Raw genomic sequence first — 72,089 nt, 5'->3', positions numbered from 1 at the left:
GCACACATGCACATACATAGACAAACTCACCTTCATCCTGGGGTCACAGTCACATTCTTTAGACAGAGACAAATTGCCTGAAGCACATGTGTTCTTCCCTGTCACAACCCCAACACACACACACACACACACACACACATACACCCCGTCACATACATAACTGCCCTTGCTGCCCTCCTCTCTGCAGCCGATGCATATTTATCATTGCACTGCAGAGGAGCCATATCTGACAAACAAACCATCTTGAGGGAGGGGACAGGGAAGCCACTGCTCTTGTTCATAGTAGGTGCTGTCCTATACCCTTGTTGCTATCTATAGGATTGAGTGTAAAAGTGAGGAAAATATCCTTGCCATCCCCCTTGTTAAGCTGAACAAGTTTCTCCCCTCCTACAGGCATGTGGCTTTATCACAGTGAAGGGATTCCAGGCATTTTGATATAGTTAGCAGCTCGTAAAGATAAAAAAAATTAAAAAAGGAAACCAAACATGTCTTTGTATTTTTACAGCAACCGTCCCAAAACAGGCATCCTCAATGAAAGTCTGATCTACTTTCGTCTTGTCTTGAACAGTTAATTAGCAAAGACGACATCTCCAACCAAGACATCATGATCCCGCGGCTCCCCTTGGCGTGGAGAATCAAGGTGTTAAAATGGGGAACTGATTTATTAAGTTCTAATTGTTGGTGTGGATGTCTCTCCGTCAGACAGGGGGCTGAAGTTACTGACAGACTCCGCTGAGTGCTAACTTTTATCAGCTGGCAGATTCATGGCGGACACAAAACCTCCCGCTGGGCAAAGAATATTTTTGAAAAGTCGCAAAGTTGTTGCCACCACTCGAAAATTGCCCCTGGTGTCCTAGAGGGGATATTGTTTGTTTTTTCTGCCTCCAACAGGCCGATGATTAATGACATGGAAGGAGGTAGAATGAACAGAGGCAACAGGAGAGAGGGAGACAGACAGAGAGAGCTGGGACTAAAAAAAGCCTGGGGTTTGGGGGTTGACGAGGGCAGCAGTGGGGGTCGCTCTGCTCGCCCGTTGGCCGTGCGCGCTCGCGGACCGGCACTCATAACGCATGACTGGGATAGCAAGCGATCGCGCAGGCCGCTCAAAAAAGAGAGGTTCGTCTCGCTGGGCTATTTCTGGAGCAGAAATTCAGCTACGGACACACACTGTCATCCCATGATGGATCAGTGGGAGTAGAGCAGAGCAGATCAGGTGGGGAGGGGGGGGGGCATCTTATTGCAACACAGAGGATTTGGGGAAAACACGCCCCGCCGGCCATGCCATGTGCCTGATAGAGCCCCAAGCTTTAACAATCACAATCTTCTTCTTGGGCCATGATCACACCGATGGTTTGTTTTCTTTGGTGTGAACCATAGAATTTGGTTTGTTTAGGTTCACACTGTCCAATTACAAGCGAACTGGGACTGGGAAGAGGTTTATTTATTGGAAAACTGACATCCCAGTTTGGAGATTTTGCCAGCATTGTCAAAACAAGACTGATTCCCGTCCCTGTTAGCTAAGCATATGGTCTTATTTACCTTCTCTGATGTTCATACCGTAGTGGAACTATTTTGCATATAGCTGCCTCAGGATTTAAGTCCCAACTGATGGCAAATTCATCCAACACAGCCTGCAATCTACTTTAACTCTCCTACTATTTCAGTCCTTCTTGTCATTCATGTATTTATCCTGGAAACTGTACCTACTTTGCAAAAAACCTCCAGCTCAACAAGTTATCAAATCTCACATTCAGTGTTAAAGACCTTGTTTCATCAAACAAGGCCAAAAAAAAATCTACCAGTGGGATGAGATAATCCCACTTGTTTCCAGGGCTGATCAACTTGATTCCAGACTTTTCTTGAATCAAATTTCATTTTCTTGATCCCAATGGGCTGATTCTGCCTTATTCTGCTTAGTTTCAACATATTTAATACATCATATTTGAAAGCCTCCTGAAACAAGGGTAACTGCACTGGAAGCTCATGAGATTATCTCATCCCACTGGCAGATTTTTTTCTCATGTTGGTGCAGAGATTCAACAACCACCAATTCAGTCCATTGTTTTCTAGGGTCATTTTAAAGACTCTATAAACTTAAAGGTGCACTATGCAAAATTACTAAATGGTGGCTTAAATGAGGACCCTTTAGATTCAACTAACAAAAAAAGTTGGGCCACAGATGAATCTGAGCCATCAAATCACATTCTTTTTCCACATGGTTGTCAGTTAAGGCAAAATGATCATAGTGCACCTTGAAGCCTTACGAGTAATTTCCACTGGAACTGGGTTTGTGACTCACAAAACAGACTGAACAGACAATGAGAGGAGCATCAGTCACCCAAACTCAAACTCCAAGGAAAACGATGCCACGGTACTGGACACACTGGTTGACTGACAGATGATCTCTCGGAAGTGGAGACAAAATTTAAGACCAGTCTGTATCTACGTCATTCATTTTGGAGCAGTACATTCCTGAAGCTCTTGCTAGTGCTCCAAACTTGGTGGATGTATTACGTGAGCATGGAGCAGCAAGTACCACTATATGAGTAAGAATCCAAACCATCACTTTAAAAATTTGATTAAACTAGACCACAAACAAAATAGTAACATAGACAAGTCCAGTCTTAGAGCCACGTCCCATAACATTGCAGATTGCCGCTTAAAATATCTACCCCGCATTATTGCAGTAAGAATCCATCATCAATAAAGTCATAACCCAAACTTGTCACAGTGCAGGTCAAATTTTGGGGTGAGAAAATCTTGCCAGCCGTTTTAAGAAAATGCTCAAAATAGTTGAAACCGCAGGGGAAACAAGTGAACCTATCTTACCCCGTGTTTCACCTGTTATAAGGAAAACTTTAAGAGCCAGCACTGAACTAAATGACTTGTTAAGATGGATAGTTTTCCAGTGCGGTATCCCAAATGGGGACCTATCTGACTTCCCCCCGCACCTCTTTCCCAGTCCAAGCTCAGCTGTACAAGGTACCCCCCCCCTCCACCTCCCACCCTTCCCACAGTGGTTGAACAGCTCGGCTAGGTTTGGAATAGCACCAATGACCCCTGGGGCAAAAGTCTGCAGATCCCGTTACGGGCCCTCCTAAGCCCACTGTGCCCTCTGTGATTTATATATCTGTTCTGAATTTACAGCTTGTGAAATACTCTCAGTTAACAGCAGAAGGAAGGAACATGGAGAACCAGGATGGTGGGAGCTGGAAGGTCTAGCTGGAACAATGGACCTGTCGCACAGGGACAGGGATTACCATATGTGTGTTTGTTCATGCAACTGCATGTAGGCAGAGTGTGGAGTGGATGCATGTGAAATGTGTCCAAATGTGTTTATGTGTGTGTGTGTATGTAGATATGCAGGTGTGTGAAATATATGTGTGGGTGTGTGTGTGAGAGAGAGGCAGAGAGCGCATGTTTACAGTATATGTATGTGCATTTGTGTAATTAATATATAGGTGTGTCTGAGACTGTACATATGTGCCTTATATGTGCATTCATGGGAATGACATGCGTCCATATTGTAAGTGTGGATCTGTGTGTGTGTGTGTGTGTGTGTGTGTGTGTGTGTGTGTGTTTGTATATCTGTGTGTGAGTGCGCATGTGTCTGTGAGTGCAGACATTCCGCAGTCGAAGCACCTGGCGCAGAGGCGAGCTTATAAATTCCCACGATAAGGAGAGGGGAAGTGTCACATAGCTGGGTGTCATTTTTTTAAGATGTGAGGAAATGCCGCCCAGCTTGATTTCCTTTTGAAATACAGCAATACCAAAAATGACGACAAGTTTCCCATGCTGCATAAACTTTTATTGGTGTGGCAGATTTTTTTTTTTTTTTAAATCCATCTTTTCAGCGAGGGGCACTGATACTCTTCTTTTCTTTTCTTTTCTCATTCTGTTCTTTTTTTTTCTTGACACTTTATTTTTGTTACACCATGTTCTGGGTGAACAGCCTTCTGATTGGCCGGCAGGTGTGCAACAAAACCTTGTATTGCACATGTAGTTTGGTTCAAGTTTAATCGCCATCCTAAAGTCTTATGCTACCCAACTTGCAACCACAGCAACATTAAAAAACACAGCTGTCAGAGGTACTCATAATCAATCTTGAAGTCATTTTCATCTTTTGAAAGTAATAAGTAATGTTAACTCATCAAAATATAGTGTTCTGAAAGGCAGTGTACTAAAGCAGTGAAAAAATTATTTATAAAGCCGGGATATTTTTTCTTGGTTAAAATTTTGGGGTTGCAGCAAAATTCATAGATGCACTTAAAGTTTCGCACACTGTGCACTGTTGTCAGAACAGAGCAAAGTCTGTACAAGAAATAAGAGACAAAACCCTCTGTCACCACTGCCATATTTTGTGTTGCTGTGTGTGGTGTGGTTTGGATTAACTGGTTGGGTCACTGCTGGGTCTTCACATAACAAAAACGGTGGGTATTGGTTTTAATGACCAGTGTGTACCTGCCTGGGGAATTGCTGGGAATATTCCAAGACTCCGCCTTTGAACTCCTATAGATTAGAGACCGGCTGCCCGAAATCTGACTCAGTCTCTCTTTCAAGTTTTTATTCAAGAGTCATTTTTTATCTATAAGTTTTATTAGTTTTTTCTGATTGCTTTTACTTTCAAAGTGAACAAGAGAATCGAGAACATCTAGTCAGTGATTGCAGATAAGCAGCCCTGTCCTGACATAACTGATCCCCTTTTATGTAACTTATGTGCGGTTGTGTATGTATGATTTTATTTTTACAAGGTAAGATACATCCGCAAGGACATATTGGAGGCAGCTGCTAAGCTATCATGGTATCTTTGGCTAAATTTTCCAGTATTTCCGAAAAGCAGATAGGTGCACATATGCATGGGCTAGACGACTAAGACGACAAGGCTAAGCACAGAAATGCTTAGCCTTGTTGGGCATTGTTGCACCAGGGGACTGATCTGAAGTTGCGTCATTCATACATGGATTTCCTAACCTACCTACAGCCCATCTGTGAAGACAGAGAAACAGCAAGCCTTGGGAGGCAGCACCACAGACAATCCTATAACACAACTGTGGAGCTCTTGCCAAAATTCTCTGCTAGATGGAGTTACGTGAATATATCAAAAAGAATAATATAGCGTTTGTTAAGGGTTTGCACAATTTCTTAGCAAAGATTTAATTGTCACCTCAGCTCACATCAGCACTGTGTTAATACTTTTGTGTGAAGCTGTTGCAGATTCCATGTGCTGCAAAATGTGTGCTGTTGGGTCACTGCCTAAAATAATGTTGTTTGGTGGTCCAGATTTACTTAATTCATGTTGGGGAAGAACAGTCCTGGAGAAACATTCATTCTCGCAGCAGGAAAGGAGTGGATGGATCAAACTTGGAGGATCACTTTAAAGCATATATATAAGCGTTCATACAGTGGGTGGGGATGAAAATCATCTTTAGTGTTTTATACACTTCAAAACACTAGAAAAAATCAATATGACCGGCTGATTTTGTTGCTGCAGTAGTTCCTTCATAAATCACACATTTGGCTGTGTGAGGCCCGTACAAATGAGGCTCCAAGTTAGGCAGGGAGGACATGGTGCTGTGTCATCTGTGAGCCAGCGCAGCCCTGATTTTGAACTGAAACCAAAAATCTCAAAGAGTTATGTCCCAAAATTCTACTTCCCAAAATACCCCCCCTCCCCGAGAGACCTGCCTGGCTGCCTCTTGTAAAACAGCCTCACTACATAGCTGCTCTTCCCCCTCCCGATGGTATCACTGACATTCTCCTATTAAAAGAGATGCTCCACACATAATCTCTTCATTAACTGGTCGTCAGGCGAGATATTTTATTTGTCATCGTTTACTGCTCAAGAAAAATGTTTACATATAATCTCTGAATCAGTCGGATGTAGGAAGAGGTTCCTGTGTACATGATAGGTTTGGGTAATCTCTATTAATTGGGCGTGCTGGGGAGGGATCAAAGAGATCAGGGGCCAATGAAAAGGAAACTTTGCCCTGAGATCATTCCAGGATTAAAGATGAGTGCAATTTCAACACAGCTTGTCAAATCTCATGGCATGACACATGAGCAGTGACAATGGGAACAGACGAGTGCAGTTTATCATAAACAAGGTGGTACACACTGGGACTTTGCAGAGACACCATCCACAATTCTCAGTTTCCATAACAGTGCTGTCTCATATATATGCTCTTGTTGTCATTCCCCTTCTAGGTTAAGTGGTATTTTCAGTTACCAAAAACAGCTTGTTTGATTGGACAGAAGGTCCAAATGGAAAGGAAAAGTTGAATTTTAAAACCAATCATCCCCGTGTGGACATGGAGGTTGGTTCCAACCCCTATTGTGGAAAGCATGCATCCTGCTGAAGGGTTCTTGAGCAAGATACTGAATCCCTCTGACCTCTGACTTCAATGGAGATAAGGGTAAGACAAAAGAGTATTTCCTTATGTGCACTGGTGGTGCTAATAAGAGGCTAGGGAAAGCTTAACCAAAATTATCATTACAAAAATGATTTCAGATTTTCTCATGATTTCAGTCAACAGACCCCAAACTGTTTCCAAACTGTCATCAGACTCGAGCTTTTATGTCTGAAAATTTCAAAACGTTTTCATGCCTTGGGTATAGTAAGCAGGTAGATGCCATATTCTGTTTCCCATGATGACAGTTTATGTGTAGTTAAGTGCCCTTATCTGATGCCCTGGCACTGACTATGCTTATGGGAACCGATAAAGTACACCTTTTTTTTGAAAAACCTGGCCCTGAGCTTGAGTTGTATTTGGCTAGCTAACTAGACAGAGACAGACTATAGTCCAAATTAGAGGGCTCCTATAGAATTCCAGTTCTCAGCTCATGGAACCAGACTTCACACAATTGCTTATGGGCTCATCTTTTCAGAAACTGCAGGCCCAATGCCCAATCTCACCTAATTTCATGCTGGTGCATGTACACATATCGTAGAATTCACTGTCTATGCAACTAAAAGTAAGAATCCTTTGGTAAAATGGTGGAACAGTCACCAGAGGAGGCTTTTCAAAACATCTGCAACAGAGGGATTCTTAACGTGGCAAACAGCATTGCTCATGACTCTCAGAGCATGGAGGAGGAGTTAAAATCTCTTTTGTCCCTTCTTCGATCAGGACGATTGAGTGAATGAGTGCTGGACATCGTTAAGATGATTTTGAAGATGATTTTCAGGCACCTTTACAGCATGTTCAAATTCCACTGTCTTTGAAATGTTTAAATTCTTGTTTTTTAAATGTTATGTGTACATTTGTTTTGTATGTCATAAATTATTGGAGCAATGCTCACAAGACAAATTCCCATGCATTTGGACCAATAAGGTTCAGTTCAGTTCAGTTTAGTTCAGTACACACCAACATGCATACCAGGAATTCACACTGTAGTGGCGGTCTGGCTAAACTAGGATTGCTTTGTCTCTCTCATTTTTTTTTTTTTAAGTAGGGATCAGCTCAAAATTATTCTAACTGACACAAGGATAATTTAAAGAGAAATTCAGAAAAAGGATGACATCTTCTCACGAATGTACAAGCACACCACAAGCACAGAGGTGACACTGTATGCAAGACTGTGAGAAGGGAGTCGTTCCAGGTTGCTTTTCCTCTCTGCTCATTCAGTAATCATATCAGCAGCAGAAAGAGCAGGTCCAAATGTAAACAAAGCCCTAATTCATGTGCACACTTCAAACTAAAAAGTGGACTGGGATTTTACGGACCTTTATTTTTGGCTGTTTTGCATGCACGCAGTACTGCACGTCTTAAACAAATGTTGCCTCATAAAGTTCCCCCTCAACGCTGCGGGTCGTGCTCTCATTAAAGGGAAAATCTGACACTAACACAATGTTAAATTCAATGACCTTTACTGCCAAATACTTGACTTTTTCCACCCCTTGTATGGCAAGGTGATGAAGGTTATAGGGCCTTCCACTTGCAGATTGGAGTTTTAGTTCGGCAATGATTTCTAAACTACTCTTATTGGTTGAGTTAAACCTCAGTGGGCGGAGCTAAAGAAACTACTTTTTCATTGCAAAAGTTAAGGTCAACAGCCTGGCTAACTAGTTTATCTAGATAGCTATAGAGGAGTATGCTATTGCCAGTTAAAGCTGGGAAGGTTAACTAGGCTAACTGGTTAATTTGATAACTTAATTTTGCATGCAGATGTCACAGGTTTGAGCCCCAAAACAGCAAAGGTTCTCATGTCCTGTAATTCCTTGAGCAGCACACTGTAAGTCGCTCTGGATCAGCTAGAGCAGCTAAAAGGCTAAATAATAAAATATCAGAGCTCTGGCATAACATCAGCCCACTGCCCGTTTGGTGCACAGGTTCAGCTGTTGGCATGGAAACAGCTGGTGTTGATGCTGACCAGAACCTGGGCTTCATGCTGACTTTGCACCTTTTTACTTCAAATGACGTTTTCCTTCATTTCTTTATTCATAGCAAGAAAAGGCTCAATTTATTCCCAATCAGCTCAGAAATAAAGCAGAAACGTTGTTTAACCTTTCAAATGGATTATTAACTTTCAGGAATCGGCCATGAGACTGGACGTGAAAATTCGCTGTGTTCAACATTTTCCATATTAAGCTTGAATGATTCAAAATTCGCATTATGGATTCATTAAATTTCACCAGCCTGCAACATCAAATGTTCTCAATTGCACATTTACACTCATTTCTTATTTACGTAAAAAGTAAAGCTTGCAGGAATACAGCTTTTATTGATTTTTCAGGTCAACAGTGATTGAAAGATTGTAAATAAAATGAGTTTCAATAGGATTTGTCATCTCTGAGCTGTAAGCTTTTTGTAAGCATTTCTACTGTAACTCACCCCGTCAAGCACTTTGTGCCTATGCTATAACAGTCAAAGTAATTCACCTCTTATTTATATCAAAAAAGCCCACAAGCTATAAAAGACATGCCCAATATATCTGAAGGCTCTTAAAGAGGGTGAAGTATGTAACAGGTGCTAAAGCTACATTGTATGGGTTGGTGTTTCTGGTCTACCAAGGAGGACAATAAACCTCAGGTTGTTAATCTAAAAATAGGTGTGCTTTTAAGTATGGCTTAAGGAAGCAACACAGCATACTATTTCACTAAAAATCTAAATAACAAAATACGGTTATATCAGTGTGTAATAAATCAACACATAATCATCAAGCCATGAGGCTCTCCTCACCCCCAACAAAGCAACATAGCAAGATGCACGTTGGTGTGGGCGGGAAATCGATCCTTTGAGGTGAAAGTAAGAGGTAAACAAACAAACAATTCTGCCCGAATGTCATCGTCCCCCCGCTGGGCGTTTGTTGGTGGGGGTCAAAGGGGTAGAGGGGAAAACAGGAGTGGAAACGTCATAAATCAGAAGGATTTTAGAATCTGATGACAAACCTAATTCCTGTCTGAAAAGAGCCGAGCCCTCCCCTCCTGACTGTCATCGAAGCTGGCCTATAAACATCGCAGCTGTCACCCAAGCTCGCCCGGACCGCGAAGGACATGCCAGCGTGCCTCTCGCATGCTCTTTCGGTGGGCCAATTCTGGAATGGAGGGGCCGGCGAATTCCACTTTGCATTTTGTCACATTCGGCCGCAGTGGGGGCTGGACAGGGTCCTCACCCCCAGCCCCCCCGCCCGCCCAGCCCTCTCCATTCCCCGCCATGTCTGACCATCTGTTGAAGGGCATTTACTCCTGCAAAATCACTTTATCCTTCTATCACCCCTAAAACAGGTTGTGAAACCTTAATATGGAAATATGGGTGAGGGGGGAAGCAGGGTGCGGGGGAGGAGGGGTGGGGTGACTGGGAGGGGGGACGGTGCGGGGAGGGGGGCAGGTCGGCACACCGCGCTAAATGTTGTCACTGCGAAAGGTGAGTAGAGGAGCTTTAGAGGCCGTTTTCCACTCAACAAACACTCGACTTGGCCCTCCCCTCTTTTCTCTTCCCCACTGCACACACACACACACACACACACACACACACACAAACACACACACGCACACACATGCACACAAACACACCAGTGGTAACTAGATAGGCCCCAGCGTGCCTTCTCTGTAACCCATACAACCAGAGTTGGCAGCTCACTCACCGGAGATAAAAAAAAAAAAAAAATAAATAAATAAATAAATAAATAAAGGGAATATAATATTACACTGGGACGTCCAGGCATCTGAGGAGCATGTCTCAATGTTCCAAAACTGTGGCATTAACTTTAACCTATAAGAGCAAGATGAAACCCTTGACTGCTTTCTAGCAGAGGGATATATCATAACTTCTGTCCCGCATGTTAGCTCCCGAGAGGTCTTCTTTGCCGAGGGAGATCGTGCTGACATTTGTATGAATAATAATGCCAAATCAGGTCAGTCTAGTGTGGAAAATCTTGATAGACCTCAGTAAATATCCCTCCGATTTAAAAAAAAAAAAACTAATAATGCATTCATCTTTTTGACTGCTTACAGTGACATGTTGATGTTGATGTTTTATGCTTTTAACTGCAGGCCTCTGCTTGGACTCTTTATGTTTTTGTGGTTGTGGTTGTTGCCTTGGACACTGGATGCAACACAAATGTCCACGTTACATGACAATGAAGTGCAATCATCCGAAACTGGAGAATTACACAGGAATGTTTAATGAATGTGCAGTGTCTTGTCGGATACCGCAAAACTCGGGTTTAAGTAAAAATAATCCTTCCGTTTCTCTTCTTACCCCCTATTTCTACTATTTCTTTTCCAAAAGCATGACCGTTGCAGTCAGAGAATTATTGTCAGACACAAACAGAGCCACTCTGGAGGGAGGAATAATCTCACTGGTGGAGGTAAACCATTTAGAGGAGCCAAGTTTCTATCTCATGAATAAATATTAATAGCAAAGGAGGAACTTTGTGTAATACAAAATAAAAAATAGAAATGGCAATGACCTAGTTTTATTCATTCATGAATATTAGCTTTGATGATGTTGGAAAGTGAGCAGGCTGGTTAAAACTGGATCATCTCAAATAGATCATTTGAACATGAAGGGTCAGCTGGGATAACTAGCTAACCTGGATAAGAGTATGGCTAGAATGCCCTTTACTCTGATGTCATTTGAGCTCTATTCAGATGGATCAGTTTTCCACAGGGAGGTGCGGTCACATAATCATTACTAAAGCGTGTTTGTAATTTGGGAGCCTAACTATGTTCCCAGGCTCCTGTAACCTGGGAACATAGTTAGGCCCATGCTCCTTCAATTCAGTATGATACCTCAATAAGAGAACAAGAGGAATAGCCATACCTCTGGTATTTTAATAGAAAATGCATAATTTGATAGTGCATGCTCAGTAAGTAATATCTTAAATGGTGTTAATGGACAAGTGGATACTCTCTTATTTAAACACATACATTACAGTGAACAAGAATAAAAATCTATTCAGTGATAGGAAGGTTTTAAATGAATGTTTCTACACATTATTTCATTTGAATTTTGCAACAATTAATAATAATATAATTGGGGGTGCCCTGGTGGCTCAGAGCAAGTTCCATGTAATGGCATGGCCAAGCTGTGGTGGTCTGGGTTTAAATCCCTGTCTTTACTGTCTCTCCCCACTGGGACTGGCTAATGAAGCAGAAATGCCTGAATGGTAATCTAAAACAAATATTGACAATATAATCAAGTTGATTGCTATAACTTAACAAAGTACTTAGTAAAAAAAAAAAAAAAAAAGTCAAACAAAGTTGGCATTAACACTGGCATGAACTGCACTAGCCATACACATACAGAACATTAATTATTAGCAACATACACACCATCTTGCATGAGCCACTAAAAGTATCCACTCTGCACCTCCTTCAGTTCCTCCATTTAGCTGGACAGGACAGTACACCCGAATCTATTTGTTTGATGAACTGTGTCCCATCCCTGGTTTCATTACCTCTGTCCTCTGCACAATTATGCATTTTTGTTAATATAACAGCAATATTGAACATTATTCTTCTTTTTATGTTGAGGGATTATAGAATTGATGGATCTTGGTGTTGTTTGAACCTTTTTGCAGTTAATATGTTGAGGGAACACAGGCCCATGAGAACGTAGGGCGCACCCCTGTAATCTTAGTTCCATCAAAGTCTGCTCTGTCATTTTTATCGACTGTGGTGCACTTGTATGAATAAAAAAATCTGGCTTCTTTTACTTTATGTAAAATATTCATTTAAATTATCCTCAGGTAATGTGTGAATGCATACATGAAAAAATTGGCGGGATGTAGCTTTTTCCAGCTGTGCCCCTAAGTGATGGAACACTATACCCACAGACATGAGAGGGGCAGCCTCAGTGCACACATGGCATTTAATTAGATACACTCTAAACTGGTCTAGTTTTCTTTTTACTGTTTTATGTCTATAGATAGAAGTGTTTTGAAGTCTTAAAATTTGTTCATGGTTGCTTTTGTCTTTGTCTTGTTATTGTTCTGATCTGTTTTTTTTTTTTTTCATTTGACTGTTTCTGTTTTGATGTCATTCTGTCACGTAAAACACTTAGAGATGCATTTTATGTATGAAAGAAGCTATATAAAGAAAAATTCTTCTTCTTCTTCTTCTTCTTCTTCTTCTTGTTCTTCTTCTGCTTCTTCTGCTTCTTCTCCCCGTCTCTGTAGGTTTCCTGTCTCCTGTGCTTGGTTATTAACATTACAGATGCCCTCTGTTATCTGTTACTTCACATGCAATATGCTGAAAACCTGAAAACTTGTCCAACTGGAGAATTTAAAAGCCAGGAAAAATAATCTGTTCGGCTCCACCCATTGAGGTTTAACTCAGCCAATGAGATTATTTCTGCAGCTATGACTCCAAGAAAACCTTAAAGTTCATCCAAAACAGAGTACAGGCAGGCAAGTGACTTTGATAGGCCAGAAATCACAGCTAACTAATCACCGAGTCACTGCTATGGATCAGACCTGATCGACCCCCCTGCAGATATAATATGGGCACTTTGTGCTGTGGAGCAGGAAATATTCCACTTACCGCCCGTTACCTGAAATGATCTGTTTCAGTACAGCCGTTCATTCATTCAGACCATCCTCAGTACATTCGTTTTTGTTTTGATCGTGAGCATTTACTGCATTGGCATGTCTTCCATACGTGGTTGAAATTCCTGGCTAACTGCTGCCCTTACAGCATTTGGCTGAACACAAACATGGCGAAGAGTTACGGCTCTGAATGCACATGCAACAAACTCTGGAAACCAGGGTTTCCCCCTCTTGGTTGGTTTGGACGCACAAATGCCCGCAACACATCATAAATAAGTGGAAGAATGTCACAGGGCCTACTTCCTGTGTAATTAAATCAACGTGCCGTATGGGATACTGGAGAACGCATGGTACCGCGTGTGTGCACACCATATGTATGATCACACACACAATACACTCGCACACACTCCGTCTCTGCCTGTCTTCCTCACACACACACACATACACACACACACTTGAACGTGTTGTATGAGTGAACATAAACCAGTTTCCGTATCTCTTAATAAAGACTGCTGAAGGCACACGTCCAGCCGCTGGATTTATGAACCGCCAGCCACTATTTTGGGAAGAAAGAGGCTTTGCTGTGGATTGCAGTGTCCTGCTCAACTTGATTTTGACACAGCCAGCATCAAAGAGGAGATTATCCAAACTTACAGTCATTCCTTAAGAGTGCATGTTTGTTGAAGTTGAATGTGACGGTCTGGAGGGAAACTGTAAAACAGCAGGGTGTTTGTGCGCATAAGGAGAGGTCAGGTATGGTACCTAAACGAGACCGATCATCCAAGTGTTTTAATTTAAAGACCGTTGCAATTATTTTGCCTGTTCAGTGTAATGTCAACCTAATGTACACACTTTACACACATAATGTATGCTCACATTAAGGAAATGAAAGACTGTGAGTCAGAGTTCGAGTTTAGTGTTTCATCTTGAGCCCACCAGGGAGAGGTGCTTGTGTGTGTGAGCACTTACACACACACACACGCACACACACTGAGAAAAGACTTTCATTGACTATATTCATTCCATAACCCTTTACGTTATGCAAATTTAGAGTAATATATATATATATACTTTATGTTTCTGCTAATCTTTTTCAGCAGTCATATTTTAGAACTCTGATATCAGTTTTCCCACCTTTTATCCAGCCATTGGTTTCCTTTCATTAAACTACGACCTTCCCTGTGATCTTCATGTCACCATCAAACAGCCAAGCGTGGATTTCAGGTGTGCAGACAGGTTCCTGTACCATGTTGGCATCCTGTACCTGATTAAATTCTCTAAGACAGCCTGGCAGAAAAAAAAATAATATTCTGGTTCACCCCGTGCACCCTAGATCTAAGTAATTAATACATCCTTTGCTGAAGTCTTGGACACAAACTATCTACTTCAACAGCAACTAAAGGTACAGAAAGGTTATTCTATTAAGTTGTGCTCTGTTCATTCACCAAGAAGTTACCCTATGTGTTCAGTGTGTGATTGAGCAGGATAACATGGGCCCAGTGCTTTCTTGTATGTGTTTAAAATGAATTAAAGTGTCAGAGGGTGGGGGTGAGAGGTGCTGTGTCTCGCCCTCTGCCCCTTGACCTTGAAATGGCCCCCAAAACACTTTCTAAATCTCTGAACTCATTCGCCAGGCTAGGAAGTCATCAGTCAACGCCTTTCGTCTCTCTCGCCAAAACACCAATTATATCAGTCGTCGCTGCTGCAAGTGATTGAGATAACAGCAGGTTTTTGAGAGATGCAGGGGAAAAAAAAGAATGAAGTCCAGGGTGGCTAGAGACAGGCAGAGAGAGAGAGAGAGAGAGAGAGAGAGAGAGAGAGAGAGAGGGCAACAAGGCTGCAGGCCGGTCTTGTTCTCCAGCCCCCTCCACCACTGGTTCCATTGTCATTTTCGGAAGGGCGATCACAGTAATAGTCTTGTAATTGGCTTTAAGTGGATTAAGTGCCAGGCAGGGCAGAGCTGCTTTGGCGGGACAGTGATGCAGTCCCAACACAACCTGCTGCCCGGGGCCGGGGCCGAGCATGAGATCTCAATCTGGTGGACAGACATGGCTGCTGTCAGCATGCGTCGCAATAACTGATCTTTGGAAAAAACAGACCTGCTCTGGTCCTCAGCTCTGATTGGCTCAGTCACATTCAAAGCTGATGTTAAATGCCCAATAAACACACACCGCTGTTGTGACCGCTTTTGACAGCTAATTTAAATATGAATGTGCTAATCAAAAATCACCTCTCCCAGCACTTACCTATGTGGCAGCTGGCCACCACTTAGCAACATTTTATTACTATTATTATTCTAAAAAAAAAAATTTGAAAGAATTATTGAACACATGCATTCCTTCTCTTTTAATGAAATGTTGATTTGTAAATAAGCTACACCATGTTTGTTTTTTTAGGGCATCACATGGTTGTGTCACAGTTTTATTAACCTGTAAGATCAATAAAGAATCAATTCATCAGCTCTTTTAAATATTTAATATTTAGTTGATTTGATAGACTTTAAAAAATGTAGTATGTACACTTTGGAAATACATCTAATAAGAAGAACTTAGATCACCACAACCACAAACAAGTAGTTTTACTGTAAGTGTAGCGCAAATTTCAGAGGCAAAGAGAGTTTAGTTTATACAGTGTAACAGTGTTCAGTGCATTTTGACTGTAATGGCTGTATGCCACTGGTAAGTAAGTTATTAGACTCGAGGGTGATTAAGAGTTGATTTGGAAATGGTCAGGCGAGTCGGTGAGGCCAACTGTCCTGCATACTTCATACAACTGTGTTATGCTGTCCAAAAGTCACAGAGCCATCTTCAATTAAAAGCTTCTTTCCACTGGGTCTTCGCTTGTCGTTGTAAATTTAACTTGGCATTCCTTTGTGGAGCAGGTGTGAGGGATTAGGACTGCTGAGCACAGCACGGGGGGACGGGGGGCACTGCCAGGGATGACGTTCACAAACTATACATGTTGCGAGACATCTGAACTTGAACTCGCTCACACAGATTCATTCACACACTCCTGATTGGTCTCCTGCAAAGAGCAGCAGGATGGGCTAATATCAAAATCCTGTTCTCAATAGATGCAGTTAATAGATGATACTTTCAATAGATTCCTTCATATGAATACTCATATCATAAAATCAGAATCATAAAATAAGTTCCATGGACCCATTTGACTGGCGGTAATGGGATATTGGAGCAGTAAAACAGATGTGTGTCTGAAACCACGGTCATACACAGGTGCTAAATGTTTTATTTCTTCATTTACCGAGGCTAATTGTGCAATACACACTGAGGCTCTACTCGTCTCCATCTGTCCAGCCTTACCTCCCTACCCTCTCACCACCTGCCAGCTATACTGAGAAGACAAGTGTTGCTTGTGGAGACCTTAAGCCCGTTGTAACCTTTATAGTTTCCTTTAAAAGCCCTTCAGCCGTGAAGGGGAAACTGCAGATGGATATGGAGCATCTGCCCTGCCTGAGCCTCCACACACCCGGCTCAAAAGTCAAGTTCAAAGGTGTGTGTGTGTGTGTGTGTGTGTGTACCAAGAATGCACACCTGGCGTGTTATTGACTCCCTTATCTGAGAAATTAATAATTCCATGGTATGATGAGAAAGGTGGAAATATGAACCAGGCCAGCAGTATTTTTTTTTTTTTTTTTTGAAAAAAACTCAGTATTATGCAAACAAGCGCTATGGTGATGATATGAAAACAAATCAAATTTGGGCAAAACTCCATATCGCAATTGATGAGTAATTAAATTTCTGACCTCAGTTCATCTTTGAATAGAGGATGGAAAAGAGGGCTATTTGCACATCATTATGCTGTGCACCACATTCACTTTGATACCCTTTGTTTTCGTATGAAAAATGATAGCTGTAGCAGAAAGATATTCTGTTGAACATTTTGTAGTCCTGGTGGTTCAGACCTGGAGCCAGGCCAAGCTAGCTTTTGTGATAGCTAGCTAAGCGCTTAGCAAGCTAGCTCACTATAGTAAAGCATAGATCCAATATGCTGGTGTCCAGACATATGATTATGGATTATATTCAAGCAAAATGAAATTAAAGGACCATACCAGTGATTTTGCATGTTGATTATATGTCATTAAATCCGTAAAAAACATGCATTATTTGCAAAAGGTTTGTACAAAGGTTTGTTCTCTAAGAAAACTATTAAATATCATGTCACAACTCAGAAAAATATATATCCCAATTTTTGACTCCGGACCACACCCAGTGAAACAAACACAAGTAACAACTTGATAGTGTCAAGCGACACAAAGCGAAGAAGTCATGCTTCATTTTTTCATGATCAGGTTGGTGTGACTGCCTCTGATTGCAGTGTAAACTGTGTTACTGCAGCACTGTAACCAAACACTGGCCGGGGACTTTAAAGAAGGTTCGGCAGAGTTTCCTGAACACGTGCTGCCACTCCAAATCCTACCAGGGGAAAAGAGAGAAGACCCTCAGCTTCCTGCTCTCCTCGCTCGGCGCATGTCGCAATGCAACCTCGGCCAAGCCTCTGGGCAGGCGTGATGAGCGCGGGTGTGATTCAGCTTTCAACAGGCCTGTTACTGGGGATTAGCCCAGAGTTGTTTAATAGTGTTATCTGGACCACAATAGAATGCTGTTTTATCATAGTAATAAGTCAGTCTCCGCGCTCACTGGCGGCCTCAGAAATGTCACCGTGAAATTTGTGCGAGTCTGTCCCTGGCCTCTGCCCAGTCGGTGCAGGTGAGGTCCATGAGAGAGCGCAGCTGCCACCCTCAAACTTGCATTCAGACACGCACCACCAGGCATATATGGCCCCCGTAGATAGATTGATGGTGGCGGAGGGAACCAAGGGCTACACGGCAGTCCCAAAATCAGCCCAGCATTAACACAACGGACACGCTCTCAAGCCCACAGTCGTAGTAACATTTTATGTGACAAGCATTATAAAGGTGATTTATAGAACGCATGTGTGTTGGGCTGAATATTTTCCAGAATATTTAGCTGGGGGTATTAGGCCTGCATTTTCAAATGGCTTGAGTGATGGTTGTTCGCCTCGTCCATCTATTGACCGTTAAACAAACTTCCTGTGAAAATAACGAGCGTGGCGAATGGAAAACTCCGAATCTCCACTCAGAAACTCTGTCAAGGACGAGGGAGGCCTGCTGTTCCAGACTCCTGAAACAAACACTAAAGCATCGTGAGATACCTTTTTACAGGCAAATCTGACCTTTGGGACATTCCCCTTTGAGTTCTTTTATTCAGAGCTGACCTGAGCCTTGAAAATAAATAAAATGCCAGCAGAGAGAGGGACCTTCTGCATCAGGAAGGTTCAGGTAACATGACAAGTCAATGATGAGATTGCTTTTCAGATTGATTCAAATTCTGTGAATTATTTGCAAGTAATTACAGTTAAATTAGTTTATCAAGTTATAACTTGGTTCTGCAAAAAAAAAAAAAAAAAAAACTCTTAAGGTGCTTGTCCATGGTAGTTTAATTTAGTTTACATTTCAGGGTTATGAGCTCAAGGACACTCTTGCACATTATGGAAAATCACACAGAAAATATTACTTATTATCCACCTGTCAAGGTAAGTTGTTGTGAAAATCTAGATGAATAGATGAGGCAAGAGCTGGCTCCTACATCAGCTACTCCTGTATGTCAACTGATGAAACCTTGTTTACTCATTTTTCAGCCTGTTTTTCTAATCTTCAAGGTACCACCAGCTCCATAATGGCAAAATGGCAAGTCTGTGGGTTTGCGCCACAGAACTTGAATGGAGTAGAATGGTCATTTGCCTACTTCAGAATAAAATAGTGTTTGTAGTTGTTTGCCATGCTGACAAGTCAGTAGGGCCATAAAGTGCATCATGCTTACATCAGCTGTGCAGATATGTTGTACTGTGGCTGTACCCTGAAGGCAGAAATGGTGAACATCTGAATCTCTGTGTCCTGGTGTGTTACACAAAGTTAACATAACATTGCCAAGACTGTGCTTCTCCTATTATGTCCTCCAGTGAGCATCATCAAACATATCTTTAACTTAACTTAAGTGGAGGAGAGAAGTGTTTATTGACTTTAAACAGCTTACAGACATTGGCTGAAGGGCTGGACGTCCTTCTACTGCTTTGGTTCCCACTGCAAAACGTCAGAGAGTCAGCAACTTGCCACATGTCGCTTTGTACAGGAGGAACAAAAATGGCCACTGCTCCAACTATCCTTGTACATTGATTTGAATGGGAAGGACCACTGTACTCCATTCAAGTTCTGTGGTTTGGTGTGAGATCAAAGCTATGTGACTCCATAATACCATCTCTAAATCTCAAGATCCAGAGGGTCTTGCAAGATTACTGCCTGTTAATTCACCCAGTTCCAGTTTTCATTGTTTTTTTGTTTTGTTTTGTTTTGTTTTTTGAGACACAGGATATTAATAAAAAAAGAAGTAATATATATTATGCAAATTGGTTCAGCAATATGGCTTGTCATGCTGAAGAGCCCTAGAGAAACCTAGAGTTCTCAGATTTTATTGCTGCCAGTCATCAGATTGAGATAATGTCTGAGCTGCTGAGGCCCGGCTAGAAAATGAGCCGCCGTTCCTAATTTTCATTTCTCCTGGTCGAAGCCTGGAGACACCTGTTTCTGTGCACAACTCAGCCACCTCCCTTTCTCTGTCTGTAACCCCCTCCTATCCAATCCTGCACAACCCACATCTGTGTGCGATTCCAACAAACCCAACTGGCCCAACGCACTCCACCCACCCCCCCGCATGTCATGCTATGACTCCCAACACCAGGCCCCTTGATACTCTAGTGCAGGTTTCCTCGATGTGGAACGTGTACACACACACACACGCACACACACACACACAAACACGCACACATACACACACACACATGCACACACAGACACACATGCAGACACATGGAATGGCAGTTGACATGGTTTACAGTATGTGTATGTGTATGTGAGTAAGTCTGTGCTATATCCAGGGATGTAGTGGAGGATAAACCCACCTACACTCAGATTACTGACCTCTTTATGAGTGGAACAGAGATTACCACCTTTCTAGGTTGATATATGAAGGTAGGGCAAAAGCATGACATTTTATGAAAAACAAATAAATGTTATATTCATTTATATTGGTAGTTAATGTTCTGTGTTTTTATTACCTCCGCCAGAGGGGTGAAACCTCTGGCAGGGGTTATGTGATCACCCCTGTCCATCTGTCTGTTAGCAGGACAACTCAAATGCTCTCGACAGATTTGCATGAAACTCAGTGTAAAGGTTTGTCTTGGTCCAGCAAAGAACTAGTTGATTTTGGAGCCAATCAGCATCAAGGCGGCATGGCAGTGGGTGGGGCTTAGCACAAACAGGGCAGTAGTTTCTAAATGCATCCATGTAACATCATAAAACCCAGTGGGCAGATTGTCATAGGACAAGGACGAACTGACCAACTTTCAGTGGTGATTGGGATTGGGAAAGGGACATGTCCTATTTCCACAACATTGCTGAAAGGGGGGCGGGGCTAAGCACAAACAGGGTTGTAGTTACCAAATGCCTACACATAACAACACCATGAGACCCAGTGCGGTGGTTGTTCATGGTTGCAAAAAGGCACAAAGGTGGCACTGAGCAACTTTTGGAGTATTTTTGAGTATTTTCTCTTATCTTTGTCGCTGAGTAAATCTCATCCCTTCCTGTGTGCCAGGAGTGTTTAGAACAGCAAATGTAAATGCTTGCTTTAACTGGCTACAGGTTGAATTGATATTGTTTTATATCAACTGGTGATACAGGTGTTTATTTAGCTGGAAGTGCTGTGATTATATCTTAGCACTACATCACGGGGTATAACTGAACCCACACTTAACACTTGGCTCCACTTTACCACTCCAGATCTTTCTCAGGCTTTGCTCTACCAGTGTGTTTCCCACACTCTACCAGCAGCTCTCACTGAGGGGTTCAGTATCCGGGTCGCCTGCCCGGTCAGTCACACTATCCGCCGGATCTCTGAGGACCTGACTGCAAAGCTCCACACTTCACCGGACCTCTCTCATTTAGACACGGAGGTTTCCCAGTGGGGCGTCTTTGTACTCAGCAGGCAAGGCACCATGGGATAGCCTGGGCCGGGCCTGTCTCCATCTGGGCCCGGGGCTTTATCAGAACCACCTGCCTCTGGGGTTGACGGTATCTCAAACATCTCTTTTCCCTCCTGAGGAAGAAAAAAAATCATTTTGAGTGTTTCCTGTTGACCCGCGTGCCGCCGCTGTTCACAGAGAGGCCTTTCGCTGAGAATGTGAGAATATGTGTGTTTAATTTCTCCTCTATGTGTGCGCGGGAGGGGTTGTTGTGCATGTGCTGTTGTATTTCTATCCGTATGAGGACCAAATGTCCTCAGAAGGAATGAAAGCTGAGGAAAATAGTTTTAAGCACGGATATTCCGCCTGTCTTCTGCTCTTGAGTCTTTAGGCTTAAGGTTTCTTGAAAGGTTAGGGGTAGTTTAGGGTTTGGTTTTAGAGGTTTAGAGGATAGATTAGGGGTCAAGTTTAATTTGGGATAAGGGTTAAGCTCATAGGCATGTAGTAAGGTTAAGTATTCAGGAATGAATGTAAGAAAAACAGGGCTTTCATGAGTAGAGATACAGACAAGCCTGTGTGTGGTGTGTTATGTGTTTCCTACTTCACAACCAACACATCCAAAAGTGTTATTCCTCACAGAACGAGAGGAAGCTGTGGATCACCATCCAGATCTCCTCTCTGATCCTCTACTTCTTCACCCCTTTCATCTCTAAATCTGGTTTCCCCCTTCTTTTAAAGCTTTTCTAACCCTCTTTTCCTTCCATGTGCAGTGACTACATGGATGTGAATATGGCTGGATTTAGAGGGAGAACAGAAAATCCAAGTTTTTATTAGACTACATGTGGCCCGCTAGGTCTGAGCCAGCAAATGTCAGGGTCAAGTGGGGATGAGAAAATCTTTTTTTTTTTTTTCCCTGTGGCCATATGAGTAAGTTGGTATGGATCACTTAGTGGTCAAGTGGTCAAGTTTGCTGGACAGCATCATCAACAGCAAATGAGTAGATGCATATGCACAGTATTTTACTCCAAAACTAGAGGGTAAACATTTGAAATATGTCACATCTCCTTTGACTGATTGCAGACATTAAAGCAAAAGTCAATTTCTTTAATGATGTTACAGGAAAAGGCAGCTATTAGGTTATAAGATGCTGTTCAGTGAATTTATTCAACATGTCACTCTTACTTCAGCTGGTTATGTCCTACAGTTACCAAAATTCATTTGCTTTCTATCAAAGGTGGGTGTATGAGCATATAAATACAGGTTGCCACTTTAAACCAGTTGTTAAAAACATAATCAAAAAGTAATCAAATGACTTTGATAAGCCGTATTACTTTGAGTAATAGTTTTCTAACAGGATAAGTTATCTGTAACCTTTATTACATTTCAAAAGTAACCTCCCCAACATTAGTTAGAGCTAAATGCAACAGAACCTTAACTAGCATCATCAGTAACACCTGTGTTTAATCTGCTATTTCATGTCAAAATGCCTGCTGTGGTCTGTTGGTCTAAAAAGATCTGCTGGGTGTGTCTCAGACTGTAGCCCAAAGACAGGTCTTAAGGAAACAGCATTGAGCTTGTGGGGCAGGGGGATCTTGCCTGTCACGAGGATTAAGTTGGGGGGGGTGTCGTCCTGATGGTTGTACACTTGTGGGCACGTAAAGCCCTGAACTTGAACTTGGACTTGAACTTGAACTTGCAGGGTGTTGCATGTGTGGCAGTGAGTGTGGTGTGTGTGTTAGATGCAAGGACATGGGCTACAAAACAAGGGGGGGGAAAAAACCCTGTCTTTAGCCAGGCGCAATACTGAAAAGGAGTGGAGGAGACCCCCAAAGAAAGAGCAGGAGAATGGTCAGGGTCATCGGGCTGATGACAAAAATGAACATTCAGCCACTGCACCTTGAAACACAGCATTAGCATTAGCACTCATCAGGTTCAGCTGCTTCACTAATTAGCCTGGTAGATAGCTAACAGCAATAACCCTGCTTGAACTTGGCTAAAACATGTTATGAATGCACATCACATACAAATTTCTGTTTAAAAAAAAATATTGCCAGCAGCGAACCAATAGACCTTTTTCCCAGCAGCCATTTTGACATGAAAGAGCAGGTCAGCTCAGGTGTTACATGTTAATGAAGGCTCTGTTCCATTCTAACAGAGCCAGGTTCCTGCTGTTGTTCATGCTGGTTCACTGGGAAGACTCTGCTACACTTACATGGAACAAAATCTTTATTTATGTCATTAAAGCCTGTGTTTATCTGCTAGTTCATGTCAAAATGGCTGCTGTGAAAAAGCTCTATGAATGGCTCCATACATCAGGATACATCCCACAGTAGGTGGACATTCAGTAACTATTAAGCTTAAATTACTAAAATCAACTTCGGTCAAATCAATTTAACTGTCCTACTAAACTGTAATAAATAAGTAGATGGAAGCAAGGGACTCCAGAACTTGAATGGCTGAAAGGATGCACCTGTGTTCAGGTTATATCTCATGTACTGGAATTAGATCACACACTTTACTGCTTGAAAGAACAGCTGAATTGTTAGTCGATATGTTCAGCCAACCCTTTGACAGTATTTGACAGCTTTTATGTGTGTTTGTGCATGTGTGTATGTGGGTATCCAAGGTACCAACCAAATTATGTATTGCTGTGTATTTCTAGGATTTCTTTTCCCTTTCTACAGTACATACACACACACACACACACACACACACACGCACAGAGGCTCATGCAGGTGGTCGCTCTGCCAAAAGACTAGGGCCAAAGACCAAGCAGACAACAAAGAGCTGAACTGACCTACACCCACACCACAACAACAGTTTTTCAGATCTCTGTTTATTGCCTGCTCGTTACTCTGTCTCCATCCGCACACACAGCCAGCTCTCCTCCGGATCTCCACGATGGCGCCAGCTGAGGCTGATAGATCTGACACGCAACTGCAAATCCTCTTCGGGAAAGTGGAAAGAGTTCCAGAGTTTTCCTTGTGTTTGTTGATACCTGACCTGCAGAGATTAGGACTCGTCTAGCTGGTCTTCATTTGATCCATTTGATGCTGTGTGTTCATATAGTCATAATATTGAGACTTATCACAAGAGACAGACTCAACATTTTGATTCAATCGGTCTCTATATTACAAGGAATAGTAGCATGCTAACTCATCACAGGCATGGACATGCGCAGGTCTGCAGCACGTGAATGGACTTCCTGACTGCGTATTAGCTCGGTTATCCCTGGTTTAATATGCTGAGTCATTATAATAGAGCGGCTCCACATTTCCTTAAAATAGAAAGTTCCTGCATTGTGACAGACTAGCCATGGCAACTGAGTCTGCATGTTTCTTTTTTAAGCTTGACATCTGTATCATAACATTATCAATCTTAAAATAGTTTCAAGATGTTCTTGAGGAGCAAAATATTGCGTTAAGGCGCTTGAAGGTATGCGATGGCCCTTTGTGAGGGAGCCGTGATTTAGTGCCTCAATACACATGTCAGGCGTACTGTAACACCTTGGGAAAGTGAATCTTGGTCTTCTGTCAGTAATAATTTATAGTGAAGATGAGTCAAATGGGGGAATCTCAAGCATAGAGGGGAATAAACACAAGAGGGCAACAGTTTCCCAGGAATTTTGATTTGACTGCCTTATATGCACTCACATAACACTCCGCCCTATCAAAACCAGGCCACCAGATCCCAGCAATTAAAGGGATGTTTTTCCTCTGTTTTGCATATGGCCAGTAACCCTCCTCGGCCAGGCATCCCAGTAGAGTTCCCCAGGGAGGGATTGTGAGTCTGTTAAAACGTCTGATATGTGTTCGGAGAGAAAGATCAATGGCCGAGACACGAGGATTATGGAATACCCTCCAGTCAGCATGCTGTCACTCAAAGCGGGCTCAAAGCGGCAGATTAGGCACCAGAACCGTCTCAGTCCTGTCAGAGGATCTCGTAAAATACCCGGCCCTGTCAGAGGATTGTTCGGTATCTCCGATTGTTCCAGTTTCATATTTTACAGCGACCATCCCCCGCCATTAATCAATCAATCCGATTGTTTGCATATTTTCCTTCAAACGGAAGACGTCACAATGAAAGGCTGAGAGCGGCTGTTATTCAAGCCCCGCCATTCTTTTCCACTTAAGACCTGATGGATAGTTTACAGTGTAAAAACAGGCCTGATGTACATTATGTCATATCCTTGCTCTGGAGCATGTGCGGCGCTCCTCTTTACATGTACATGTCCTAATTTAACAGGGCCCGAGGTAAATTTGTGGTGAGGGAGGGGCGGTGGGAGATGGGGCTGATTTTGAATGGAACAAGAGGAGCGGAGGATATCAGACAAATAACGTGAATAATTATTGGAAATAATGTCCAGATAGATGGAGATATGCCAAATTATGAAATCATGCGCTCCTCTCCGGTACATCACCCTGCTCATTATTTGAAGTCATGCTTGGAAAACAGGTGTTTCCAATACTGGGTCGCTGTCTCCACGGTCCTGGACCCCCTTCATTTTCTGATGATGGTTCAGATATGATATTTCACGGCCGGAGCCATACGCATGATAGGAAGTGATTGGAGAGAGCCGTTCAGGAGACATCCGTGTAATGGATGCTGATTGGCCCCGGCTAAATCCCCGCAGCCTGTGCCTGTGTAATAAGGGGGGAACCACATAGCACGATCATAAATACTATATGTTTTTCCCTCTCTCGGAGGTTCAAATGATTACAAGGGGATTTCTCTGTCTCTTTAAACAGGTGCCATATTTATGTGCATCGGCATAACAGCGGTGCAGCTGAGTGCAGTTGGCACACAAGCTTAATTCTTCATTCTCGCAATAAACAGAACCAGCAGGGGGAAAAATGTCTGTTTTGGGTCTTTTCCTTCCAGTTTGGTTTATGATAGATGTATTGCGTCAATGTTTGAAACCCATGGCTATGATGTGGAGGAGAGCAGATGTGTGTGTTTTATAAGGGGAGTGAGCGCTCTCCTGCGTGATTAATAATCATGTCATTCTTGGTCATTGCTGCTTAGAGGCCATGATTGACTGATAAATCTCCTATAGTCCTGGTTACATTGGAAAGACTCTTTTGCCATATATTTTTTTGGGGGGAAAAAATCATTATCTGAGATTCAATGGTCAATTGTTGTAAAGTATAACGACTCCAGCATGTAAAAGTGTAGTCATTTTGTCAACCAAGAGCTTAGGTTACTTACTGTCCTTTGGAAAACACCATAATATGTTCGAAGTTTGTGCTATAAATTAAGTTCACCTTTTGCAAAGGCCACAATGTTGTTTTTATTTTGGAATGAAACTCTTCATGTCCTCTGGCAGGTTTATCCCTGGGCTTCTCCAGGACAGGTTTTCAATAAGAACATTTTTCTCATTGACTTATAATTGAATAAAGAAAAAAAATTCAAAACCATTTACATGAATTAAAACGTTTATTGAGCTTTTGTGTGCTTGGCACCTGTATTTACATTTTTTTTTAAAAGGCCTCCCAAAAGAATAATTTCGCTATTTCCCTTTTTTTTTTTTTTTTTTTGCTTCACACATTTGTTTTCATAGCAGATTGGCCTGTAAAACTGTTATATTGCTTGGCACTTAAATACACTTATCTACAACACACCAAAACATACTTTAATTACTCTGTTTTCCTATTGCTTCTTTATAACTTTTCACACAACAACGTTAAAGCTTATGTTATTGCTTGCATTCGCCATCTTATATATGCTTTAAAAAGGTAATCCACTCAAAAATAGTGACGCCGTTCCAGTCTGTGAGGAAAAGGGGAGGAGGAGGATGAAGATTGTGCGGTGGTTTCCTGAATAAGCCCGTCACATACGTGCCCACGGACAGTTTTCAAGGTGAGGGAGCCAGACGTATAGAGTTCCTCAGTCACCTTGGCCTTTAAGTCTTTGACTTGCTGTGTCCACGTGCCATATTCACACATCCACCGACCGCCACAGCGCCCGGATACTTCAGCTCCCTCTTGTATGTGAAGCCATGAGTCATTCGGTAATCTTGTCCAGTTGTCCCTTTCATTCCAACCAAAACTTGAGACCTTAACTGCCATCCAGCACCCTTCCACATTTCTAGAATGATATGGCACAAGTGTTGTGCTGACGTTAAAAAAAAAAAAAAAATCTGGATCACTGGAGAAGCGTCTTTGGTAACATGATGTAATGACTGGATGGCATTCAGCTTTGTCCACCAAAACCAAGGATGAGTCACTTAGAGAGGCTGTTACTATTGCACCATAACAGATTTCATGCGTCTACACCTGATAGTTCCTTTTGAATCAGAGCATGTAGGCTCTTCCTTCACCCCTCACAATAGTCTTGGGGTTTTCTCTCGGTCGATGAAAGAATCGGGCTTTTACTGTCCCAATTCATTCGCTTTATTAACACAAAGATAAATAATAGTTTCAACTCCTTTTACGTTCTAGTTTAAGCAACAGGGTGCTTAAGAGAAAAACAAAACAAAAATACTAAAACATGAGATGATATCCTTTTTTGAAAAGGTTCATGTTGTACCTCTGTACTTAAACACTTCATGTAAAAATGCCGGCTCATCATCAACACTGTTATCAACACATTGTTATCTTTAAAATCAGGCCATAGATTACAGACTCGCTTTTCAACTGAAAGACTCAGACTTTGGACATTTGGGGGGGGTGGTGTGAGGTGGGGGTCAGTTTCTACACCATGTGCATGGACATCTGAGAGGACGAGCCGTACTGACGACCTTCACAGGAGCCGCCGCCCTGCTGGCCAGTGGTGGGGTTGCTGCCGATCATGTGCATAGTGTCCATGCTTCCGTTGGACAGGTACTGGCGCTCAGCAAAGGCCCCGGCGGGAGAGGAGGAGCACAGCAGGCCGCCCTGGGCTTTCTCCGGGCTGGCGGCCAGGCGAGGGGAGGTGGGGAAGTTGTATCCGTACAGGTTGTAAGGGTTGTGCAGGGAGAAGGCGTTATAAGAGCCCTGCTGCACGTGGTGGTGGCTCCCACTGAACATATGGGCGGAGGAAGGGGAGGATCCAGATGAGGAGGAGGAGGCGGAGCTGGAGCCGCCGCCCGCTTGCATCACATACTGCAGCTGGGAGGCCGGGAAGGAGCCGAGCTGACCGCTGTAGCCATCCATCTTGCCCCCGGCGCCGCTGCTGCTGCCGCCGCCGGTCAAAGAAGCATGGGCGGTGCCCTGCATGCCGGCAGCAATCAAGGAGGAAGTCCTCTGGGGCAGGAAGGATTCAGAAGGCTGTGCGGAGGTCACAGCGCCCCCCGCAGCCTGGAGGCGTCCGTAGGAGCCGTCGGCCAGGCCCCCATAGCCCTGAAGGGCGGCCATGTTGCTACGAGCACAGGCCGGGTACTCAGACAGGCCCAGGTTGCAGAGCTGGCTCTCCCTGCAGCCCACGTTGAAAGTGTTAGGGGCCAGGTGGAAGGTAGGGGGGGAGCAGGAGGGGGACAGGAGGTGCGCCGCCCCAGAAGGAGAGGGAGTCCCTGTGCTGGAGGTGGTGGGAGAGGTGCCTGTGCTTCCACCTGGAAACCAAAACAAATACAAAACAGAGATAATAAGACAATACAGCTGTGCAAAAACAACAATACAGTAATCAATCAATCAATCAACAATCAATCATTCAGACTTTATTTGTATAGTATTCTTCTTGTAACCCAATGTGCTTAACACAGTAAAAAAAACAAACAAACAAAAAACAACCACAACAGAGGAACCTGTAATAAATCAATCAACAGGAATAGAGGAAACACTATAATAAATTTGAACAGCAAAATAGAATAATAATGAAAAGGGTGAAGTAAAAAAAATAAAAACAATAAAAACGGCAAAAACATTTTTAAAAAACAGCTTAAGATAAAGTACACTGGAATTCTCTTTTAATCAGCTGAAATGGGAGGCAGTTAGTCATCCAGTTTGTCTGCTGTATATTTCATTAGTCTAACCAGGGGTCATGGAGTAGGTTGTGTTTTCAGTTCTGTTTATACTTGGTCAGTCATTTGTGTATATAATGTACTGTGCTACATATCATATCATGACATGTTGTAATAAATATTGTTTTTGTTCTATTTGTTGTATTCTTTTACCCAGACCATTTTAACCATAGCAGTGAAGTATTTTTTTTTTTTTCCCATTCAGCAGCTGGTATTTATAGTAAATCTGACATGTATACAGCATGAATCCCTGCCAGCTCCACGACTGCTGCTCTGTACTTGACCCTGACCTCTGACCTCCCTGTGTGAGGTGGGCAAGAGAATATGATCCTCTCCCTGTGGGGATCAATAAACTATTTAAGTAAGAATAAGTCACATTATGAATTCACCTGTCCCAAATTAAGTGTATAAGCTCTTTCATCCGCGTGTACTTTTTCAACTTTTTACTTTTTTGCTCGGTAATTGCAGGGTTTCTCTCTTTGAAACTGCGGTGAATACGAGATCACGAACCATATCGTAAAATATATTGCTTGTATCTGGAGACAAATATGGATTCAGTTTTGACCATGTCTGGTCAACAGAGCACCCCCAACCCCACCCCCACCCTACCCCCCACCCGCGTCCTTTCCTCAATAAAAAAGCGCCATGCGCTCTGAATTTAGACATGTGTAGATTCAGCTGAAGGGGGAAAAGGGGAATATAAAAATAAAAAAATAAAAAAAAAACCCTTGTTGGCACAAATTGTATCCACTAAGTCAAGCTTTTTTGGAATGGAGGGATAGCTGTGGGATATCAATCACATGTTTCTCTATTAATGAGAATTTGGCCTGGGTTCATCTTGCTGTTGGAGAAATTCAGTTTGAAACCAGAATAAGGAGGATAGAAATGGAGGGAGGGAAGGGGAAGAGGAGGGGGGGCATAACTAAATAATTCAGGACTCGCTTGGCTGGGGTTCTGATTTTGCACCATATGCCTTCGATAATATCACTGCTGTGCTCTGCTCTGTTCTTGGGGTGGGAGGTGGGGGGCTGCTACTTTCTGGGGGAGAGAGAAATAAAGAAAAGGGAGCGCGAGAAGGCGAGGTATATATATATATATATATATATATATATATCTACATATACATATATATATATATATACACGTATAGGGAAAAGGGGAGAGAGAGGAAGAGAGGACAGTAGTGATGTCATGTTTTCCTCTCAGCTCTGCTTGCTTCAGTGCCGACGGGGAATAGCTGATTACTTGAAGGGAAAGGGGTGTCTGGTGCCGTAAGGGTAAAACTACACACACACTACACACACACGCACCGCAGTGTCCTTTCTGGGCGACCTGGAGTTCATTGGCGGCGCAAGGACTTTAATTAAACCCTAATCGCTTCAGAGGAGTTTAATGATAACAAACAGATGTCCCGCTGCGTCACGTCATGCTGACCTCCAGAGGTAACAGAGGTACAGTGAGGAAATCGAGTTGCGTTTTGTAGCGGCGAGGGCCCGTGACATGAGCCATGACTAAGACGCTGCCTTGTGCCTGCACTGGAGCCGAGACAAAGGGAGGTGGCTTGACTGATGCTGACTCGTGTCGTAAAGCCGTCCAAAAGCTGCGGGGTTTGCTTAATGATTTTATTTTCGAGGGCCCGGCGTGAAGTGAAAAGTTCAGCAGACGTGGGTCTCTCTGCCAGAGAAGCAGCGTATGGCCAAGCTCAAATGAAGGACACCCATAGCTGATACAGTATGTGGTGATATATACAGGGAAAGTATGCAGAGGGAAAGTTCAGGTTGGGACAACATATGCAAAGTTACCACAACTGTACTTTGCTACAGTATTATAAGTGTTGGGGAAATGACTCTTAAAGGAATCAGTTGCCCAACTTTCTTATTTAAGTTAGTTACTGTTACAAAATTATGCTTTATTATGAATAACTCTTTGAACTTTAGCTTTATTCACTTCAGAAACATGCCCCAGCAATACGGCTCATGCTGCCAAGTGTGTTGTTGATCGGTTTAAAATGCAAAGCTATGGCTCGGCTTTTAAAACAGTATGCCAATCTTATTTCAAGCAGACGTAGACTGCGGTTTTCCAATTAGTAGCATGTGGCCTGCAGGACATACTGCAGGATTTTCACTTTTTCTATTTCCTTTTTTTGTGAAAAAATTAAAAGAAAAAAAAAAACAATCTAAAAGAAAAATACTATCATTCTAAAGGTGATCTAAATAAAACAAAAAGTAATTTCAGTATTGTAATATGTTACTACAGCATGTTATTCCATCTCTGAGTGGGTCTCCAAGTGGGGTTGAGGGACCCAAAGAGCATCCCCAACAAAATGAGTAACAGTTTAATTCTCCTATTATATAATTTCCTAGAAATGATCACACTTAGAGATTACATCAGACTAACTATTCTAAGCATAGTTTTTAGTCTCACCCACATACTGTACAGTTAGACAGTATTGTACAATTCAAAACAACATTAACAAAAACTAAAATATTCTCATATGGGGGAACCTGGGACAAAATTGATTCCAATAGGGTTTGGTGGGCTTGTGTGTGTGTGTGTGTGTGTGTGTGTGTGTGTGTTTGTATTAGGAGGTCTGTACCATGAAGATCATTGAGAATCTGGCTATAAACAGATCAGCAGAATTAAAAATACTGGAAACACGTTGTTGATTAATATTAATGCAGGTAGGCAGCTCTGTTATTACAATTACTAAAATAATGGATGATACTATATGAATGCCAAATTGGCCGGTGGGCCCAACTATTTGGAAAACTAATGTTCTTCTAAATGTGCATGTTTGCCTTAAAGCAAAATTTAACTTTGGTAGTCTTGGGTTGTATAGTTCCCTGGGTGTTATATGAGTCCACATTGTGGTTAAATCTCCTCATTAGTTGCTCTGTGCTCCCCTGGGCTGCTAATCTACAACAATGTAATTCTATCTCTCTGCGCAAGATTACTATGTGGAAATTACCTGCAGACACCACCTGCCAGATCTACTTTCCAATTCAAATAGGAAAATAACAAGAAAAGAGATGGTTAATTTACTCAAAAAATGGGTACCAGGACTTGTTGTGTTTTATATTGGCAAAATCCACTTTGTTTGCAGTCATTTATGTGCTAAAAGTGTTATTTTGGAAGTGAGTGGAGACATAGAATCATAGTATTGTGGATTAGCAACACAGGGAAGCACGGACTCACAATGCACAAGTAATTCTACAACCTAACACTTTTGTTTTAAGGAGGGCAACATTAAAGGAAAATTCTACCACAACTCATTGTCACTCTTTAAAAAAGGGTAACGATGATGCATTATGCATTTTGGGGTCTATTTTGTTGTGCGAGATACAGTGACACGACACTGCGTTATGTTCAACTCTACAGCCATGGAGTTTGAAACCATCATGTTTTGAGGCCAGTCCCTCGAAATCAAAAAGCAAGAGATTCTTTGTACCGCCACCATTTTACACCAACAGTCACCCAAGGAGAAATTCATCACAGAAGAGACAGAGATACTAATTTCTCCACCCACAGAAGCCTCAATAGACCAGAATGCAATGCAGCCACAAGACATGTGTTTTGAGTAAGGGGCGACTCTTTCTCTTTCTTGACAGCAAAAATTCTTGCTCTCTCACTATTGCACTCACCATCTGCATGTAAAACCTCCAGTTGAATGCAACAAGTTTGTCTGGGTTTTTGAAGGGCATTGTGGGAAATGTAGGAAATTACTAACATATAATTAAATGATATACAGGCTAGAGGGAGAGTGGGTACACCAAAAATCTAAATAACAACACGTCATCATAGAATTACTCCCGAAATGCATTAAACAGGACATAGAACTGATTTATCAGTATAAAACTATTTCAGAGAGGGGTTCCCCTTTAAAGAATGAGATTTCGCCGTGCAGTTAGATGTAGAGAAGCAGTGATGAATCACATAACTCTTCCACACACCTTGCTGTTTCTGCATATTGGTGAAGTCCTCAAACGTGAGAGTCCTCACAGGCGGTCTCCAGAAGGCATAGGTCTCCATGATCGCCTCCAGGCCAGTCCTGAGACAGAGACAGGGGGAGAGAGGGAGAGGGAGGGAGGGAGAGAATAATCTAATTAAAATTAGTGGAGTGCAAAAACAGAATGAGAGTGAGAAAAGGAAAGAGGTGTCAAAATTACTTGGAGATATGGATAGAATACTGGAGAGTAAGATAGAAAGTGACACAGAGAAACAGAGGAGACTATACTGGCGCATGTGTGTGAGGGAGGGAGAGAGGTGGCAGAGAGAGAGAGGTTGGTGGTGAATGAGTCAGAGATTGAGAGAGAGAGAACTGGCAAGGAGGAGGAGAGGGGGGCGAGAAACTGGAGTCCTGCTCAGAGGAAACTGGAGCCATTAAAAAGGAGCAGGTTTTTACTGTGCACATAAATCTGGGTGACGTTTCATCTCGAATCTGTACACGGTTCTCCTTCCTGCTTGATTTACTTCCCTGCGCGCCGCTGGGCCCGGTCCCAAAGAAACCAGCGCCCGTCGCTGCTCGGCGTGTTATTTTAGGGCCACTAACTCCCTGGCCATAGCAGCTCGTTAGTGCGCCACGCTAATCGCCCCGGCCCTCGCCATCACTGCATTCATTCATACGCTCGCACTGCCGTGGGACCCAAACTCAACAAATGAGCTATATCCCTCTGCTACCCCATAAAGCCAAGCCACCAGACAAAATCCAATTGACGACACGATCATAACTTAAAGCTTGGGAGAGTTCTATATTAGGACGTTATTAAGAAATTCAGAACAAAGAAAACAACACAGCACTTAATTTGAGAATTAGCAGTGGTGGTTTTGCCCTTTTTTATTGATTTTGTATGTCCCCTTAATGTGGAATTAGTTGGTAATGGTGCGTTTTAGGCTATATTCACATGCTGCAGGGATCCTTGCTCAAACCCAAAAGGCTGGTCACACCAGATTTTTTTTGGCATGACTATTAATATCTGTTCTAGGATGTCTGACAGCGATGTTGAAAATACAAGCGTGCACAGAGGAACAAAAGATGCTGCATCTGTTTTCGTAGCTGTTCTTTTCCTGCCTGCTTCCAACACATCTTAGTGATAGTATGAGCTTCACATTTTTGTCTGAATTGAGGGGTCTGAGGCCAGAAATAACAATCAAGACATTGTTTCTGATTCTCTGCATTGCTGTGTCTCTTGTTCCTCCATGCAGATGCTGCTCAGCCAAGCTGCCACGGTGTCAAAATGTCTCAGGTTAATGACATACAAATTTACTTACTTTCATTACAACACTAGAGTATTAAAATTTCAGCTCTTAGCATTTGACCATTGACCTCTGCCAGCAATTCAACAACAGTGTATTCTGTGTCTGTGTAATGACTGGTTGTCATCCAGTATGATTTAATGTTGCAAAGGATGTGCCATAATCCAAGGTGAGCATTCACACAGAGGCCCACCTCAAAAGTCAAAAGGCCGATATAGTAATCCTCAAATCGTGACTGTAGAGCACCACAGGCAATCTTATATCATTAATCTACAAGACCATCTGACATACAGCACCATTCACCATTCACCAGTGTGCGTGCAGGGTCAATGGATTGATTTATCAAATGGTTTCCTCCCATCACAGATGTTCTGCTGCATTTGGTCCACAACACCTCCACAAGGCTTTAAAGGACCAAACCAGTGATTCTGTATGTTTAGCATAATATCAACACAATGTATGATATCAAAATGAGCTTTCAGAGACTTCAGACTTTCTTCACACCAGTATTTCATCACCGTAATAAAGTCATCCACATTAGTTTTCCTAAAGGCAGCAGCACCTTGTTGTGTTTTGATGACTTGAAACTGGGGCAGAGTGAAACGTTCACTCCACCATGGAAAATAGTCCCCGGGGAAACATTTGCTTTACACAGCAAATTATCGGTTCTGTAGTTTATGATGACTTTGTTACCTGCAGAAGCAGAACATTACAAGGTGGGTGTTTCATTCAAAAATTCAAATTTTAAAATTGAGGGATTTTGATTATATGTCGTGAAATAGGCATGATTTGCAACATTGTTTTTTGTAATTTAAAATGTGGGGAAATTATAGTAAATGGGCCAAACACTGGTTCTTTAAGAATAATTTACATTTACCATTTGCACCTCAGGTGTTTTCTCAACACTCTTGTCCAGTGACAATGTCTGCCAAAGTAGAATAATTGAATTCCAAAATCCACAATTACACACAAATAATCGCCTAGTGGTCATGGGTCAAAATATTTTTGTATGACCAGAGAATAAAGAGTGACTACAGATGTGAAAAATAAACGACAGCACAATGCCAGAAAAACATCTCTGAGCCACTCAAGGTGACAGAAGTTGAGCACTGAGCTCTGGGACGCACTGCAGCCCAATTTGAATATGAGCAAAACAAATCCAGAATGAGCCAAAGCAAATGAGTAGATGCTATGCAAATGAGATGCACAGTACGTGAGGATAAATTCATTTTCTCTCTCCCTGCCATATCTCACTCCCCCGTTATCTTTTCATCTGTAGTTTTCTGCAATGAAATTCTAATGCCAGTTCATAAATCAAACAGTCTATTGTTTGAAAAATGAAAAAAGATGTCTCAAATATCTGTGCCAATAATGCAGACCAGATGAGGGGGCTGCTTTCATGTGCTGAGGGTCTGGTGGTTCCATGCCCCCACCTCCCCACAACCCCCTTAAATGTTATATATGATAATTCAGAAACTGAGAGAAAGAGAGAGACAGGTCCAGAAAGAGAGAGAAACAGAGAGTCTGAGGAAGGAAGGAAGGAAGGAAGGAAGGAAGGAAGGAGGAAAGGAAGGAAGGAACGACATATGGTGGGAGGAAAGGAAGAGGAAACAGAGGGAGAGAACAAATAGGTCAGAAAGAGTGAGAGTAAGGGCAGAAAGAAAGTCTACGGGAGGCAAAACAGTGTCAAAAACTCCATGATGTGGACACAAATTATGTGAAGATGACTTCCTTACACAACAAAGTGGATCGTGCGACAGTGGCAAGAGGTGGACTCATCACTTTCACGTGTTTGTGAACGACATTTGCACTTAAACACATTTCACAAGACAAGAGGCGACGAGGGCAGAAGGAGATAGTTTTGGGTTGCAGAGAGAGAGTGAGACAGAAAAAGGAAAAGAGAGAGGTGGGGCATAGAAATGACTCCATCCACCAGTGACTCTCTCCCTCTCTCTCTGCACACCAGATCTGAAGGGTTCCTCTTGGCAAGGGATAGTGCGGCTGTTTTTATATGGAGCGGCATATGGGATTATGTGGTATCTCCAGGGGATTATTTCCATATTAAAGGCCACGCCGGAGAAAAAAAAAAGAGAAAAGAATAGATTTGCACAGCGCAGCATGGCAAACGCCACAACAGGTTGTATTACATGGCTCCACGGCGGATGGACAAACAGATACTGTGATACCGTACCTGTTTCTGCCCGAGTCCCGGAATCCTTTGGCGAATGGGTTGCGGTCGATCTTTAGTCTGGTGATCTGCCAACGAGAAGAACATTACAGTCAAAACACTGACAGAGTGATCTGAAAGGGCGTAAAAAAACAAACCGGCTGCATTTTTTTCGCTCTCAAAGAAATCGCAGCGTCAAAGAATCCCATTAAAGCTGCATGAGGAAACTTCGCACATTGGCGGCTTCGAATAGCAGTGAGAGGTAAAAGTTTGAAAAATTTGAACCCCAACACTTAGACATCTTCGTGTTCGCTAAGCTGGCTGGTCTGTCATGCTTTATGCTAAAAGGATGCCAAAGGGACTAGTGATGCAAAAGATCCAGTGTTGGTGAGTCCAGTTGTCTCAGGACAGTGTTGCATTTGAATTTGTCACCTTTTGTATGGGGCAACAACAGAATTTAATTTACACAAATCTACAAGATGGAGATGAGACACTCCCCACCTTATGTTTGGACTGGTTGACAAGGCGGTTGAATTTTTACATAAAAATCTCGCCTGTTGCAGTTTTAAAGTGGATGTTTACCCATTTTAAGAATTCACATATGATATTGGGACAGATCAGTCAATGCTGTGAACTTAGACCGCTCTTTCCCAAAGCCAGAAATGAGAAACAGAATCCTTGAACTTGTGTTAACAATGGGATGAATGACTGGAGCAATTCACTTTGCAAAAAAATTGATGTATCAATGAAATCAGTGGGAAAGTGCCTATGAAGCAGTGGCAGATTGTACATGCCAGTGACATCCCATCCCTAGCTTTACGAAACACTGGTGCGCCAGTCCTGGAGCAATGGGAATAAACTGAATTCTGAAAATGGGTATCATTTTCAAATTCAAAGAAAGAAAGTGAGAAGTAATAAAACAGGCGGAGACCGACCTGCTGGTTCTGGTAGGCGGTGACAGTGGTGAAGACGGTCTCGGGGAAGCTGAAGGTCTTGACTCCGTCTCCGCTGGGCACCGGCTTGGTGGGAGACAGTTCGCTGCTGAAGTCTTTCCTGATCACATGGACACGAGGCTGGTACTTGTGCATGGAGTGGAGGATGATCTGAAAGTAGCACAAACACAGCAAAGAGCAATCACAACAACAGTCAAGGTAACAAAAACCTAGGTATATTGTGTGCAAGTTTTTTGTTAGATACTCTTTCGATTTCTATTCTGTCTCCTTGTGGGGACCAAATTTCATAGAAAAGGACGGAAAACTTCCAAATTGAGGATGTCTTGCCATCTTGCCAGTTCTTCAAAGCATTTAGGTTTGGTTTATATCAGGGGAAGGGTCAGGCATGTGGTACAAATTAAAGGACCATACCAGTGATTTTGAATAATTTTGAATGTACTATAATTTACCCACATTTTACATTGCAATAAACAATTTTGCAAATCAAGTGGGGGTACAATACAATCAGAATCCCCCAATTTTCAAATTTTAATTTTTTCATTGAAACACCCAACTTATAACATTCTCCTTCTGAAGCTAACAAAGTCGTTGCCATTCATAAACCACAAAATCGCTAATTGGCTGTGGAAAGGAAATGTTTCCCTGGGGACTATTTTCCCTGGCGGAGGGATTGTTTCACTCTGTCCAGTTTTAAGACATCAAAACACAACAGTGCTGCTGCTTTTAAAAAAACTAATGTATACGACTTTATTACGATGATGGAATACTGGTGTGAAAAGTTTGAAGTCTCTGAAAGTTCATTTTCATGTCACAGAGGAATGAAATGAAACTAATGGCTGGATAACAGGTAGGAAAAATGATGCCAGAGTTCTAAAATATGAATGCTTGCTTTGGGAAAAGACTAACAGAAACATGAAGTATATATATTACTGTAAATATGCAAAATCACTAGTATGGTCCTTTAAGATAAAAGGTTATGGAATGTTTATAGTAAATGAAAGTCTTTACCCAGTGTGTGTGTGTGTGTGTGTGTGTGCATGTGAGCGCTCACTCACACACAAGTGCCTCTCCCCACTCAGCTCAAGACGAAACACTAAACTTGAACTCTGACTCGCAGCCTTTTATTTCCTTAATGCGAACACACAATATGTGCGAGTCCTTCATAACATCAATTAGCTTGACTGATTTGCTATCAGGGCTGCGCGACATTAAGCGGAAACCGAGTTCACACTGTGATGACGCTCGGGAGGGCTGAGGATTATTTCACAGCGCAGCGAAGGCGTCAGACTGTGTCGGCCCCAGCCTCGCCTCGGGGCCTCGGTCTGCTCTTGATTAGTCTCAGAGTGAGAAAACCTCCCCAGAGCCGAGCCTCCCCTGCCATACCGCCTGCTACAACAGAGGGGGTCATTTCAAACCATGGCTGGGGGGGGAAACAGGGCCGAGTATCAGCAACAGTAAATTTAATATTCTTGGGCCTCAAATCACACAAACAGGCGCACACACACACCCACACACACACACAAAATAGTGGGCTATTGCACACATACACCCTTAAAAGTGATTTAAGTTTGGTGCGGCTGCTGAGCGCTCATTGCTGTGGCAGTTCTGCCCTGCACTTCTGAAAGATCACCTGTCAATCAAAGTCCAGTAATGTGACATCTCTTTCTTTGGCTTTTCTGTTGGTTAGGTTTTATGTGAGGATTGATGTCGTGCAAAAAAAAAAAATGTCAGTTTCCCCTAAAATAAAACTCTTTCCCCTGGCAAAGTGTCTTTGCCTTGGGAAGAAAATAACAAAATCATATCAATTTTTGTGGAGTGTTTTCCTTTTGTTGGCTTTCAAACAATGAAACAACATTAAAAAAAAAAAAAAAAAAAAACTTTCGTGAGGTTACAAAGAATGAGTGCAGCCTATCAAAAGTAATTTTACTAGCTGCCGCAAGAACAGAGATCATGCTTGTTTGTGATCTTATTTGTCTACTTTATTAGTTTTATTACACGCATTTCCCTCCACAATGATTTCCTGGCGCAGCGGCAAAAAAACAACAACACACACACCGAGGACAAAACAAGGACACGCTGCCAAGGAAACACATTTTTTGGGGGGATGCAAATTTTTCTTTGACCTTTTCTTTGTCTGTTCTTTCTTTGGCTATCCCTGCTCATGTTAACCGCCCAGTTCTTCTATTTACCCCCCCACCCTCTAAAAAAAAAAAAAAAAAAAAAAAGCTACTTCTTCATTTCCTGTGCACCAGAGGATTTTTTTTTTTTTTTTTCAGGAAAGAGCGAAGGTAAAAGCTTTCATAAATTGGATATAAGTTGAATCAGTATTGTGTTATAGCAATCAGTGACAGAAAGTTGCAAAACAGACTTTTTTTTATATGAAAACGTCATGGAGTATTACTTTAAATAATTTATAGATGTGTACATACACACACACTCGAGCCCTATCCACGTCACCTCGTCCTCCCCAGTGGCCCAGGGGAGCCCTGCTTAGAGTTTACAGTCGTGCCTGAGGCGATGTAAGGTCAGAGCAGATCACACATCGACACGCTGAACTCACAAGCAACAACTCAGAGAGCAGCCAAGGGACATTAGCTGACTATTGTTCACGCTCAAATACAATTAGGCTAAATATGCGCTGTTTTCCCCTCACTGGTTGGTAATGACATTCCCTTAACTCCTTTGTAAATCCTCTGGAAATTTTCACCAGCTCGAAAACAGCAGACGCCAAACTGCCTCGCTGCAATACAAATCCCACACGCTGCAGCTGTCATAGAAATTGCTCACGTCTCCAAAAAGTCAAAATGAAATCAAAACAGATTTCATTTGTGAAACACATTTCGTGCAACATGTTTGCAAAAGGATCCAAAACATAGTTAAAACAATTCAGGGCCACGGCCAACGAAAGAAAGAAACAAGATAACCAATATCACGAAGGGACATCATAACAAAAACTAAAATGTCTATAAAAGTAGTTTCCAAGTAGTTGGAAAAGATACATACCAACATCCAACTTATTCAAGCAGCACATAAAAGAAGACTTTTTAAGTTGCTTTTCAAATGAATTTATATTTCAGTGTCCAGCGGCAACATTAGAAAAAGGCCGTACAGTATCTGATCTTATTTGATAAGTGTTAAAAAATCATCCATGAAATCCACATTTCTACTTAGAAGACTTTAACTCACCACCACAACAGTTCCACTACTGATCGCTGACTATTTAGCGCTGTCTTATGAAAATCCCCAAAAGACAGCTTAGCTCAGACAGCTCTCAGATTGCTGATGATGTAGTTTGCTATGGTTTTTGAACAGGTTTCAAAAACTTTCTCCCACAATGGCAGTGATATATCACGATGCAATGGATCATTAACAACACCAACAGAGCAACTGTGAAAGAAGCTCGGGCCTGGCAGTGTTTTATTAGGTTTTCCCATAGAACAGCGGGGACAGACAGGAAATGGTGGAGAGACGAGAGTGACAGCATGAGGCAGATCTGAACCCATGAGGCCTCGGTACACGGACAAACCCTGCGGCCAAAACAAATCCAGCCAGGCATCGCCACAGACTTTGAAGAAGATTATTAGCTTGTCATTATACCCTCTAAATTTAGATAAAGATATCTGTGACTTTTTTCATGTATTCATGCTACCAAGCCAGTGACATGTATAGATCATGAGGTTTGATATCCACAAAGCAACAATAACTCACAGCCCTTCACAGCAAAACTTTGGTATTGCTGCGGTATGGTCCAGCTTAGCCCCAATACATGCCATTCTCTTTTTTTCCCCCTTTTTTTGTATGAGAGATTGACATCAACCTCTATTGTAAAGTTTGGCACTTACATGTCCCCAGCAACAGAAAACAACATATTTTGCAGCTGCTTTTCATATTTAAAAAAAAAAAAAAAAAAAAAAAGATTCAAAAGCAATTTGTGGTGTTTTCTGTGTTTATTTCTGGGAATATGTAAGGAGGAAGGGAAAAAACGAAGAGTAAACAAGCAAAGTTGCAATGATTTGCTTGCTGACAAGTGCTTCGGCTTTTTTTTTTTTTTTTTTTTTTTTTACTTGATGATTTGTACATATCATCACTCTTATTCCTTTTTTTCCCCAAAGAACGTGGTACAAATGCAGCCGTTTTTCAAAATTGCAAATCTTGATCATGGAATCGCCAAGTCCCGGACGCGCTGTTTAACAATCTGTTTGAGCGCATGCCACAAATATATCATAAATGTTGTCTTTTCTCACAGCCTCCGCTTCTGTGTTTTTTCCTGAGAGGTCTGATTCGTGACATGTATGGGGTCTGTTTTTGATGAGGCAGACATTTTATGACACCACAAGTCGGGGAGGGTGGGTGGAATGGATGAGCGAATGGGTCGAAGCATGCCTATCTGCGGCGAGATTTCCCACACAGGAAGCTCCAAAATTAATTTCCTTTGGCCTCTAAACCCCCCAGGGTAACAAAGCCCTTAAACAGAGCCGCGGGAGAGGAAAGACAACCTCCCCTCACTCTGAAACAGCCCGGCGTATGAATGCTCGCCCACTAACACCCAGATGTTATTACATTTGTCACCACTGAGCTGATATGATCATCTAAAGAGCTGTGACAGAGGAGAAACCTGCCAGCCCCACACAGTTCGCTGCTGTTCGCTTAGCGCGCCGCCATTTTGTCGGAGCATTAGATTGATCTACCTCTGCCGAAGCGGCGCCCGCACGCCGCGTTCCAAATCATCGCATTACCTGGCATCTGCGCATCAATGGCAAGCTCTATGGAGAAATTGATTCGCAGCGGTTTCTCGCGCTGTTTTCAGAAATATCTCCGACCGCTGTAATAAAAGTAATCTGGCCTAGGATAGCTCTGCTGTCAATGATAGCGGCCATTTTGTGCCAGCTCCCTCTGTTTCGCCATTTGGATCCGTCGAGAGCTGAGAGAGCAGATCCTCTCTTATTTTCACCTATACGCATGACCGGCGAATTCAAGCCTATGGACTTCTAGAAAAGATAAATCTAACCTAGGGCGGCTGCTCCAAATAGCACACTGATACTGTAATTGTACACGTGGTTATGCAACACACATCTACGCTTTACATCTTTGGAGGTGCCGACTGTTTTGCTCCATATCCTGACAGTTTGGAATTATCAGGTCGTATCTGACTTTTTAAAAATCAACCATCAGTCTTATTCATGATCTTTGAATTGAACTTTATTTTTGTGTAGATTTATTTTTTAAATAATATTTGGGGGTCAGCTATTCAAAAAGATCATTCTTAGCTTACAATATGTGTAAGAGAGTTGTAAATATAAGCCTCCTATATACCATCATTTCATGGTTCACATACAGTACAGCTGCAGTAATTAATGATAGGGTCATGGCCATGAGCTGAACTGTGTGTTTTGCCATTGCCTTTAAACCTAAAGACCAATAAAGACTAATAATCAAAAGCTGACGCTACTCTCTTTTGTTTCATATTCTACTTTGCATATAAAATCTGTCTTGAAACAGTGAGTATGTTGTAAATAAGAGGCTCCCTTCTGCTTAAAGCCCCCTCATAGACTACATATACGCAAGGCAAGGAATCAAACAAGCTTTCACCTCTGGCTCTGCATCTCGCTACAGAGGAGCTGCCAGCCAGTAAGAGACCGACTCCGGCTGCCCACTGCTGTAGTTCCACCACTGACTGGATATGAGCAAGGCAGTAAATCAGACAGACTGTGGTCAAACTCAATCTACTGCAATCCAAATTTCACCTCAGTAGCATGGCCACTTGACAATATTACATATCAAATCAAAAATTGAAACCGTTCCATTACAAAGAGCTACAGTGGATATAAATATTATACAGTCAAGCAAGGGCCCGCCTCCTGTCTCTAGCAATAGCAATCCACAAACTTAATGATATTTAATCAGCGTGAAGTAACCAAAAAAAAAAAAAAAAAAAAAAAAAAAAGAGAGACCAACACTGTCAGCATCACAACTACAGGGAAAGAAAAAAAAACAGCTAAACTTAGAGAGCGTCTTATATTGAAAGCCAAACTGCTCTGCTGCACTAGCTTTAGTCAGGTTTATACAATTATGACGCATACTGAACAATATTTTAAAATACTGGCATCTGATTGGTTGTTGGCATCGTGAGTTTTTATATGATACAGCGTCGATATGCTGAACATTTGAGCAAAATAAACCAAGAGGAGGTGCCAGGGTTGCCTGATGCCCCACCATGATCACAAATGACATATAAACATATCCAGTTAAGATAAAAGAGTCAGTCATAATTCAGATTAACTCACTTATTAACCAATATCTCTATGTACACACACTCGTCCTGTCATAAGGTACAGATAGCATGAGCTCTGTATCTTAGAGGTGCACTATGAAAAATTGCAAAGAAGCCATATATTTTCTTTTCTTTTTTTTCTTTTTTTTTTGGTCATTTTTGTACAGTGCAGCTTTAAAGCATTAATGAGCCATTTGTAGTTTTGAGAAATGTTTTTCCTTATGTGTATACAAATTCAAGTTGCAATATGCTACTTGAATTTCTGCTAATCAGATGAATTACTGTATAGAGGGTGTAACTATGGGGTTTCTTCCATGCATTGCTCTTGATCTAAAAAAAAATGTGTCCTCACACAGACAAACAAATGGCACAACAGACATTTTTCACAGCAGCTATTTTGACATGAAACAGCAGGTACATGCAGGTGTTATTAATTACAATAATCAGAGTTCCACTATATTTAAGTGCAGCAGGGCCTTTCCAGTTTCCAGAACCTTAAGTCATGTCATTAATAACACCTGCGTCTACCCTTCATCTCAAAATGGCCGCTGTGACGGACGTGAATAAAGTGCCAAATCAACCAGGAAACGGGCTGGTCCTTACGTGTCCCTGGTCGTCCAGTTCGTTGTTGGTGAGTTTGAGCTTGTCGAAGCTGACCACCTGCCTCATCCAGGTGTCTCCTGAAGCCAGGGAGTCCGGGTGGATGTAGACCCGCGGAGGCACCGGGGAGTCGGCGTTTCCTGCCACCATCCACTTGGAGCTGTGGTACACGTACCTGCACGATCAGACAAACATAACCGGCTTTAATGGCAGCTGAGTTAAAAACTACCAACATTCACCGACACCTGTGCGCAAAATCTGCCTTCTCCTCGAGTCCCACGTCTCACTGCATGCTCCTGTAATTTGTCTCCATCCCAAAGAAAAATTATGATCATTATGTTTACTCTGTCTGGTGGCAGTGTGATAGCTACACAATAAAGTTTTAAGAAACAACTGTCTACCATACTATTGCAGGGTACATTTATGAAAAGGGATTTCTCAATAAAACCTGTTCATCTGTGAGAACTTGCTTTTTTCTATGGTGGAAGGACACAGCAGCTCCCAGGTTGCGCGCTACGTTTTGATCAACATAGTGCTCCTTCTCAGCACAATAACTTATTCACCCCATCCTCTTTCTGGAAAACCCGCTGAGCGTGCGTTGCTCTGGGCTTATTCTCACTGTCCTGCTGGACAACAAAAATCATCATAGTCAGCTGCGTTGCCACAACACCCGCTTTTAAGACTCAGCTGTTGTTTCTTCATTGTGCTTGAAATTTCTAACAACAGAGACATAAAATATTCCATATGCAGTCACACACTCAGCTGCATAGTTTCAATTAAAGGCCGGCCATAATATTTGATGGCGCTGTCTGCAAGGGGTGAAGAAAAAGAAACGAAAGAAAGAAAGAAAGAAAGAAAGAAAGAAAAGGTAAGAGAAAAAACGAGAAATCATAAGAGAAGAAAGAGTAAGTGAGAAAGAGCTGATAGGAGAGAGGGGAGGATGAGAAACAAACGTCAAAGGCAGTGACAGAGAGAAATAGAGAGATAAAGAAAACAGCAGAAAGAAAGGAGGGGGGGAGAGAGAGAGAATGGCAGAGTGAGATAGAGAGAGAGGGAGCCTGAGGCACAGCTGTTTGCCTTTAGTTCTGGCCATGCGCTCAGTTGAAAGTGCTTTAGCTGCAACGCCTCTGCCAAAGACATCACTCAGCAGTGAAACATGGACAAAACTCTTATTTGGTCCTTTTGTTATTGCCTTGAAAGAGCTGCACCACCCTGTCGAACTCTGAGTCACACACACACACACACTCATGTAGGCTACATACAGTATATAAATATACTCTAAGGCAAGCACACGAACATACAGTACATTCAGCATCATAAATACACACAACACAACTGAGGCATGCACAAAAGCACAGCTAGTGACAAGTATGGAGGGCTTTCGGGTGATGTAACTCACCCTCTGGCGGCCATATTGGATGACAACAGTGGCTGTGAACAGCTGAATATGTTTCTGATCTTACAACTTAGCCGTCTCAACACAATTGAATCAGACATGATTAATTTCGGTGCTGTTTTCGATGAGGGAGAGATAATTCACCCGCTGTCAGCTTGTTAGCTAGCTAGCCTCAGTCAGCTAACAGCCCGGGCTTCTTGTAAATGGCCGACATCTGCTTTGCACACTGAGAGAGAGGCTAGTGTTCGTCGTACTGGCTAGCAGCTGAAGGTTAACATTGGTTTCTTTGCTAAAGGAGCCTGCTGGCTAGTTAGCTAGCTAGTTAACAGTGTGTTCGGGTTAACTGAGCTGACTCTTTTTTGGACCAGAGACAGAGGACAAAGCAGTGCCATGCAGTTGGTCTCATTTATTCGGAAACACAAATAGTCTGAAAAATGTCCCATTGGACCGAAAGCCCATTAATTCAACAAACACACATTATTACAAAACCTCAGTAGTCTGAAAAAAGTCCAATTGTACCGATAGCCTGAGGGCCCATTATCCTGACAACAAAGGCCTGTTGCTCCAGAGGCCTTTTGCTCGGAAACACACACTCTGGAGTTGTTGTGTTCAGTGTTTGCTCGTGTTCTGACAGGCTTTGCATCCGTGCTGAGAAATGCATCCAAACCTGTTTACCCTAACCACAATCTCAGGAACCTCCTGCCTAAACATTAACCAAATTTATGAAGTGGACATTTTTCAGACTCATTTCAGGATAGCGGCCCGTCAGACTAACAGGCTTTCAGTCCAATGGGACACTTCTCAGACTATCAGGGTTTTGGATTAATGGGCCTTTGGCACAATGGGAAGCCAGCAAAATTCACCTTGTTGCACTATTTGTTTTACATCGTAGCCTACATGCACACTTTTCCACGTAGCCTCTCTATCTTCTTCTAGCCGGGAGACATTTGTGCAAAGCCAGTTCCCCAGCTGACCTCCGTGACGGCCTCAGACAGGCTTGAGGTCGTCTTTATTCTTTTTCCTGTGCACTGTTGTTTGTTAAGGCTGCTATTTTATGATACTATAATATACTATTATTGTAGAGCATTTATTAGACATTCATGTTTTTTATTTTGTCTCCATCTTTGCTGTGGTGTTTCCCGGAAATCACCTGTCAATCAAACTATGTTCAGCATCTTTTTCCTTGCACTGCAAAAACTCAAAATCTTACCAAGATTATTTGTCTTATTTCAAGTCAAAAATGTCTTATTCCTAGTCAAACTATCTCATTACACTTAAAATAAGACATGATCACCTCAGAAGTAACTTGTTTTTAGACAATATTCACTTGTTTCAAGTGAAAATTTGCTTGTTTCATTGGCAAAATTTGTTTCTTGTTTCTAGCCAGTTTTCACTTATTTCAAGTGAATTTTCCCTTTTTCCACTGTCAAATTTTGCCAATGAAACAAGCAAATTTTCACTTGTTTCAAGTGAATTTCCACTTGAAATTGTCTAAAAACAAGTTACTTCTGAGGTGATCATGTCTTATTTTAAGTGTAATGAGATATTTTGACTAGAAATAAGACATTTTTGACTTGAAATAAGACAAATAATCTTGGTAAGATTTTGCGTTTTTGCAGTGTGAATTTTTGCTTTGGAATTGAATTTGAGATGGCGCTCTTTTCTGTGTCGGTTCATTCATGGTGGCCGTCACTGCTGAAGTTCACATATTTCTCCTGTTTATTTCTTCTGTTTCTTCTGTTCATTCCAAAACAAAAACCCAGAGGATTTTTCCCAGTAAAGACACCGTTTAGACCAGCAAAAACTTTGAACACACTAGATAGCAGTTGAATCAGTGTTGTGTATATTAATATAATAGACAGCAACAAATGAAAATGTGAAGGTCATACCTTTAAAAGATGAAATACACCCGGGACCCTCTGTGTGTGTATCAACAAACTGAATAGATGAAGGGACTGTGAGTCTTTACTGGTTCATGGAACTGCATCATGACAACAGCTACAGCTGAATTTGAACTCCCTGCTCCACTTTACTGCTGTACACCACCAAGCACACACCTCCATACACAGGTCTGACTTTTGACCTAGACACGCTCACACACACACACACGCACGCATAAACACACACAGAGGGTGCCAGGCGTTTGTGTAATTTCCTGTTTGGAGTGCTGTTTAGGGTTATGCTCGGCGTAGCAGGGAAAGTGTTAAGGAACAGAGAAACTTTAGCCCCAAACAGGACTGGAAATCTGATTAGTTCCCCCCTTTCATCTTCCATAAATCTACCATCTGGCACCGGCACAATCAATAAAGATCGGACTTTATGTGACACCCTCGCCGGACAGATGTGGAGGGGGTGGGGGGGCTTCAGCCGACACCACACTTCACACACACACACACACACATTTTCGTATATGGATACTTCCATGAGCACACACACACACACATGCACACTCATGCTGACAAAAACATGCAGCTTTTTTTTCTTAATGTATCTCTTGCACACACACTTTCTCTGTCTTTTCCACTCGTATAAACACACACACACACGTGACACAACACATATAAACATACCCACAAAAACAGGTTGTCTGTGTGTGTGTGTGTGTGTGTGTGTGTGTGTGTGTGTTCTCAGCTCATCACACATATACTCTTTCATGGGGAGAAATACAGGCATGCACATAAAAAGACACACACACACACACACACACACACACACACATATACACTTGCCAAACCCAGGCTGTATATTGGGTTACCGTACTGACAGAGTAAATATTGCTATTGAATTACCATACAGGGTTGACTGGTGTGTGTTCTGAGTTTGTAAGAGAAGACCAATGGTTATGTGTGTGTGTGTGTGTTTGTGCGCCTTGTGTTTCTGTATTTATGAGGACCAAAGGCCCTCACGAGGATAGAAAGATACAGAAAAATGGATGACAATCCTAATCTAAAGTGACAACGTTTTTGCTTGTTGTCAGTGCTCCAAGTTTCAGATTAGGACTTCACGGAGGATTAAGACTAGTCTTAGATTAGGTTAGGCTTTGGATTTGAGGTTTAGATTGAAATTAGGATTGGGGCAAAGGGATAGGGAATGAATGTAGCACATGATGGGCCTCACAAGTACAGCGAAACAAAAAAGCATCTGTGTGAAAACATGGTTTTGATTGTGTGTGGGTACCTGGCTCTGTGTGTGTGTGTGCGTGTGTAGGTGTGTGTGTGTTTGTGTGTGTGTGTGTAGACTCGGTATCCTAATGCGCTCTGACACACAGTATAAGGGATGAGGTATGTTTGAGGGAGCCAGACAGCGCTGGTCTCTGCGCTTTTCTCATTCAGCGGCTCAAGCTCCACGCTAACTGAGCGAGCGTCCACATAAAAGAGCAGTAATATATGGAGATTTAATGAGAGCGGTACCAATGAGACGTTCCTAAAGAGGGGCAGGGAGCCTAAGTAAAGCAAGTAAATTCCAATAAAGACCTTATTTCCAGACCCCCAACTCCCGAGGACTATGAGACATACCAGTGACAGCTCCCAGCTCAGTTTGCAAAGCCCTGTGGTAAATTCCCCAGCCAGGAAGAAAATCCTATTTAATTTTACAAGCTCTTTTGGCCTCTAAAATCCTCCATGATATTTTGGTTCGCTGGTGCAAGAGCGAGAAAAACGCCTCGGTCGGTGGCAGGGCAAAACGTCTACTGTGCTTCAGTGGAAAACTTTATATTAATAAACAACTGTATAAAGTGAAGAATGCGTGAAACTACACAAAACAAGTGTCTACTATACACATATGTCTCTTGTTTTTATTTGGATTTGTGTCCCTTGCTTTCTCCAAAGCACTTTTGCGATGAACCGTTTTTTGTTGTTTTTTTTTTTTAAATAAATTTGACTTGACTTGACGTAAGTGGGAGGAACCTTCTCCAAATCCATCCGAGATGACAGTTGTTTTGTTTGCCACAGAAACGGGAACGTATCTGCTGCATGCGTGGCCTTTAATCAAATATCGACCCTGACCTAGCAACGGATGAAAACAAAAACCTGCCTCACTGTAAACACGTTTTATTTGATTTAACTTATAAAGTAGGTCCTGTCGCTGCCAAGGACGCCCATGTCGTCTGTTCAAACGCTGCTGCGCCATTCAGCGCTTAAAAAGCACAACCGTTGCATAACTTTCCCGAGGAGCGTGTTTCTCCATCCCCTCCTCATGAGCTGAATTAATTTCAGGATGTTTCGCTGATGTCGTCCACCTCTCGATACGATGGAGGTTCCTCCCTGAGCGCAGCCTCGGGAAAACAGACTGGAAAAACTGATGTGAAATTAGATTTTCTTTGCCCGAGTTATTCCTTGTTTTTGTAAATTCATTCTTCAGTTGAAGTTAAAAGGGCCATTTGAGGATACTGTGTATTGCCACATCATTTTGGCAATCAGCAGCTTCAATACAGAAATATCAACTTCTCATATATGTATGTATGCATGCATATATATTGACACTTGTGATTTAGATATGGGATGGTAAATGCATAATTTTTGCACTATTTTTCTTCTTTTTCATTTTTTGGTGACTGTACTGCATGTTTACCTGATGACTGATTACAAAAGTTTTAGATACACTTGTTTGCACCTCCTTCCGCAGCAACCTGAGGAAAGAAAAATGGCCAAAATGTGCTGCTGCTGCTACTACTCACTCAGTTTTTATTTATTTATTTAATATTCATCACTGTGGAAACGCCCCTTTAATAAAGGCTCGTTTAAATGAAGCATGTGGCTTAAGAATACCTTGGACCTTCGACTTGTTCATGCATTGGCCTTGAACTCAAAGACTCAACAAAAATGGCTATTTGTGTTTTGCCACTCTCTCAGTTCGTGACACACACACAGACATCCTGCTGACGTAAACAGCATCAGCATCCTTGAAACCTCCACATTTTCCCAGTGCAGCCACCGGCGATGCAGGTGAGCCACACCACGCAGCATCATGTCATTTCCCTTCCCTCTCCATTTCGTTTTTCCATTTCTATCATAATACCTGAAAAACGATATGAGAATCCTGACCCGAGACACATAAAAACTACCACACACACCCATCAAGAGAAGCAGGCACGCAGCATCGTACAATTTTCTTTCCATGTCTCCTTTTTTTCCCATTTCCATCATTATACCTGAATATTGAGGATTATCCTATTTGCAGGATAGACTCTGGCTATAAGTTATCCGCTAGGCCAGTGGGATGATGAATACATTTCAATCTCCTCTCTCTGGTTTACCTCTCTAGCTTCAGGGAGCAGCGCTATGTGCCAGGACATTAGTCTTATTGCATATCCAGAGAGATCCATCACGTAAACCTTTCTCCAGGACGGGTGCACAGTGGAGACTTTTGTTTCACCTCTCCAATGCAAATTACCGAGGTGACTGCTTTTGCTCTATCGCTATTAGCACTTAGGAGAAATTTTAAAAATGATTTAAAAAAAAAAAAAAAGTGTTGGAATATCGTTGCTCAGTCCAGATGCAGTTACGTGTCTTACATGCGGCACGAGAAATGAGGAAAATCCAACTGGGTCAAAATATTTATGCTCGGTCCAACATTTGAGATTTGTCCAGGAAAATAGAGTTTTAAATCCAGCAGCGGCGGTGGAGTGTGCATACGTTCATGCATTTGCACGTGCAGATAGGACTGAACATGTGCATATTCTGCATGCATATGGGGATATTATCTATGCAGCTGTGCACAGATTCAATCGAGTTTGACCGATATTAGTTTTTAAAAGCCGATACTGAAGTTACCAGTAGCTGGTATTTTGTGCTGATGTGAAACGCCAAGACAAAAAGGGTGGAAAAAAACTCTAAATCAACACGTAGAATGCACTTGCACTTGATTGCACTTATTAAATTGCAGTGCAAACTAGTCCTATACATGAAAATTACAGAGTATGCAATTAAAAAATTAAATGAATGAATGAGGAGAATAAGATGTCCTCACTTGTCTTGCAGGCTGTGCTCAGGGAAGAACCCCCATCATGCTGGAAGTGAACAAAGATGACGATCCACTATCCAATATCGGCCCAATCTATCAGCAAACCAGTCAGTGTGTCCCCATGCCTGCCTGTGTATTGCAGTGTGTGATGAGCGTACCTGTATCTCTTGTTGTCCACTGGCACAATGTCCATGGCGATGTAATACTGCTGGTGAGGGTCCAGGCCAACAATCTTTACCCTCATGGCAGGAAACATCCGCCTAAAGGGAGAAAACACAGAGAGACACTCATGTATCTGATCCAGTTACACTGATGTGCCTTGTTCCACAGGAACAAATCACCTGCCAGTACTGATACCAAGCAAGGAAGGAAATCAATAGGATTGTCGGGTCAAAAAAGGCACAAAAAATAATAAAGTGTCAATAAAACAGCAACTGCAGGTGAAAAAAATACAACAAACAGAGCATGCATGGTTAGAGTTTAATCAAATTTGGTTTCGAAGGCTGCCAACAGCCATATTTAGCTGATATTTTGTTTCCTCCTAAATTTTTATTCTTTTCAGGATGGAAAAGCATCTGAAAGAGCATCTAGACTGTCATGGGACACTAAAACTCTCCAGTGAAAGCCAGACTAAGGAAATTCTTCAACGTTAGCAGCTCTTAAAACAGGGTGACCCACCAGAAGAAACACTAGACCTGACATACGTTACACCTGCATTTACAAAGACACACCAAACAATTAAATGAATATATAAAATGTGCAAAGCTAATAAAAATTTGCTCATGTCTGGTTTTCCAGTAGTTTTTCTGTAGCTGCAGTCAGGGTGGATCCTCCATCAGAGGTGGACAAAATGATTGGCCCATATTGAGTATCTAATGTCTGCTCAATATGGACCTATTAGATTGGTCCGACCTTAGCCACAATTCTAAAATTAATTTGTGAATTTACTGTCAAATATGAGTAGTGATAAAAACCTCATCAGTGTTGAAAATCCTTTAAATTGGGTTCAGTGCATTTTTTAGCCTTTCCTTTAATTTCAGGGAAATATTAAGAAAAAAAAAGAAGGAAAAAACACTTTCTTCCCAAGTATATGCCTGGTTAATATTTGAACAAAGTGAATATTGCATGAGAAAAAAAAATATGATGAATAGCAGATTGTCTACATGGTACAAAAGCCAGTACTGTGTCAGACTATATCAGTCATTGTATTAATAAAATCCCCTAAATATATTCATACACAACTATCTCGTAAAAAGACAAAACTGTAGCTATTATATTTAAATAAATATAGAAATGAAATTAATTAATTACATACTGAGATAGTGGCAATCTCAAAAGTGTCAAACAATTAGTATCCTTAGAGGCAGAGAAAGGGGGCTTGCATTCAGGACGTCAAAACTTGGCTTCCTCGAGATTTAATGGGAGAGGACAGCAGAAATTACCATTTTCCAGCCTGGCATCCCGTTTTGTTAAGTTTGAACAAACTGCCTACTGACCGTGCATAATTTCAACACAGTCTCACTTATGTTTTTGCAGCACTGAACAAACCCCTCAGACCACAGCGTGACTGGCAGGCTCGGAGGACGGGTGGGTGGGTGGGGAGGGGCCTGGGGGTCTGGAAGGTTTTGCTCAGCCAGTCTGCTGGCAGCCTGGAGCCTCAGGTCACTTTAGGCCTCATCTTCAGCATCAGCGCCAACCATCTACATGTTATGATGACTCATTAAAGAGGCGCTAGAATTCCACTTTTCTTCTCTTTATATACATGTCTGATCAAAGATGCTGAATGAAGACTTGTGATTTTGAAAATGTGCGTTTTTTTAAGATTTAAACTTAGAGCTACACTACATTTTTAAAACAATTTTTCCATCACTCTACTAAATGCATCACTCAGTCCTGATTGGCTTCCATCCCTGAAGTCTTCCTAAAACCTGTCCAATCAAGGCCATTTTGCAGAGCCGCAGCCAGTCTCAGTTCAGCACTGTGAGGATTTAAAAACCCATTTAACTGAACCACTTTTATTCATCAATTATTTTTATCCAGATGTTGAAACTAATCTATATCAACACTTTCCCAAACAAAAAACATCTGCTAACTGTGTCAATAAGTGAAAAAAAATCCTTCCATTTCTCCTTAGCTCTTATTTTATTCTCATCACTTTAAAAAAAAAAAATCACTTCAGTATGAAAGGAAAATATTTTCTGTCATATTGTCAGGCCTGACCTCTGACCCGTGTGATCTCGTTGTTTGTACTGCTGCTGGTGTACTTGTTAACACTCTAAAAATGGAATAATAATTACTATGTAAGCAAAGAGGGTTTCTTTAATTTAAAAAAAATAATAATAATAAAAATAAAAAGATTTGTAGGGACCAGCTCATTTGAAGTTACAGGCTGAAGCTCCATGCCTGCACACTAATCCAACGCAAACCCAAGAAAATTAGTCTAAAGGAGGAAAAAAACGGCGCCTATATTAAATAATGGTCTGTATGAGAGGGAGACAGTTTAACTTAATTCCTCGTTTTGCACTTCAAACGCTGCATTTTTTTTCCCTTTTCATTTAAAGGTCGTAAATCCTGGCCTGCATAATGAGAAAAGAGGGCTGTTTTCTTACTTCCCTTCTCCTCTGAATTTATAGGCTTATTATGAGCAGGGCATGAAATACGCACGGCGACGGTCGTGTCGTGCCTGCACTCTGCTTCAACGGGGACTGATTGTTGCCCTATTTATGAGGCGATTACCAATTTAAAGCCAATTCATAAAAATAGTCTATAACGAACATGGGCAGAAGGGAGCAATATTACTGTGTATATTAATTCAGAGCAATGGGGAAGAGCTGAGAAATAGCAATAACATTTACCCCCCAAACATCTGAGTGGATTACCGCCAGGACTGGGCTGGAATAAAACATAGACACCCATTACAGGTATTTTTTTTTTTTTTTTTTAAATGAATCATTTGTTAAAGATAGAAAATATATGGTTCATATTTCATGAAATAAAAACTTCTTTGGCCTCACCCCTCCTCAGTATGAATGTAATTTGCGGCCTCAGGGCTAAATAGGTCACTTATGGGTTCGTCTTTAGCTCCTCTTGCTTAAAGAAATTAGCCTAGAAAAAAAATTATAGAGCCCTATAAGGCATAATTTACCTTATCGTTTAATTCTGAGACGAGAAAAATATCCCATATATTCCAAATGAAGTGAATAATTGCCCTGAAAACACCCCACACTGAAAAATGTGTCAATTTGAGTTGCTTATTTTGCCCTTGCCGTCAAAACAAGTGGAATAATCCGCCAGCTGGCTCAGATACGTTTATTGCAGCTTTTCTCTGCAGGTAATTGTCACTGCCTTGAAATAATCACTCCACCAGAATCAAGAAAATGACAGTTCTCCATTTCGCTGGAAAAAATGAAAATTGTCCCATCCAATGGCAAATTATTTATACTCGATTTAAGAAAATCTGGCCGTTAGATTCGGCAGCACAATGCGTGACTTGTTAAAAACAATTTTTTTGCAGAGCATTAAAAAAAAAGGCCAGCTACAGAAGATGAGGGTGTAGCAGAGAGCAGAAAGAGGTCCACACTGAGGATCTGGAGGTCGCTTTATTTGCACGCTTTGGCTTGTAATTGTGGCTCAAAACAGCGAGAAAACCCAAAACACGTTTGGGAGAGATTAATTAGAACCAGCTCCCCCATCCTCTGACATCAGGATACCTGACGCGTCATGCCTGAACACCCTGATCACACAGCGGCTTACAGGCGGCCTGCATGTGCAACACATTAGCACCCTCAAAACACAGTGCGCAGGTGTGTGTGTGTGTGTGTGTGTGTGTGTGTGTGTGTGTGTGTGTGTGTGTGTGTGTGTGTTGCAGGACTGCAGACGTGCAGGCCCTAGTTAGTTATTATTGAACTGGAAAGTGAGAAAAAGAATTCATTTCTTAATTTCTTTCCAAATAAATGTTTGTTTTGAATTCCTGTGGGCTTGTGCGCACGCGCGTGGATCGCTGCGTGTGTATATTTTGTCATAAGCCCATGCTATATCCATCAATAAAGTAGGGTACCTCTATTAAATGCGCCTGTGTTCGCGAATGGTCTCCGTGTTTAATCATAACAGTTACTCATCTTTGTCACTGCGTGCTTTGTTTCCTCTCCAATGAGTGATTGATTATTGATTTATAGAAACCCAATTAGCTATTTTCCCTGCCACAGAGAGGAATACGTCAATGAATGATAAATGTGCAACATTTACGCACATTTGGCGTACGGTCAACCTGCGCCATGCGTCCGCTGCCGAGCTGCACGTCAACCCTCTAAGCTATTTTCAGTCACCATGAATCAAAAGCGCAACGAGTTGTGCGTCTGCGTTACCTCCCCGCCTTGGTGATGATCATCTCCGTGCCGATCTCATGGAAGCGCTTCCACAGGTCGGCGCACTGCAGCTCCACCTGGATTTCCTCCATGGAGGCCGGGGGCGACGGGTCGCAGGGGCCGGGAGCCAAGTCGGCAGGGGAGCCGAAGGAGCACGACGTCCTCTCGGCTAGACCCTCTCCGTCTGAGCCGGGGCTCGCCTCTGAGTCTGAGGGGGGGAATGAACAATGAATGAAACAGTGGAATTAACAGCGGCTTTACGCAGGAAACTTGGCGCAGTTTAAGGCATATAGCGGTTCTCTGCTGGGGCCAAATCACCTGCAGCCTGCAACTTGGAGAGAAGCGCCGGCTGTGCCTTTTTTTTTTTTTTTTACCCGCTCAGCTCGTCATGGTGTTTGGTCAAATTTCAAAAGCAGACTAAATGCAGCGTAGGCTCGGAAATGTGATGGAGAAGGTAGTGGGGTTTAAATTGGGCCACACAATGAAGACGTCCTGTGGGAGCCACTCCGCAAATGGAGTTTCCTTCAAGTTCCCCTGCGGAGCAAGTCTAGTGAATGACCACAGAAAGTCATTAATACTGTCACAGAATCAAGCAGATGAAAATGTTCCCTCTCTCCTGAAACGCATCCAGACCTCCATGAGGCATTTTCATAAATATGAAGCTCGCAAGTTTGACAGACCCAACCTGGATGACCCCGGCCTCCGTTTAAGCTACTAGCGCAGCTGTCAGGATACAGGCAAATAGAGTTAAAAAAAAAAAAAAAAAAAAAAACTCACAGTGAAAGACAAACTACCGGAAAATAATTTACTTGTTAGGCCTACTTGTTAACCCCGTTAATGACATTTAACAAACATCATAAAATCAGTGGTAGGTCATAGTCTAATTAAAAAAAATAAAAGCCTCTTATGCGCCTAAACAAACAGAAACTGAGACTGACAGGATTGAATATCCTTAGCTTACAATTACAGTTTTTTTTTTTTTCATCAAAATTGTTAAATTCATAGTCATGATCTTGATGATGTTATGGGGTTCAGTGTGCTCTACACAGCAGGTTTGCCAGCTGGGATGTCAACCCTTTGATGCTCAGTATCTCAGCACTGAAATCAAGTTCTAACTCCAAATCCACAATCCGATTTTTTGTTCTCTTCTTTTCTCAGAAATAGCTGAATCTCCTACTGAAAACACACCACCACCGACACCCCTCCACCCCCCAAAAGAAAAAAAAAATCTAATAATGTATTATTTATTGAGGGTCCTGACATGAGGAGGTTGACTTGGCAGACCAGGGCACACAAATATGGTTATGCAAATGCAGAGCTGCTGAGAGACTGGACACCGTCCCAGGCTTAACCACCACAGCACGGGCCGAGCCAGAACTGCTGGAAACAAGAGCACGGTGCAGGGGGAATGGAGATATGAGAGCACGGGGGTGCTGTGTGTGTGTGTGTGTGTGTAGGGTGGGGGTTAGATCAGAGACCGCAGAGAGAGAGAGAGAGAGAGAAAGAGAGAAGAGACGAGGGCTGACACTTTCCATCATCTTTTTGCTTCAGCATCATGGCAGCCACGTACATATGCTCTTTCTCTTCCCCATTAAAAAAAAAAAAAAAAGCTCCAATACACACACTTGTTCACCCACACACACACACACACACACACACACACACACACACACACACACACACACAGTAGTTGGTCAGTTGCTCACTCTCGCCCTCTCATTAACACACTTCTTCCACACTGTGGTGGAGCTGAGGAAGACTACCGACAGCTCATTTCCCAAAGCTATCCTCACATGAATAAAATTGGTCATTTAAAAGTCAACAAGACAGAGATTGTCTCAGCATCACGATGCATCACTCCTCACTCCACTCTTGGTGCTGCTGTTTAATTGATTTTCTGGTTAATAGGCATATTGGTTTGTTATTAGATATCTGATGTCTACCAATCAGGTGTTACCACCACAGGATGGAGGCTCCTGCTGCAGGCCCCTGCTCAGTTTTCTTTCTTTCTTTCTTTCTTTCTTTCTTTCTTTCTTTCTTTCTTTCTTTCTTTCTTTCTTTCTGTCTGTCTGTCTTTCTTTCTTTACACGTTGTTTTGGATGTGTATGTATATAGTTGGTTTTCAGTAGGTGAGTCTGTAGCTTTGGAGATCTTTTAATTAGAGTGACAGGTAGGTGTGTGTGTGTGTGTGTGTGTGTGTGTGTGTGTGTGTGTGTGTGTGTGTGTGTGTGTGTGTGTGAATGCGGTGCACCGGAGTTTGGGTTCTCCTGTTTTTGTTTTTTGTTTGTGTTTTCATTACAGGCTGGGTTTGTAATGTATTTGTGAGCCTAATTGAAGGATGTTTTATTAAAGGTTACCAAAAGTCAAAAGTCTTTCTTTCTTTCTTTCTTTCTTTCTTTCTTTCTTTCTTTCTTTCTTTCTTTCTTTCTTCCCTGTTAAAACGCACAGACAGCACCATCAAATATTATGGCCGGCCTTAATTGAAACTATGCAGCTGAGTGTGTGACAGCATATGGAATATTTTATGTCTCTGTTGTTTGAATTTTCTAGCACAGTGAAGAAATTTTTTGAGTTTCTCCTACCACTGAATAAGGAAAGCAGGTCAACTCAATTAAATGAATCAATTTAATTTGTCTGGCTGGAGTGTTTTAGTGTGTTTTAATGTCCCATGATGGTCTAAAATTCTGTTTCAGAGCATTTTCCAACCCTGACAAGATTAACTTTCTGTGGGAAACATAGAATAGCTGTCAGTTTTTGCTCTGCATATAAAGTTATTGAACACTGGGGCAAAACATCATCTAGTGCAGAATCAGCCTTAATAAATAATACAAACATGGGCTACTGGTTAAAGCTATATCAAATGTAAATGTCTGCCTCATGGTCTCAAAATAGACTTTGCTGTGCTGAAACGGAGCGGAGGCCTCCGGAGGAAACAGGCGCATTCCTGCGACTGAAACAGCCAGATTAAATGGGATGATTTGGCAGGAATGCGCCGGAGATGCACGGTTCACGTCTAGAAAAGAGGGCCAAGCAAGGAGCCTGGTAACAACAGGCTGCTGTCGTCTCCGCTCGGCCCGCCTGTCATCAGGGCTGAAGGACCTCCACCGCTCGCCAGCCCACCACAGTGCACTGCTGACCCCTACACACACACACACACACACACACACACACACACACACTCACACACACACACACACACACACACTCACACACACACACAGATGCTAGAGTCCAAGCCAATAGCCAAATCATACCACTTGTCGAAGCATATACTGCTATATACACACAAATACACACACACAAATGCACACACAAACATGCACACAAATACGCACACAAATGCACACACACACACACACACACACACACACACACACACACACACACACACACACACACTCATTATTGTCCCCGTGTTCTGCTTTAGATACCCTCTACATTATAATTTTGAATACTGCCAAGGAAAACAAACTCTGTGTGTGAGTGTGTGTGTGCATGTGGTGTATCGTTGCCAAGGATGAAAGTAACTAATTACATTCACTCGTGTTACTGTAGCTGCTTTTGTGTGTACTTGTACTTTTCTGAGCATCTGTTTGATATATTTTTTAAAGGATCATATCAGTGATTTGTCATGTTTGGCCTAATATCTAACAGAAACGTCATGTTTCTGCTAATCTTTTCTCAAAGCAAGCAGTCATATTTAACTCTGATATTTCATTTTTCATTTATCATTTTCCCTCCCTTTTATTCAGCCATTGGTTTCCATTCATTCCACTATGATATGAAAATGAATTTTCAGAGATTTAAAACTTGCACACCAGTATTCCATCACCATAATAAAGTCATCCACAAGTGTTTTTTTTGTTTTTTGTTTTTTTTTAGCTACATTGTAAATCACGTCCATGACAGTATAACTGACATAGGTAATTTTTACTTTTTACACATCATAAACTGGGCCTTCATAAACTGACAAATTGACATTCATAAACCGTAGAACTGATAACTCAATGTGGAATACAAATGTTCCCACGGACTATTTTCCCTCGCGGAGGGACCATTTTACGCCGTCCAATTTCAAGTCATCAAAGCACAGCAGTGCTGCTGATTTTAGGAAAAATAATGTGGACGACTTTATTATGGTGATGGAATACTTGTGTGAAGAAAGTCTGAAGTCTCTGAAAGTTCATTTTCATATCGTAGTTCCACGTGAAGTTTATACACTTTGCAGATTTTACACTTAACATGCAGAATCACTGGGATGGTCCTTTAAGAAAAATATCAGAAAAATTCTACATGAGCAGCAATTTCTAGCACACTTTCCACCACTGATGGTTGCATTTGTGTGCGTGCGTGTGTGTGTGTGTGTGTGTGTGTGTGTGTGTGTGTGTAAAGCAGTGAGGCTGGAGCTGGAGGTCAATTCCATGCCCTAAGCTACAAATGATTTACAAATTGCAGAATTGCAGACATAAAACGGCGCTCTTTGTCTGGTAGCACAATATCAAGCATTCAAGGTTTCATTTGAATTCCCGAGGTGAAATCTCAGTCCGGCTCTCTGTGCCCAGCGAATAGAAAGCGACGTTTATGGATGACTTCAAATTTGTCCACTCAGCAGAACGCTGCCCTGCAGACATCTGCTGTGGTTAGGGCTTCGTGGCCCTCGTTCACGTTCACACACACACACACACACACACACACACACACACAGCCTGGATCTTGTGGTTACCGGCTCCCAATCACTCCATGCCAGGCCTCATTAAAAAAGAAGCGAACATCCATTGCATGCCACTAATTGCTCTGAACTTAATCAAGTCAGTGTCTCATTATTGTCCTCTGTGTTGTATTTCACATCCACTCATGCCTCACATCTGGTTCAAGAGAGCCGGTCAGCGCTGAAAGACAGCGGCCCAGCTTCACTCAGCCATTTAAATATGAGGTCGCTGCATATGTACTTTCAGTAATAAACATTATAGGAGGCGGAAATGCCTGTAACAAAGTCATAATCGGTCTTTTATGTGGGTAGCAGATAGAAATATGCCTTTATTGCTGCCTCTGACATGCCTCTAATGAGCAGAAAAGATGCATTTAATGAGTTGGAAGTATTTGTAATTGGGGTAGTAAATAGCAATTTTACATATTGTAGCAAAATATTTCTTTATCGCTGCTCTGAGGTGCCTCTTATTAGGAGTATTTATGAACAGGAGATGGATTTCATGAAACCGTTTTAAGATTTTTTTTTTTTTTTTTTTTTTTTTTACAACCACAGGGCATTAGCTCTTTATCATGGTGCCTCTAAAATGTATTTAACGAAACAGATATTTATAACAGATTTTTTAAATTCTTTTCTTTTCTTTTCTTTTTTAGTGTACTGTATAGGTAAAATCCTGTATTGTTATTCTAAGATGCCCTTTTCAAGACCACTTGGGAACAAAACAATGGATTGAAGGATGTTTTAACTGTTTTGTTTTTTTTTAAAGGCGGCACACAGGGATTTTACATATTTAATGCACTGATCTGTTATTGTTCTCTTGTCTCTGATAAAGAACGATCACACTTAATGAAACTGTTTTCAATGGAGAAGTTTTTTTTTCTTCCGAGCAGTAGCATTACGCCAACCATGAAATTACTGAGTAACCCAATCCATACCGAGAGAGCACCTGTTTTCTCTGTGGACTGATGGAGACCCGGGCGAGGAGAAAATCCATTAAAAAAAAAAAAAAAAAGTGTAATCCCGTTCATATGATGTGTTTACATCTCTATTACCAGCCTGCATGGCAAAGAGCGGATTGATACAATCTTTTATGAGGGAAAGTGGCTACATTTTTGGCTTATTTTGCGGCCTATGTAATAGGCTATGTAAAAAAAAAAAAAAAAAAGAGAGCGAGAGAGAGAGTGAAAATGCGTAAAAATGTTAAACTGTAAATTGCCATGCACAAATAAGAGAGGTTTATTTATTTATATATTTATTTATTTAATTCGTTTACTTGCTTACTTACTTATTTACTAGTCCTATTGTTGGTGTAAAGGAGTAAAGTTTGACTAAGGCCTTTGATCAATAAATAAAAATATTTATAAGCCATATAGACTCACCAGTCGTTCGGAAGGTTTAAGGACAATGTGGCTGGAGTCATTTTGTTTGGCTTTGCATATTTACATATTCACTTGTGACACACAGACACACACACACACACACACACACACACACACACACACACGCACACACACACATACACACACACACACACACACACACACACACACACACACACACACACACACACTGTGTGCTAAATTAATTGTGCTTCTCTTGCAGCCGAGCAAATGAAAATTCATCCCAGTCAGGATTTTCTATCCCGCTGGATCTGTCTGTGATGTGTGAGCCCAGGCGCTTCCAGTCCTGCCCTTGTCTTTAAGGCTAATAAAGATGTTATATGACCAGTCGGCTTAGAGCCTCGCCTCGAGCTGAGTCAAAAAGCGAGGAAAAAAATCACTCAGTTAAGGATTCCTCTAAACCACATAATCTGACCACAGAGACTCGGCTGATCTCGGTCATCGCCGCCCGACGCGTCAAAACCGGAGGCTTTTGGATCCTGAGCAAGACCCGCTGATCTGCCAGGAAATCGGCTGCTAATGAGTTGGACCTGTAGGGAGGGAGGGAGGGAGCCGGGCTGCTCGAGCACTTCTACACCACGGAACATCCTGTGACAAGTCCTGCAGGGGCTGCAGGGGCCGGGACGGGGCCGAGGACTACCAGCGCTTCAAAACAAGAATCCGAGGACGCCCGGAGTGTCCTCCAGCAAACTGAGGGACGCTTTAATTCCACTCTAATTGATTTATCTGGAAATGATCCAGAAGACAGAATTAATAGAACGACTACTATGCCCTACAACAGCAGCCGAGAACCGGAGTGAGAAAAATATTCTGAGTGTCTCTCCTGTTGCTGTTACACATTCATCAGAGCTGAAGGAATCATTTTTGTATGTATAAAATGTTATGAAGTCTTTGACCTTTCAAACACACACGTTTGCCCCAAGTTTCACCCTTGTTACTTGCATCGTCCCCAGACAGCCACACTGATCAACAACAAACCTCTGCCCATAAGAGAGGGAGGGATGGTGGGGGGTCCTGGACAAAATATATCCAGTGGAGGTCCCTGTTGTTCGTCCGTTTGGACGTTGAAACGTTTGATAGGCCTTAAATTGCTGTATATGGTGCATACACTAATAGGGCGATGTCCAGTCAAAATTAGACATTGTCTCCCCTGTCTGATCCCAAACACAGAGGCGTTTCACAGCGGAGAGGAGCCGTGCGTCAAGGCGCTGCGCCCCGGAGGTCGGGCAGCTCTCTGCAGCCCGGGACTGCCTGCACAGCACCCTGGCCTGCGCTTCCAAAAACCACTCATGACATTTAATGATAAATTATTTGCATTTTACATTGCGGAAGCTCCATATAACATGTTTTGTTGTTGTTGTTGTTTTGTTGTTGTTGTTGTTTTAATGAAAAAAAATCATTAAATAAATATGCGCGCCATGTTTGAACCCAGTTTCTTCGCGAAACTCCAGTTTCATTCAGTTTCATTTCTTAAATCAACTGAATGCTGTTTACACTGTTTTTCTTCTTTTTTTCTTTCATTTCAAACTATCAGTGACAGCGGGGCGTAAAAACTTTGGCCTGGGCGATCCGCGCACCTCTTCATGTCAGCTGAGAGAGGCGGCCTGCTAAATAAAGTGGCGACGTTTGAGCTCCCAGCAAAAGCACAGAGGTTAAAAGTCACCTCACGTCTGTTATTGAAATCAGGCCTGAAAGGCGCAGGGCTTTACCTCTGTCCTGTTTCTCTGCAGAGACAAAGATGTGAAGGTTTCACATGAGCGAGCCAGCCAGCAACACATCACACTACTGCTAAACTGCTAATTCATGAATGAATTCACTAGCTAATGAGCTGATACGGCCTAATCAGTCCAATAGATGGAAAAATAGAGTAAATTAAGAAATAACGACAAAAATCATTAAATGTAATTTTAGAAAAATACACGTGATAAAATAAAATAAAATAAATAAAATGAAATAAAATAAAATAAAATAGGCCCATTTTGAGAAGCTCGCCTGTTGTAATGAAACACATGTAGCGGATGGTGTGCAGGCACCTTCAAGAGCTGATTAAAAAAACAACCAAAATCAGACATACTTCACTCCTATACTCTAAGCCTGCTTAAAGCAAAAAATATTAATCACTTTGAGGTCGTGTAATATTCCGCGCTCTCATTCCGCGACAGGTCAGTTCTTTGTTTCTAACACTCCAATAACCTACATATTTCCATGACTTGCCCCATTTTTGCTATTTATTTAATTAATTTATTTATTATTCCCTTGTGTATCTCATCTTATTGACTATCAATTGGTCTAATTAACGCGCAGTGGTGAAATCATTGTCAGCTGCAGCAGCAGGCTTGGCTGCTTGTTGCCTGCTTGGATCAACACGCAGCCAGTGGTTAATATGGGCTCATTTACATTCCAACACTCACTTTCTTCAAATAATCACTCTATGCTAATGATCGAGGCCTTAATAATACGTGGGGAAATGTGGCAGGCTACACCTGGATAATATTATTGGCACCGTGGCGCAGTAATTGCGCAATGGCCGCATAAGGCCCATGTAGGGTTGATTTTAGTGGAGAATATAATTCCAGATATTATTTGAAGTGTGGCTGGTTTATTCTAAGGATGAAGTGTATGAGAATGTCATTTATTTGTCAAAAGGCCTCCGTCACACAGCTGTCTGTAATATGCCCAGGCCTCCCTGCAGACCTAAGCCAAATTCCTGTTGACAGCCAGCGTGCAGACTCTCAGCTCACCCTCCACAGTCAACCGGGTTTACCAATGATTTGAACTAGCAAAGCGCTGCGAGTCCTTTTCACTATTTCAGTGTAAATCCACCAGTCCTGAATCAAAACTTCCACGGCCAAAGCCGCTAGGACATTTAGGCTGCGCGCTGGAAAAAAAAAAAAAAAAAAAAAAACATATCTAAGCACCGAGTCCTTAAACTTCTTTATTTTTTTAACAAGTGGGAGAAACTGTCAATAGGTGAGAGATGATTTCACTTGCTCACAGTGCAAATCAGCTACTTTCAGGAATTTATTTCAATCATGAGTTCACTCGGTACTGTAGTGAAGCGCAGAGGAGCACAGGAGACGCTTGTGTGTCCTCCATGCAGGCCCACAGTAACATGCATCATTTCTATAAGCTACATCTCCTTACATTGCACTCTACTGACACTTCTGCCTTTTGGAAAAAAAAAAAAAAAATCTCGTCAACAAGTGTGGCTGCACTGGAAATGTGTTGAATTACCTCACCCCGTATAGGCTCAATCTCTCCCTTGGTTTAAGGGAAAAATATATTAAAGGACGTCGGTGCTGGATTGAAATAGGCACTTTTGCCGTGTGTAGCCTCGGTGTCGGGTTGCGTCACTGCATGTGAAGCCATGTTTTGACTCAGGACTCGTGGGTTACATTGCAGCGGAATAACGGAGATCCTGACATGTTGGCGGTGTGGTGCAGGGTTTGCGCACTGACCGGGGTCCATATCCAGACAGTGCGCCGGGTCCTCTCCGTCGGTGGCGAGGCTCTCCATGGACAACTCCAGCTCCTTCTCCTCCCAGCCGCGGAGCTTCCTCTTCTTGTTGGAGCCGATCAGGGCTTCCACGGAAAAAGCGTGGGCTCTAGAGCTCAGAGCTGCGGCAGATCGCCTCCTCTCACTCATTTCTCTCAAATCCACCCGAGGGGGGGAAACAGCAAAAAAACCCACTCCGTACGTCCAACGCAGCACAGCAAAAAATGCGCACGTCAGTGTTTACAAAGAGGCGCAAACTCACCAAGTGTCCAAAGTAATCCAAAGTCTCACTAGAAACGCCGCGTCAAACTTTTGAGCCTAGCCTGTGCCATCCCGCCTGAGGTGAAGTCGAGGAGGATTGATCGTTTTGATGCCGTCTGTCGCTTTTTGCTCCCGTCCTTCTTCTCGGCGTCTTTCTTTTTCTCTTTCTGTCCCTCTAACTTCTCTGTGATTGATACTCACTTCTGGAGCAGTTTTTTTCCCCAGGCGCAAAGGGCGGCCCTTGTGCGCCCTGTCAAAGCCGCGCGTCCAATCAGAGGCGAGGAAAGACAGGGAGAAAAAATATTTGCTCCAATGGCAGCGGAGGAGAGACTGCATCCTGGAAGAGGAACCCCTCGCCCGGACTGCAGTGGGCCTAAATGAACTGACTCCAATGTATGGAGCAGTGCATTGTCTTGTCGACTGATTAATTACTCCCCTGACATCTGACACAAACAGATCTGCCTCGCATGAAGTTTATTCCCAGCAAAATGTCAATAAGGGATTATCCGGGTATCTTTTAATGCCAATTTATTGACAAAACAACTATCCACTCCACCATCTATAACATACAGGGCCTGTTGCTTGACATAGATTGAACATTGATCATTTGTGCGTTTGGGACTCCCGGCAGGAGCGGCAGAACGCAGGCTGATAAAAGCTTTACCACATGGCGAACACACGATTATTTGTAATTGTAGTCATGTAAACGCTGGGACGTTGATTCCACCATAACAGGGACTGGGGAAAGTCACATCACAGCCTCGCAGTGTCACCCAGCAGCTGAGAAGCCGAGCCGAGCCGCAGCAGGACAGGTGGCCTGATCTCAGAGCGGCGTTTACTTGAAGAGAAACAGGGACGGAGAGATTAGCGAGTGGGACGGTCTGGGGAGGGAAAACACGGTTGGATCTTCCCGGCCTCGGTGCGCGCTTTCACCGGACCCGCCGTGCCTCTGCAGGTCGGTAACAGTGCAGTATCACTACGGTCAACGGACCACCAACCGGCCCAACCAGTATTTACAGCTCAGAGTTCAAAGAGCCAGGACATTCCAGCATAAAACATCCAGTAGTCTGAAATGTCGTCCTTATATAAAAGTCCTGTCTCTTACTTATTTTTATTTTTAACCAAAACATCCTTGTTGATAACACCAATACTGGAGCTAAATGAGCTCCACAAAATGAATTCTTGTTGTTATTCTGTTTACTCTAGCAATATTAGTCCAAGTCCAACTAGTCATTCAACTAATTAATAACCAATTAAACAATCGGCGGCCATAACAGAAACCTTTTCGCTTCACCTCACCTATGCAGACTTGTCAATAAATGAAATATTATTTTAAAAAAGAGAAGAAAAATATACTGTATTTGATCCAATGAACAAAAGCACTTTTCAAATGTTCCCATCAACTGGCAGTAAACTTGTGAAGTTAAAGCACACTGCTGCAATTTTTCAGCTGTTTCGGATGTGTTTTTCAATGTTGGAATTATGAAATACAGGTTTATACAAAATAAAAATAAATTGCATTTTTTTTAAACAGAAATTGGACCGGGTATTTCTCAATATTTTTGCTTTGCCAGCGTACGACCAAGAGCTGATGCATACTGCAGCGGGACACACATGAGGAGGCGGACAGGCTGAGACAAGCGGCGCATGGTTTTAATGAAACATGGATGATGGAAATGTGAGATTTTGAACATGGTTTCGGGCTGACAGTGAGCACCTCCAGATATGCAGCTGATCAATTTATACCATATGAAAAAAAAAAAAAAATCACACATTTAACGCCCGGCCAAATGCGCAGCATGTTAACAGCCAAACGAACAGCTTTATGAAATGTCTGTTTAGCATAACCGTTGCTTATCGCAGTTACATATCCATATTTAAGCCAAAAAGACCTGGTGAAGTCTGGTGGGCGACGCTGTCCTCTCCCCCCGTGCGGGCCTGGGCTTTATGATCTCAATTAAAAATAAATAAATAAAACAAAAACGTCCAATTCGATTATCCCCTCTCGAAAAACACCAATCAAAGAATAATTGCTAGAATAATAGTATAAAAAGTCACTGTAAAACTACCAGATAGTACATTTAAAAATACCACAACGTGAATTAACGTAGTCTTAAACAATTAATGGCACCCACAGAAACGCCACAGAAATATTACAGGAATATTATAAGATTATTATAGTGCTACAACAAGATATATATTATAGAGAAATTATAACATTTTTTCTCCTGTATGGGGGCAGTTATAAGAGTTGCAGTTAGGATCATTATTTTCAGGGAAAGTAATAAAAGCAGTGCATTTTCGATACCAAAGTATTGAAATACTGTCGATGCGTAACAGCTGAACACCAATATTCTCGATTTTGCTTGGGACCAATCAGAACTCACTATTAAACATGAGGCATTTTATTAGGATGCCAATCCTTTTTTAAATTAATAGAAAGAAGAGTCTGATTAGGAAGAGAGGAATTTGTTTTAGTCTTTTGGATTTTTGCGCGATGTGGTGGCATGTCAAAACTGATTGGTGAATATTCCGTGTGTGTGTGTGTGTGTGTGTGTGTGTGTGTGTGTGTGTGTGTGTGTGTGTGTGTGTGTGTGTGTGTGTGTGTGTGTGTGGAGGGGCTGTTATTCCCTCTGGGAGGAAACTCATTAAACAAAAGCAGTAAAGACCAAAAGCAACTGTTTGCCATTTAGATCCCAATTATAGTCCTGCATGGCATCTCACTCCGCTCAAACAGAGAGGGAGTAGATCCGCTGGAGCGCACGGCCATCTCCCAGGGCTCTGACAGGCTGCATGTACCAGAGGCTCTTCACAACACCCGGGGGATGGTGCCGAGTCCCTCTCTATGCTGCAGAGGCTTCTAAGAAAAGCCTAAACCCCTCAGGTAAATATTTAAAACGTCCTGATATTGAAATATGTGTTGTTGTTTTTTGAAGAACCACACCGGGGCAGTCATTGTGATTTGCCTTTGTTTTCTATCGGTTTTCATTTCAACATGAGGGCAGGCTCCCTGTATCTGGGAGAGCGACATGTGGGTGGAAAACAGTCAAACGCGCCGTTAATATTCAATTAGCAGAAGAAGCCCTGTGACCCCCCTGACCCCTCTGACCCCCAGGGGAAATAAAACATGTGAAGCCACAGCTCCCGGGGCCGGTTTAGCACCTTCGGCCCGGGCCGAGGGGGAGAAGGCCAGCGCCCCGATTCACCATGCAGGACCCTAAATATAGAGCGAACAACTGGAGGAGCCCTCACACTGAAAACCCACGATAACCTGTACATTTTTTTTATTTTACAGTATCCAAAAGGCTTTGTTCTTATTGAAATATAACATGGTAAATTATCATGTCCTTAAACATGTGTATTACCATTGCTAATACACATGTTTATAAGTACTCACAACAATATCATGTTGCTACAATGACTTGCACTGATGAGTGTATTTTTTTAATTTAACAAAAAGGCTTTACTTTCACTTTTTTCAGAAAATAAGCGTTTTTATTTTAAGCTAAAAATGACTGTTCTGCATTACCTGAATAGTGAGAGAGATAGGTCATGTTGTGTTTGTGTCGCTTCCAAACAGTTATGCACAGGCCTATTTAATTTCTACATTTAAAAAAGAAAAGTTAATAAAATATTTATTCAAACATCATTTGAGTAGGTGACTAGTTTTTTTGAAAGTCGCCCGACCCTCCGATCTACCAAAAGATTCCCACTGTACCTGAACTCAGCCTAATGAATATGTAAGAGTTATGATTTGTCAGTCTTACCTTACAGGGAGGCGGTTAAAACGAGTTCCTGCACATTTTAGCAGCATGTTCACAGTCTGGTTAGCAGACTGGTGTAAAATGACGAAAAGTAGGCCTACCAGTATACATTATTCTTTTATTACAAACTGATGGCCTGGTTTGCCTTTTGGTGAGCACGTTCTGGAGGTCAGAGTTTACGCATTTATTTATTTATCATATGTATATTAGAGACCTTCTCATCGGATATTTCTTATTAGGACGCCCCCACAACACACACACACACACACACACACAAACACACACACACACACACACACACACACACACACACACACACACACACACACACACACACCCGCTCCTAAAACCGTGATCAAGGCTCACAAGGCTCACTTTCACGTCAGACCAAACCCAAGACAAAGCCCTGCACTTCTCATCAGGAGCTGAAAGTTAATTCTTATTGGTTAACGGCTGCAGGCCAAGATGCTCAGTTTTCATCTGGGGTGTCAGATTGGAGAATGTAAGAATTTGGGATTTTACAGTGGGGGGAAGAAAAAAAATCAGCAGTCTTAGGCATGCAGGAAATGATTAACCATGCGCACAGGGATCCTTGTTTAGTATTCTAAAAAAAAAAAAAAAAAAAAAAAAACTGTCAAAGACGAGACTAGGCGATATTATAGACAGATTTTGTTCGCTGTCCGTCTGCATTTTCTTGGATCAGGAAAGAAAACTGCGCATGTAGACAACAGAGCTCCATATATTTAAAAAAAAAAAAAAAATAGTAACCAGCTCATGTGTCTAAGCGCTTTTTCGATTCATTTTAACGAGAGAAAAGCAGCCTGAAAACACATTGATCGTGAAGATTTCGACAGTTTCCCACACGATCGCAAAGAAAGACACTCAACGCACCTGCATGCCTCATTAATATTTCATTCGTTCGGATTATATTGCATTTTCAGTTTGCCTAACCTACACCCTTAGACAGACAATTATGCTTTGGTGAGTGTATAATAAATATTAGAAAGATATCAAATATCACAGAAAACAAAACATGATGCTATATAGGTCACACAGGCCTTTAGGCTGCCATATAAAATCCTATAGGAAATCAAAATCACTATATCAAAGGTATACTATTGAAATATTGAAGTAATATTAAAGGAGATTAAACATATGGGCATGAGGTCACTCGAACTCCCTTTTGTGTATCACAACATTATAATAGGAATATTACAAGAATATTATAGGGATACCATAGGAGATAAAAACAAGTTCATGAAATATAGGCTATTTCATATGTATCTATATCTTGTAAGCTCACTATTGTGCGACACAGAACTCTGTAGAAGTATTGTAGTAATTTTTCGTTTAGAGCTTGTCAGATGGTTTTCCGTTTTGTTTGCGACCATTCTTTTGCCTCCAACCAAATTAAATGAAATAAATCTAACACTCCATTAAGCTGCGGGCTCGGCTACATATGGTGTGGATAAAAGTGTTTTAGGTCTCTGATGTAGAGGGCCTGGAGCTGTGGGACAGACAGGACCGGGCAACTGAAAACTCATGTTTTAGATCCCTGAAGGAACTTTAAACAGGCAATTTTTGGGAGGATACCATACAAATATCACAGCAAAAGGGATATTATTGGATTATAATCGGGGAACAAATAGCAGAAAGCGAGATAAAATGACCATAAACTCACTTTAGTCACAATAAGCCGCTTTTGAAATATCATAGGACCACTAAAATAGTTCATCTTTAATTAGCCTATAACAAACGCACAGATGCATTTTAAGTCCCTATAGGAATATTTGAGTAATCTGTCTTTATGGACGGCCTCCAGGTGATAACTTTATAATTTAATTTTATTATTATTGTTATGCAGGGAGAATGAGGAAATGTGCATTTTGCTGCGCTATGAAATATCGAAATACTCCGAATAAAGCGCTATATGCCTATTTGATTTGGGATCAAAACGAAAATTAGCTGCTGGTCCCAAGTTCATCAGCAAATATCACGTTTGAGCAGGGGATTTACAAGTTTCCTAATAAGCGCACTGGCCATTAGAGTTCACCATCACTAAAATTCCTCTTGTGCATTTTTTTTTTCACAAGCCGGACTGCAGTTTCCATGTAAAACGATTTCCATGAACCATGATTTTAAAAAAAGACCTTTTATTACGACTGTCATTAAAGTTTTAAGCTTAGCGCATAAAACGGTTCAGTTACAGGCCCGCTTTCATATTCTAGTAGCCCCAGTTCTTGTTATACTGCGCTAATATCGCCGTTGTCTAATTTAAGCAGAAACATGTATTTGTCAAGTGGACCTGACATAATGCTGCGGTCTTAATACGGCGCTGTGTTTTATGGCTCGGTGTTATGTATATATATTTTCTGTCAGCTGCTTATGCCACCATAAATAGAGCAAAGGGAAATAAACTGAACTTGGATACGACCGGTCAAGTCTGTTCCCAGGTAAACACGGCGATGGAAAAAACCCACTCGAGTCCAGATCTATGATGTGTTCAAGTGTG

General features: G+C 42.1%; 1 protein-coding gene across 1 annotated transcript; it reads right to left on the bottom strand.

The window, feature by feature from the left end:
• Positions 1-27,740: 27,740 nt before the first annotated feature.
• Positions 27,741-65,702, bottom strand: tbx15 (T-box transcription factor 15). Its single transcript, XM_030080990.1, has 8 exons — positions 65,516-65,702; positions 55,950-56,157; positions 51,744-51,845; positions 44,232-44,403; positions 37,340-37,507; positions 36,429-36,493; positions 32,935-33,032; positions 27,741-28,576 (listed from the first exon to the last, which is right to left on the bottom strand). The coding sequence occupies exons 1-8, from the start codon at positions 65,700-65,702 to the stop codon at positions 27,741-27,743; spliced, it is 1,836 nt and encodes a 611-aa protein (XP_029936850.1).
• Between the last annotated feature and the right edge of the window lie 6,387 nt (positions 65,703-72,089).

This window comes from Myripristis murdjan, chromosome 21 (genome assembly GCF_902150065.1).
Source record: "Myripristis murdjan chromosome 21, fMyrMur1.1, whole genome shotgun sequence".
Lineage (NCBI taxonomy): Eukaryota > Metazoa > Chordata > Actinopteri > Holocentriformes > Holocentridae > Myripristis > Myripristis murdjan.
The sequence above is the reverse complement of the archived record's forward strand: the minus strand, read 5'-3'. Positions and strand labels throughout refer to the sequence as shown.

Bases quoted from the DNA above. Each gene is read 5' to 3' on its own strand.
- tbx15 (XM_030080990.1), bottom strand. From the start codon at position 65,702: ATGAGTGAGAGGAGGCGATCTGCCGCAGCTCTGAGCTCTAGAGCCCAC. The intron at 56,158-65,515 runs GTCAGTGCGCAA...TCCCCCCCTCAG, and splicing joins CTGTCTGGATATGGACCCCG to ACTCAGAGGCGAGCCCCGGC. The intron at 28,577-32,934 runs GTGTGTGGAAGA...TTTGGTTTCCAG, and splicing joins CAATATGCAGAAACAGCAAG to GTGGAAGCACAGGCACCTCT.